At 40.8% G+C, this 69,166-nt stretch overlaps 1 long non-coding RNA gene across 1 annotated transcript; it reads left to right on the top strand.

The window, feature by feature from the left end:
• Window positions 1-13,873: 13,873 nt before the first annotated feature.
• LOC133564899 (uncharacterized) lies at window positions 13,874-56,704 on the top strand. Its single transcript, XR_009809366.1, has 4 exons — window positions 13,874-13,993; window positions 49,852-49,914; window positions 50,891-51,305; window positions 56,608-56,704. It is a non-coding gene; the product is annotated as an uncharacterized LOC133564899 (long non-coding RNA).
• Window positions 56,705-69,166: the final 12,462 nt, after the last annotated feature.

Genomic DNA, 69,166 nt, shown 5'->3' with positions numbered 1-69,166 from the left:
ATATATATATATATATATATATATATATATATATATATATACTGTATGCATATATATATATATTTGATATCCGTTTTTAATATCAGTATCAATAGCTTTAATATCAGTGTCCCCAGCCTGTGTATCGGCTGGGGACATCTCTGCGCTGCTGATCCGCCTCCGCTTGGGATGGTTTCCTGCTGGCTCCACTGTGAACGGGACTCTCGCTGCTGTGTTGGATCCGCTTTGGACTGGACTCTCGCGACTGTGTTGGATCCATTATGGATCGAACTTTCACAGTATCATGTTAGACCCGCTCGACATCCATTGCTTTCCTCCTCTCCAAGGTTCTCATAGTCATCATTGTCACCGACGTCCCACTGGGTCATTATTGTCACCGACGTCCCACTGGGTGTGAGTTTTCCTTGCCCTTATGTGGGCCTACCGAGGATGTCGTAGTGGTTTGTGCAGCCCTTTGAGACACTAGTGATTTAGGGCTATATAAGTAAACATTGATTGATTGATTGAATATATATATACATATATGTATATAAATATAATATATGTGTATATTTAGTATATTGTGTGTGTGTATGTATATATATATATATGTATATATATATATATATATATATATATATATATATATATGTATATATGTATCCATCCATTTTCTACCGCTTATTCCCTTTTGGGGTTGCGGGGGGTGCTGGCGCCTATCTCAGCTACAATCGGGCGGAAGGCGGGGTACACCCTGGACAAGTCGCCACCTCATCGCAGGGCCAACACAGATAGACGGACAACATTCACACTCACATTCAAACACTATATATATATATATATATATATATATATATATATATATATATATATATATATATACACACAATATACTAAATATACACATATATTATATATATATACTTATGTGTATATATATAAAATATATATATATCCATACAGTATATAAAATACATATACATGTATATATATATATTAAACATATATATGTATGTGTATATATATATATATATAGTGGGAGTATTGACGACACAGTTCCACAAGGGGGGCCACCTCGTACTCGCAGTATTTTAGGATTTAAAATGCACAACCTACGTTTAAAAGAGCCGAACAGAGTCCGCGCTCACATAGTTTTTGCGCACAATGATGTCGTCGGTCTCAGACGCCCGAGACCGGGGTCTAAGTGCCAGGGCAGAAAAATGTGCGGACAATCTTTTGTGTGCGCGGCTGATGTCATGTGTGTGAAACCACGCTAAATGTAAAATCCATCTGTGTGTTTAGAACGTGTGAAATTTGCACGTCGGTGTGTATTTGTGCATATAGGGTCTTAATTAATCCCCGCCGTTAATAATTTAATCATGGCTTTTTGTTTAATAAACAGTCTGGCATTGATGTATTGCGGCTGGGTCAAGTAATTTGATTGGCGGTGGAAATGAGCTGGCTATGCATATAGTGCGCTCCCTCTCTCTCTCTCTCTCGCGTTCTCGCTTTTCCCTCACTTACTGGCCCTGCCAAAGAAATGATGGCATTCAGGGCCGCCAAGTCTGCGCACACACAACAGAGGGAGGGCAATTACGTTAAGATGCAATAATGATTAGTGATGGATGTAGAGAGTGGAGGTTCTTTCATAGCACATTTCAACTAATGGAATAAATAGCATGGGTGAGGGGCGGGGAAAGAAAAAAAAAATCTAAATTATTTTATGAAGTGCATTTCCATCACTGTCTATTCAATTATTATTCAGGGACCCCAAAATGGAGTTGGGTGAGCATTTTTTTTTTTTTTTTTTGGTCTTTCTGTGTGCATTCAGGATTATGGGCGCTGAGTCACACATTTTGGCGGATAATTCCGTCAACACTAGGTGGCACTCTTGAGTAGCCAGTAAACAACAACAAGAAGGTTGCCTTCCTCCAGCCTGACCACATTTCCACCTCTCTGCTTCCTTCCCCCTGCCTTTATTTCCCGTGTCAGACAAATGCAACATGTTATGTATTATCAAAACAAAAATATATGTCATTTTGAAATATAAATACTTTTAAATTTAACTCGTGAAATAACCTGTCACTATGAATTTTCACTTCATCATCATTTTTGCTCTTTGCTCTACTCACCACTGCATGATTTATTAGCCTTGCACATTATAAGTACTGTAAAATCCACTTTGTCCTTATTCCCAACGCTTTGAGCCCTGCGGCTTATGAAATGTATGGATTTTTCCTCATCGACAGCCATAATGCAAACAGTTTTTATTAAGCGCATGCGGAGATATTGAACTGCTTTGGTATTGTTTGTGCCGCTCCCTCTCTGAACTGTCCATAACATTTCTACTCATGGGGATTCTTCATCAATGGTAATAATAATATATCTAATTTATAAGCGCCTTTCAGGAAACCCAAAGACGCTTTACAATATGCAGGGAACAATCATTAAAAGATAACTATAAAAACAACAAAAGATAAAATCATCATGTACAGATAAAATTATTAAAATATAATGATAAAATAGAAGGATAAAATCAACATGTACAAATAAAATAATCAAAAGATATTGATACGATAAAAGTATAAAATCGACATGCACAGACACAATAATTAAAATAGAATGCTAAAATAGAAAGATAAAATCAACATGTACATATACAATAATAAAAAATAATGATAGAATGAAAAGATAAAATCATCATGAACAGATAAATTAATAAATGACACAATAAAAGGATAAAATCAACATGTACTGATAAAATAGTTAAAACATATTGATAAAATAAAAGGATAAAATCAAGATGTACGGATAAGGCATGTACAAATAAAATAATTAAAAGATAATGATACGATAAAACAGATACAACAATTAAAATAGACTGATCAAATAGAAAGATAAAATCAACATGTGCAGATAAAATGTTTAAAAAAATAATGATAAAATGAAAAGATAAAATCAACATGTACAGATAAAATAATAAATGATAATGATACAATAAAAGAATAAAATCAACATGTACTGATAAAATAATCGAAATATATTGATAAAATAAAAGGATACAATCAACATGTATTGATAAAATATTTAAACATGTTGATAAAATAAAATGATAAAATCAACATGTACAGATAAAATGATTTAAATACATTGATACAATAAAAGGATAAAATTAACATGTACTGATAAAATATTTAAAATATGTTGATAAAATAAAATGATAAAATCAACATGTATTGATAAAATAATTAAAATATGTTGATAAAATAAAATGATGGGGGTTGATTACAAAACAGTTCAAAGAAAACGTCGGTTCAAAGAAAAGGTCATAAAAGTGTTCAAAGAAGAGGTGCCTGGAACTTGGGCAGGTCCTGCTTTCTCTCCGCTTTGTAGTTCTGGGGTCAAGACAAAAATCTTTCTGTGGATTACAATACATCAAAGAAACAGAACACCTTCACGTTGCTTCCCATCCTACACAGTGGAGTTTTACAAGCCTTCTTCTTGGTAGGATCAGAGACTAGCTTTTGTCTTCTGGCCGGGAACTCATGGCAACACAACACAACAATTATTCTGACAAGACCTTCTGGAGGAAAGTTCTGTGGTCCGAGGAAACAAAAAAAAGGGTTAAAAAAAAGCAACAAATTTAACTGAACTGCACCAATTTTGTCAAGAGGAGTGGTCAAAAATGCAACCAGGCTTGCCAGAAGTGGATGTCTAGCAAAAGCGTCTTATTGCAGTGAAACTTGCCAAATATTAACATTGATGTTTGTATACTTTTGACCCAGCAGATTTGGTCACATTTTCAGTAGACCCATAATAAATTCATAAAAGAACCAAACTTCATGGTTTTTTATGTGCACCAATCACTCTATCACAAAAAAATAAGAGTTGTAGAAATGATTGGAAACTCAAGACAGCCATGACATTATGTTCTTTACTGTCATGTTTTTGTTTGGCCATGTGCTGTTTGTTTTTTTGGACACTCAGTTCCTGTTTTTGCACTTCCTTGTTTGTTTTGTTTCCATGACTACCCATTAGTTATCACCTGTCCTTATGTCACGCACCTGTCTCACGTTTTGCACTCGCACACCTGACACTAATCACCACAGCATTATTTAAACCTGTAGTTGCCAGCTAGTCAGCCTGGCGACTTTACCTTTACCCACGTCATTCCATGCTACCTCTATCTCTACTTCATGCCATGCCTTGCCTGTCACTCATACCGTCCATAGTTTCCCTCCTGCCCATGCCGTGTAAATTTTTGGTTTTTATGTCACAGTTATCAAGTTTTGCCTTTTGTCCATAGTTCGGCCTTTGCGCTAGTCTTTGTTTTCATTCGTCAAATTTGTTCTCCGCCATTGTGCGCGCCTTTTGTTCGCTTTTTTTTGTAGTTATAGTAAAATAAAATATGTACTTACATTCACGTCTTGCCCGTGCCAACTTTCCTTTGCGTTCCAGAAAAACAAACCCCCAAATCCACGTATTGACTCTTCACAAGTGTATGTAAACTTTTGATCACGACTGTATATTGCATGAGGTGGCTGTTTATTTATTTTTTTTGTCCAAAGAAAAACTCTGACTGTTGTGGAATAGGTCACCGTGTTTTGATGAACTACTTCTGACGTCCTTTTAGGCACTTCGCTGCCAGCATGGACTTGATGTATTGTTTCTAGAACAGTTGACTTGAAAGATTACAGAACCCCCCTTTTGGAGTAATTATCTCATTCATCATCCATAACAATGGCCAGCAGAAGCGAATACTATTTTTTTTTTTTTTATTACATTCTTACAAACAGCACATTTAAATAAGAATTCCACATTTGTAGCCCCACGGCGTAGTTTTTAAAGTCCACGGAAAAACTTGTGGACTAAAACACGGACTGATTATTGTGTGTACAAAAGTATGACCGGTTCTTAGTTCACATGTGTCTCCTTCAGCCTTCAGAAAAATACTTTTTTAAAAGTAATTAATTATATTTACTCCGTTATTAATTACTAGGGGAAGTGTGGTATATAAGCCACACCCACCAAATTTTGGAAAGAAAAAATATTTTCCACATATTAGCCACGCCGGACTATAAGCCTTTATATTTATCCTTTGTGAAATTAGTTATATACAGAAAAATATCTTGTAAATTTTTATTTACATACCTTAATTGTTTCCAACTAATGTCTGTAACACGGCAGTAAAACGGCTGATCAAACAAAACAGAAGTCATCGTCATGGACCCGGTAGCTGCGGAAGTTAAATATCCAATCAGCTAAACAGACTCCATAACTCCACGGTGGCGTTTTGGTGAATCTACTGAGGAATTTGTGAAATTGAAACAATACAAAAATAATGCAGTTGTAAGTTAATAATACTAACGCAGATGTCACTAAGTAACAACAGCACGTACAAATATGCACGAAAACACTCCAACAGACGTCACTCATGGGACGGTTTAGTAAGTATAAACAGTTTTAGTTTTATTGTGAAATTTACAAACGTTGCTTAGAGTGATCAATGAAGAATCGACACGAGTAAAAAACGCTATGGATGGCTTGGAGACAGAACGTCACTCCACTATAGAGCAAATATAAGTGTGGCGGGGAGCGTGGCCTGTGGGCCTGCAGCGGAACGGGGTGTGCCAGGACCGGCCTCGAAGTCAGCGAAATGTGCATAGATGGCCCAGGTGGGCCTTGTCATCTAATCACCTGTCGCCCTGTATAAGCAGCAGCCGAGAGAAGAGAGGTTGTTGTAGCTGGCGTGAGAGCGTGAGTGAGACGGAAAGAGACTGAAAAACAATAGCTGGAAAGCAACCTTGGGAAACCACTACAAAATAAAAATGTATTGTAACCCTGAACCGGGCTCTCATGTTGGTGCTTGGTGGCCCGAAGAACCCTCTGGAGGGTAACCGCCACAATAAGCCGCACCCACTAAATTTTAGAAGGAAACAATGTTTTCTATATATTAGCCGCACCTGACTATAAGCCGCAGATATATACGTTGTGAAATTAGTTATTTACACAAAAATATTTTATAAATGTCTATTTACATACCTTAATAGTTGCCAAATGGTGTCTGTAACACGGCAGTAAAACGGCTCGTCAGACAAAACAGAAGTCATCGTCATGGACACACTAACTGGGGAAGCTAGATCTCCAATCAACTAAACAGACTCAATAACTCCACGGTGACGTTTTGAGGAATTTACTGAGGAATTTGTGGAACTGAAACAAAACAAAAATAATCCAGTTGTAAGTTACTAATACTAACACAGACGCCAGAGCCATTACGTAACAACAGCACATACAAACATGCACGAAAACACTCCTACAGACGTCACTCATGGGACGGTTTAGTAAGTATAAACAGTTTTAGTTTTATTGTGAAATTTACAAACGTTGCTTAGAGTGATGAATGAAGAATCCACACGAGTAAAAACGCTATGGATGGCTTGGAGACAGAACGTCACTCCACTATAGAGCCAACCGGTATATAAGTGTGGAGGGGGAGGCGTGGCCTGCTGGCCTGCAGCGGAACGGGGTGTGCCAGGACTGGCCTCGAAGTCAGCGAAAGGTGCGTAGATGGCCCAGGTGGGCCTTGTCATCTAATCACCTGTCGCCTTGTATAAGCAGCAGTCAGGAGGAGAGAGGTTGTTGGAGCTGGCATGAGAGCGAGACGGAAAGAGACTTAAAGACAATAGCCTGAAAGCGACCTGGGGAAACCACTACAAGATAAAACTGTATTGTAACCCTGAACCGGGCTGGACGGTAACCGCCACAATAAGCCGCACCCACTAAATTTTAGAAGGAATTTTTTTTTCCATATATTAGCCGCGCCTGACTATAAACCGCTGATATATACGTTGTGACATGAGTTATCTACACAAAAATATTTTGTAAATGTTTATTTACATACCTTAATTGTAACACGGCAGTAAAACGGGCGGTCAGACAAAACAGAAGTCATCGTCATGGACCCACTAGCTGTGTAAGCTAGATCTCCAATAAGCTAAACGGACTCAATAACTCCACGGTGACGTTTTTGAGGAATTTGTGAAATTTAAACAATACAAAAATAATGCAATTTTAAGTTAATAATACTAACACAGGCACTCGTAAAAGTGTTAGCATATTAGCTCACGTTAACGACACTAGCGCCGTTCCTAAACGATAGCACGACAAATATGCATGAAAACACTCCTACAGACGTCACTCATGGGACAGTTTAGTAAGTACGAATTGTTTTAGTTGCATTGTGAAACTTAAAATGGAGTGACAAATGAAGAATCCGCAAGAGTAAAAACGTGATGGATGGCTAGGAGACAGAACGTCACCCCACTTCCGGTTTGAAAGCACAAAATGGAAGAACACTGCAGCACCTGCAGTCAGCGAACTCGTCCAAAAGATGGCGCCCTAGCACAAACAAAAAAAACACAAAATATATGGCTTTTAGCAAGAAAATATCCATACATTTGCCACACTGTCTTATAAGCCGCAGGCTTCAAAGTGTAGGGAAAAAGTAGCAGGTTATAGTCCAGAATTTATGGAACTCCAAAAATATTCCAATATATTAAATATGCAGTTGAGAGACGTTTCATGAGAGCAGAGCGTGTTCCCAAGTGATGTCAGCGAGAGCGCACTCCCTGAAGGATTTCAGTTCCGCTGTGTTTGTTAGCTTAGCAGCTGAACTTTCGTTGACTCTTTTCAGCGGATTGTGTTACCACCGGTCAATAAAGAGATTGAATGTTCTTCAGTAGCGCTGGTGTTCACAAACGTCAATCATTGATTTGTTGCTCATTATTCCCTCCTAGTAGTAGTGTGTATCTGTGCATGTATACAATGTTTGCTGTGTGATGTTGCCTCCTTCTATTTGATATCGAGTTAATTTTTTGTGTGGCACACTCTTTTACTACAAACACGTGTAGAATGTAGCTTGGCATTGTCTTACTGAAATAAGCAGGGGCGTCCATGGCAACGTTGCTTAGATGGCAACGTGTGTTGCTCCAAAACCTGTATGTACCTTTCAGCATTGATGGTGACTTCACAGGTGTGTAAGTTACCCATGCCTTGGGCACTAATACACCCCCATATTATCACGGATGCTGGCTTTTGAACTGTGTGCTTGTAACCGTCCGTATGGTTCTTTTCCTTTTTGTTCCGGAGGACACCACTTCCACAGTTTCCAAAAATAATTTTAAATGTGGACTCGTCAGACCACAGAACACTTTTCCACTTTGCATCAGTTCATCTTAGATGACCGAAGCTGGAGCCCGTTTCTGGGTGTTGTTGATGAATGGCTTTGGCTTCGCATAGTAGAGTTTTAACTTGCACTTACAGATGTAGCGACGAACTATAGTTACTGACTGGTTTTCTGAAGTGTTCCTGAGCCCATGTGGTGATATCCCTTACACACTGATGTCGGTTTTTGATGCAGTACTGCCTGAGGAATCGAAGTTAATGGGCATTCAATGTTGGTTTTCGGCCTTTGGCCAGATTCTCTGAACGTTTTAATTATATTACGGACTATAAGTGGTGAAACCCCTAAATTCCTTGCAATAGCTTGTTGAGAAATCTTAAACTGTTCAACAATTTGCTCACGCATTTGTTCACCCCCGCTCCTTGTTGGGGAATGACTGAACATTTCATGGAAGCTGCTTTAAGACCCAATCATGGCACCCACCTGTTCCCAATTAGCCTGTTCACCCGTGGGATGTTCCAAATAAGTGTTTGATGAGCATTCCTCAACTTTCTCAGTCTTTTTTGCCACTCGTGACAGCTTTTTTGAAACACGTTGCAGGCATCAAATCCCAAATTTTCCAGTTTGAACGTTAAATATCTTGTCTTTGCAGTCTATTCAATTGAATATAGGTTGAAAAAGATTTGCAAATCATATTTTTATTTACGATTTATACAACGTGCCAACTTCACTGGTTTTTGGTTTTCTATGTTATACTGATCTAGTTCTACTTGAAATGTATGTAAAGGACAGATGATAAGTTTCTCTTTCAATTCAGACTGTCAGAGTTTGTTTTTGACGAACCCCAAGATGCAGAAACCGTGGCAGGCATTGAATAAGAAAACGTGATTTAATAAAAATACTAAAACAAGAACAAACCAAAGGGGTCCAACAAAAAGCGCGCACGAGGCGGATAACGAACAAAAAGGCCTAGCGTGAAAGCTAGCCGGTATCGAGCAAGAAACAGAAGTCGTACTTATAAGATGAAAACAAACTTGGAAGCAGGGAACAAAAGACAGTGAGCTACAAACCACTATCAAACATAGCTTACCGCAACGCTGCATTGACACGATGTGATACGACACGACACAACAGGTAGCAACGATAATAATCCAGCACTCGACTGAAGAACAAAACAATTCTCATAGTCATTGTCGTAGTGGTTTGTGTTGTGGTTTGCGCAGCCCTTTGAGACACTAGTGATTTAGGGCTATATAAGTAAACATTGATTGATTGATTGAATTCAAATATGAGCGGGCTGATTGACACCAGGTGTGGCCATGTGCCAATCCGCCGCAGCTAAGGGGAAAACAGCACACAGGGGGGGAAAAAACAGGAAACAGACAAAATAAGAGTCCTGACAGGAACTAAAGAAAGGAAATACTACACACACATAGAGGAAAAACTACAACACAAACAAACTGTCCGCCTGACACAGACTTTGTGATTTTTTTTTTGATTCAATAAAAATACTAAAACAAGAACAAACCAAAGGGGTACAACAAAAAGCGCGCACGAGGCGGATAACGAACAAAAAGGCCTTGCGTGAAAGCTAGCAGGTATCGAGCAAGAAACAGAAGTCGTACTTATAAGATGAAAACAAACTTGGAAGCAGGGAACAAAAGACAGTGAGCTACAAACCACTATGAAATATAGCTTACCGCAACGCTGCATTGTTACGATGTGATACGACACGACACAACAGGTAGCAACGACAATAATCCAGCACTCGACTGAAGAACAAAACAATTCTCATAGTCATTGTCGTAGTGGTTTGTGTTGTGGTTTGTGCAGCCCTTTGAGACACTAGTGATTTAGGGCTATAAAAGTAAACATTGATTGATTGATTGAATTCAAATATGAGTGGGCTGATTGACACCAGGTGTGGCCAGGTGCAAATCCGCCGCAGTTGAAGGGAAAACAGCGCACGGGGGGGGGGGGGGGGGAAACAGGAAACAGACAAAATAAGAGTGCTGACAGGAACTAAAGAAAGGAAATACTACACACACATAGAGGAAAAACTACAACACAAACAAACTGTCAGCCTGACACAGACTTTGTGATTTTTTTTTTGATTTAATAAAAATACTAAAACCAGAACAAACCAAAGGGGTTCAACAAAAAGCGCGCACGAGGCGGATAACGAACAAAAAGGCCTAGCGTGAAAGCTAGCCGGTATCGAGCAAGAAACAGAAGTCGTACTTATAAGATGAAAACAAACTTGGAAGCAGGGAACAGAAGACAGTGAGCTACAAACCACTATCAAACATAGCTTACCGCAACGCTGCATTGACACGATGTGATACGACACGACACAACAGGTAGCAACGACAATAATCCAGCACTCGACTGAAGAACAAAACAATTCTCATAGTCATTGTCGTAGTGGTTTGTGCAGCCCTTTGAGACACTAGTGATTTAGGGCTATATAAGTAAACATTGATTGATTGATTGAATTCAAATATGAGCGGGCTGATTGACACCAGGTGTGGCCAGGTGCAAATCCGCCGCAGTTGAAGGGAAAACAGCGCACAGGGGGGAAAAAAAACAGGAAACAGACAAAATAAGAGTCCTGACAGGAACTAAAGAAAGGAAATACTACACACACATAGAGGAAAAACTACAACACAAACAAACTGTCAGCCTGACACAGACTTTGTGATTTTTTTATTTTTATTTAATAAAAATACTAAAACAAGAACAAACCAAAGGGGTTCAACAAAAAGCGCGCACGAGGCGGATAACGAACAAAAAGGCCTAGCGTGAAAGCTAGCAGGTATCGAGCAAGAAACAGAAGTCGTACTTATAAGATGAAAACAAACTTGGAAGCAGGGAACAAAAGACAGTGAGCTACAAACCACTATCAAATGTAGCTTACCGCAACGCTGCATTGATACGACACAACAGGTAGCAACAACAATAATCCAGCACTCGACTGAAGGACAAAACAATTCAAATAGGAGCGGGCTGATTGACACCAGGTGTGGCCAGGTGCCAATCCGCCGCAGTTGAAGGGAAAACAGCGCACAGGGGGGGAAAAAAACAGGAAACAGACAAAATAAGAGTCCTGACAGGAACTAAAGAAAGGAAATACTACACACACATAGAGGAAAAACTACAACACAAACAAACTGTCCGCCTGACACAGACTTTGTGATTTTTTTTTTTGATTCAATAAAAATACTAAAACAAGAACAAACCAAAGGGGTACAACAAAAAGCGCGCACGAGGCGGATAACGAACAAAAAGGCCTTGCGTGAAAGCTAGCAGGTATCGAGCAAGAAACAGAAGTCGTACTTATAAGATGAAAACAAACTTGGAAGCAGGGAACAAAAGACTGTGAGCTACAAACCACTATCAAACATAGCTTACCGCAACGCTGCATTGATACAGGTAGCAACAACAATAATCCAGCACTCGACTGAAGGACAAAACAATTCAAATAGGAGCGGGCTGATTGACACCAGGTGGGGCCAGGTGCCAATCAGCCGCAGCTGAGGGGAAAACAGCGCACAGGGAGGGAAAAAAAACAGGAAACAGACAAAATAAGAGTCCTGACAGGAACTAAAGAAAGGAAATACTACACACACACAGAGGAAAAACTAAAACACAAACAAACTGTCCGCCTGACACAGACTTTGTGATTTTTTTTTTTTAGAACACTGCCTATGTTTTTATGATGATTTATAACACGCTCTAATGCTAATACAGCACTCCCTTGTATCATTTAAATATTCAAATGACATTACATATTATCAGCGTCGTCCTTCCAGAATAACGCAACCCTGTCTGGTAGCTAATGCAACGCTCGCTCCGTCAAACTCAACTTACACTCTTACATGAACATAATCTGTCATACATGACTATAATCAGCGGCATTGAGAGATGGAAAATTGGTGCGGCACCAACCACTTAGAAAGCACTTAGGCATGTAGGCTACTATGTGTACACACCGGGAAAACTACAGTACTGACTGCTTAATGTGATGTTTTTTTTATTCCATTTCTTCTTGAAATGACACTGTACTCAACCAGAGTGGCTCGTTCAATTTTGATTAAAAAAAAAAAAAAGCTTGTGTAAGTAACTCTAAAGATTATTTACAAGTGATTACGATCAATAAATATGTTGTTAAAATAAGTATTATGCCCTTTTGACTGACACAAGTAGGTAATGAAACGCATACATATGGTAAAATCATATTAAAGGCCTACTGAAACCCACTTCTAGCGACCACGCACTCTGACAGTTTATATATCAACGATGAAATATTAACATTGCAACACATGCCAATACGGCCTTTTTAGTTTACTAAATTGCAATTTTAAATTTCGCACAAAGTATCCTGTATGATGAGGCGTGCGCGTGACGTCACGGATTGTAGCGGATATTTTTTTCCAGCCCTATCCCAGCTATAATCGCATAATAACACAGTATTCTGGACATCTGTGTTGCTGAATCTTTTGCAATTTGTTCAATTAATAATGGAGACGTCAAAGAAGAAAGACGTAGGTGGGAATTGGTGTATTGCGGCCACCTTTAGCCACACAAACACAGCCGGTGTTTCCTTGTTTACAATCCCGAAAGCTGATGGTGAAGCTTTACTATGGAACAAAGCGGTTCCCTACCACATGTCAACCGGCAGGTTTCGGTGAAAAAATGGTGGTATCATAACTCTTACCGTAGTTATGAGCGGAGAGCTTGTGTCGTGTCTCGCCTGCTGCAGCTGCGGACTCTCTTGCCTCCTCCCGACGGCCGCCCCCGACCGTCGGATGCTTACACCGTGGAGGAGGGGAAAAAAAAAAATCGCAGCCCGGCTGCCTTGCCTCGTCGAGAAATGTGACTTCCATCGAAGACACTGGCGGTCACCACGCCCGTGGCCACACCCCTCCGACTTTCAGGTACGACCATATAATCTCGCTAAAACACTGTTAAAACTATAAGCAGTTAAGGGATTTTCCAGAATTATCCTAGTAAATGTGTCTAATAACATCTGAATTGCTCCCACTGCCCTTGTCTTTTTTAGTCCTTTACTCTTACTTTCCTCATCCACGAATCTTTCATCCTCGCTCAAATTAATGGGGGAATTGTGGCTTTCTCGGTCCGAATCGCTCTCGCTGCTGGTGGCCATGATTGTAAAAAATGTGAGGCTGTGTGGAGCTCCCCAACCCGTGACGTCACGCGCATATCCTCTGCTACTTCTGGTACAGGCAAGGCTTTTTTCTTAGCGACCAAAAGTTGCAAACTTTATCGTATAGGTTCTCTACTAAATCCTTTCAGCAAAAATATGGCAATATCGCGAAATGATCAAGTATGACACATAGAATGGACCTGCTATCCCCGTTTAAATAAGAAAATCTCATTTCGGTAGGCCTTTAAATGTCAGTTTAAAACTAAGATCCCTTTTTGATAGCACTAAAAGGCAATTGACACAGAGTGACACGTCCCCTTTAAGACATCCGGGCATTTCGGCTTCGAGGAAGCAATCAGACAAGCGAGACGCACACGTAACTCTGCGCCAGGTGTGTAGTAAATTCCAGACTATAGCGCGACTTTTTCCAAGGTTTTAAACCCTGCATTTTACTAAATGGTGAATTTTTGAATTTGTTTTAAAATGAATAATTTGGAAAAAACAAGCAAACACTGAATATATGTGTTTTTGCTTTTGCTTTGGCGCCATCTTATGGACAAGTACTGCAGTGCAGACTTTTTTTTTTTAACCTACCGGAAGTACAGTTTTTGTTTGGTCGTCTCCCGCTATGGATTCTTAAATCGTCAGAACAAGCAACGTTTGTAAGTTTTACAATATATCTAAAACTTTTTTTTTACTTTCTCAACTGTTTCATGTGTGACGTCTGTGGGAGTGTTTTCACGCCCATTTGTACATCCAATGGTAATGTGATGAAGCTAGCGTTGTTAGCATTAGCTACTATGCTAACACGCTTTGTTGGTATTTACACACATTGTTTTCTGCATGTAAACAATTATATGTATTTTACATGATAGTTTGAACTTTAGTATTAGCTTCCTAGTATTAATTCCTAATGAAATTGCTTCGTTTAATGTTATTTACCGACCTCGAAGCTATTTTATTTGGTCTATGGTGAAACGATAAGTGTGACCAGTAGATGGTGGTCACACATAAGAGATAAGTGTAGACTGCAATACGATGGCAGTGACACATAAGAGATATGTGTAGACTGCAATATGACTTAAGTAAACAACACCAAAATGTTGTATCCATCCATCCATTTTCTCCCGCTTGTTCCTTACGGAGTCACGGGGGGTGCTGGAGCTTATCCCAGCTGCACATGGGCGGAAGGCGGGGTACACCCTGCACAAGTCGCCACCTCATCGCAGGGCCGACACAGATAGACAACATTCACTCTCACATTCACACATTAGGGCCAATTTAGTGTAGCCAATCTGTGACGTCTGGGTGGCATCGTGGCGTGGGTTTGCGTTCTCGTGGTGCAGCAGAGATGGAACACAGTGTTAAGGTAGGAATGAAGATTTATTCCTAACTACAAAAACAAACTAATAACAGAAATACTGGCACATAGGCACTAAAGACAAAACAAACAAAACTAGCGAGGAAGCTAGAATGAACTGAAAGCGCTAGTATGTAAACTAGGGACAAGTCAACAAACAAAATAGCATGGAAGCTAATAGGGTGAAAAAAGATAGTTACCACAATGCGGGAAGAGAGATGTCACTTGTTGCGTGTAGCAAACTATAGTCCGAGAACGAAAGGCAAACAAAGACAGGCATATATAGGGGCAGAAATCATCAGGGGCAGGTGTGCGTGATCAAAAACCAGAGACAGGTGACACTGAATGCGTAACTAGGCAACCGAAACAAACCAGGAAGTGCCACCGGGAACTAAAGATGTCAAATACAAAACAGGCTGTGATAACAAAACAAACAAAACCAGAATATGACATGGTCCAAGACGTGGACCATGACACAATCAACCTATCCCCAGGTGCATGTCTTTGGCATACTTGCCAACTTTGAGACCTCCGAATTTGGGAGATGGGGGTAGCTGGGGTGTATATTGTAGCGTCCCGGAAGAGTTGGTACTGCAAGGTATTTGCCCTCTGGGTGTTTGTCCTCTTGTGTTTATGTTGTGTTACAGTGCGGATGTTCTACCGAAATGTGTTTGTCATTCTGGTTTGTTGTGGGTTCACAGTGTGGTGCATATTTGTAACATTGCTAAAGTTGTTTAAACGGCCACCCTCAGTGTGACCTGTATGGCTGTTGATCAAGTATGCCTTGATTAACAATCAATTCTCTACCTCGCTCTCTCTGACTCTGCCCCTCCCTCACGAATGTTGTTGCGTTCGCACACCTTCACAATGTCTTTTTTTAACCCCTCTTAACCCTGTACATACATTGAAAATACACGCAACCTTGACACAAAACGCACAAAAAGTTGCACGCGCGACAGTATGTAAGAAGGTGCGCTTGTTTTATCACTGTGAGAAGCAAAGACAAGAAAGAGTGAGAAACACATGTAGTGTAATGCCCGCAGCTAAAAGCAACTGCGTGAGAACGTACAATAGATAGATAGTACTTTATTGATTCCTTCAGCAGTATACTCCAATATCACGATATAGTAATTTTTTGTATCACACAGAGACAAACCTGCGACATATCGAGTATATTCCATGTATCGCCCAGCCCTATCACTAGGGTTGCGTATCGAGTATCGATTAGAACCGGGACTAACTTTCCGATTTTCCCGGAATCGTTCAAAAGTTTAAATTTCGATTCCTAGTTTCGATACCCAGTCCGCCGACCGGAAAAAAAGAATAAGTCCGCCGACCCGGAAGAAGAAGCCGCTGAACACCAACTAAGAAGCGCCCACCGCCGGAAGTGTTAGAATAACTGAGCCTATGTAGCCGAGCGAGTCAGTCAAGCACGGATAGCGGGCGTCGACGGTTGAAAGTGTGGCTTTATTTTACAAAAAAAAAATAATTTTCGGTGAAATGTAACACGTGCGACAGGACTGTTTCGTGCTTTTTTTTGACCCTGCCTTTTGTTTTTGTTTTTTAAAGAAAGAATGGGAATCGAGAATCGTCAGGAATCGGAATCGAAACAAAGAATCAGAATCGTTCGAATTCAAACGATACCCAACCCTACCTATCACAACATTCATCTTTTCCTCCAAATTCCTGTCTGTTCACTTTAAAGGGGAACATTATCACCAAACCTATGCAAGCGTCAATATATACCTTGATGTTGCAGAAAAAAAGACTATCTATTTTTTTAACCGATTTCCGAAGTCTAAAAGGGTGAATTTTGGCGAATTAAACGCCTTTCAGTTTATCGGTCTTGTAGCGATGATGTCAGAACGTGACGTCACCGAGGTAATACACCCGCCATTTTCATTTTCACATTACAAACACCGGGTCTCAGCTCTGTTATTTTCCGTTTTTTCGACTATTTTTTGGAACCTTGGAGACATCATGCCTCGTCGGTGTGTTGTCGGAGGGTGTAACAACACTAACAGGGAGGGATTCAAGTTGCACCACTGGCACGAAATTTTCCGCCAGACCCCCATTGAATGTGCCGGAGTGTCTGCACATTTTACCGGCGATGCTAAGACAGACATGGCACAGAGATGTATGGATAACCTGCAGATGCATTTGCAACGATTAAGTCAACGAAATCACAAAGGTGAGTTTTGTTGATGTTGTTGACTTATGTGCCAATCAGACATATTTGGTCGCAGCATGACTGCCAGCTAATCGATGCTAACATGCTATGCTAATCGATGCTAACATGCTATTTACGCTAGCTGTATGTACATTTGAAGCTAGATATCCACATTTAATGCGAAACAAACACTTACCAATCGACGGATTTAAGTTGCTCCAGTGTCACAAGATGCAAAAGTCCTGATCGTTTGCTCCGCACATTTTACCGGCGATGCTAATAAGGCTACCATGCTATGGGCCACTTCATTAGGTACACCCATGCTATGGCCGAATAGCGTCAATAGCTATTCGCTCAATAGCTTCAGTTTCTTCTTCAATTTCGTTTTTGCTATCTGCCTCCATACTCCGACCATCTGTTTCAATACATGCGTAATCTGTTGAATCGCTTAAGCCGCTGAAATCTGAGTCTGAATCCGAGCTAATGTCGCTATATCTTGCTGTGGTAACCGCCATGTTGTTTGTATTGGCAGCCCTGTATGACGTCACAGGGAAATGGATAGGGGTTTCGAAGATAGCGAAAATAAGGCACTTTAAAGCTTTTTTTTAGGGATATTCCGGGAGGTGTAAAATTTTGAAAAAAAACTTCGAAAAATAAAACAAGCCACTGGGAACAGATTTTTATTGTTTTTAACCCTTTTGAAATTGTGATAATGTTCCCCTTTTAAATACTGTGAGGCTAAGTACATTCAATCAGAAAAACAAAGCGTGTTCAGGGACAATAGCTGTAATTTATTTATTTGCAGTTGTCACAAATGAAGTGACACGTTCTTCCCTTGAGCAAATTGCCTGGCTTAATAGTGACGCGTTAGTGGTGCATGTAACATGTACTGTAATAAACTCACTGATTTACCCCCCAAAAGTATATTCACTGAATCCATTAGGGATTGGTCATGTATGCAATTACTTCGGAGTGTGTGTGTTTTTGTGCCTCTGCGTGTGTGAAAACTGCCGTGTTTGCGTCCTCCCTTTCATTTATGGATCTTTAAAGATGTCTGTCAGACGAGCTCATTAGACGGTGGTGTCGCAGCGGCGGGTACTGAGCGGATCCAATGGCGCTGTGCACACGACTGAGCAGATGTTTACCATGGAGGAACATGACAGGACAACACACACCACGGCGCTAATGGCCACATTTGCAAAGCGAGGAGTACAGAGCCGAATACACAACACGGCCACAACATTATGACCACTTTCACGATGTCTGGGTGGCCACATTTTTTTCCATGCGGGGGCAATTATGGTATTTTTCATTTTCAAACCAATTACAATATGTACATTTGTTTTTTTTAATCCCTTAGGGCAGTGGTTCTCAACCTTTTTTCAGTGATGTACCCCCTGTGAACCTTTTTTTAATTCAAGTACCCCCTAATCAGAGCAAAGTATTTTTGGTTGGAAAAAAAGAGATAAAAAAGTAAAATACAGCACGATGTCATCAGTTTCTGATTGATTAAATTGTATAACAGTGCAAAATATTGCTCATTTTTAGTGTTTTTTCTTGAATTATTTGGGAAAAAAAGATATAAAAATAACTAAAAACTTGTTGAAAAATAAACAAGTAATTCAATTATAAATAAAGATTTCTACACATAGAAGTAATTATCAACTTAAGGTGCCCTCTTTGGGGATTGTAATAGAGATCCATCTGGATTCAAGAACTTAATTCTAAACATTTATTCACAAAAAAATAAATAACAATAACAAAAAGTCTAACTGTCGACACTGAATATTGCATTGTTGCATTTCTTTGTACAGTTTATGAACTTACATCCATTTTTTGTTGAAGTGTTATTCAATAAATATGCTTATAAAAATCTTTTGAATTGTTGCTATGCTTAATTTAAAAAAAATCTCCTGTACCCCTTGGCATACCTTCAAGTACCTCCAGGGGTAGGCGTACCCCCATTTGAGAACCACTGCTTTAGTGCTCCCGTCAAACTTGGTCTAGGGAAGGAGTGTCCAAACTTTTTTGATTTGGGGGCTGCATTGGGCTATAAAAATTTGACCAGGGGCCAAAAGCCGACTGCATGTGAAGTAGCAATAAATATATCCGTCCATCCATTTTCTTGTGCCTTTCGGGGTCGCGGGGGATGCTGGAGCCTATACTTAAAGCCGACATGTAATGTATATATATATATATATATATATATATATATATATATATATATATATATATATATATATATATATATATATATATATATATATATATATATATATATATGTGTATGTATATATGTATGTGTGTATGTATATATGTATGTGTGTGTATGTATATATATATATATATATATATATATGGCAGAAGGGTTAGTGCGTCTGCCTCACAATACGAAGCTTCTGCAGTTCTGGGTTCAAATCCAGGCTCGGGTTCTTTCTGTGTGGAGTTTGCATGTTCTCCCCGTGAATGCGTGGGTTCCCTCTGGGTACTCCGGCTTCCTCCCACTTCCAAAGACATGCACCTGGGGATAGGTTGATTGGCAACACTAAATTGGCCCTAGTGTGTGAATGTGAGTGTGAATGTTGTCCGTTTATCTGTGTTGGCCCTGCGATGAGGTAGCGACTTGTCCAGGGTGTACCCCGCCTTCTGCCCGATTGTAGCTGAGATAGGCGCCAGCGCCCCCCGCGACCCCAAAAGGGAATAAGCGGTAGTAAATGGATGGATGGATATATATATATATATATATATATATATATATATGTATGTATATATATATATATATGTATGTATATATATATATATATATATATATATATATATATATATACATATATATATATATATATATATATATATATATATATATATATATATGTATATATATGTATATATAAAATTTTGTTTATATTAATATAATGGCTATATAATTGGTAATTGATATAATGGGATTTTAAGAGTATCGTATTTTCCGGACTATAGAAAAATATATTTTTTCATATATTAGGCGCACTGGATTATAGGGCGCATTAAAGGAGTCATATTATTATTATTTTTTTCTAAATGTAAAACACTTCTTTGTGGTCTACATAACATGTAATGGTGGTTATCTGGTCAAAATGTTGCATAGATTATGTTTTACAGATCATCTTCAAGCCGCTTTCTGACAGTCGCTTCCGGATGCACCGTTTTGTGGGCGGTCTTATTTACGTGGCTCACCTTCGGCAGCGTCTTCTCCCCGTCATCTTTGTTGTAGCGGTGTAGCGTGCAAGGACGGTTGTGGAAGAAGTGTCAAAAGATGGAGCTAACTGTTTTAATGACATTCAGACTTTACTTCAATCAATAACGGAGCAGCATCTCCTCACCCGGAAACAACAACACCGAAAATGTGTCTCGTGAAAAACCGTCCAACCGGAACTCTCTTATAACTAAAGTTCCTCGGGTGAATAATGTAAACTCACTTCACTGGTATGTTTTAGCGCTTTCATGGCGTGTTTACTGACACATATAAGTAAGAACTTTACACTACTTTATATTACAAATGGCAACAGCAGAGGATGAATGTCCGATAATAAGTAGATAGTGCAAAAGAAGAAGCTTATTGACGGACGCGCACAATTTTTCAGGACTTATGCAGATCACAAATACAGACCAGCAGGTACCAGAAGGTAGGAAACGTTGCTTTTGCATAATATTGCGAAATAAAACACCAGATAATGTCTTACCTAATACACACACCATAATAATACTTGTATGTTTAATGCGACAACAATCCTCTAAGCGGTGCGGCTTCATAGCTTACAAAAGTCGTACTAAAACATTTTCATAGAATTTTCGGCGCCGCGTGAAATGTTCTATATTTTCAATGGAACATTTAAAATATTGGTGTTTACTGGTGTTGAGACATATTGCCACTTATCTTTTATTTTTGACTGCCATCTACTGGTTACACTTATAATTACACCATGTACCAGATAAAATAGCTCTGAGGTCTGTAAGCAAAACCAAAAACCTTACATTAGGCGCACCGGGTTATTAAAATATGTTTACCGACAATATTGCTCATGCTCGGTTGTATTCAATTTGAACCTCCCCCTCAAAACATAACACGTGACGATCAAAACCTTGTGTATTTCCAGGTCAACTTAGACCCATATTTAGAACATAAGAAAAAAACATGTCACGTAAGAAAAGTATAAGTTTGGTTGGTAGATGATTAGAATTCATGCATGCTGGGTCATGGTAAGAGCCACTTTTGATTGGCTTAATTAGCTGATGAAGTAGTAAATTACACCTTCAGTGAGACTGTGTGATTTCTGGCCTTGAGGAGAGTGACTTAATCAAACATAATCACAATGGAATAATTAGGCCAGGAATACCACTTTGGAAAACTACATTCAAATTACGGTATCATGCACACCTACAAATGCGTTCTTTCTTTGTCGCCACTAGTCTTTAGAGTATCATATATATATATATATATATGTGTGTGTGTGTGAATATACAAATATATATATATACATACATATATACAAACTTGTATACATACACACATATACATACATATATATTTTGTACATACACACATATATGCATACACACATGTATACTGTATACATACTGTATATAAATATATACACCCATCCATCCATCCATCCATTTTCTACCGCTTATTCCCTTGTGGGGTCGCTGGCGCCTATCTCATCTACAATCGGGCGGAAGGCAGGGTACACCCTGGACAAGTCGCCACCTCATCGCAGTAAATATATTCATATGTCATAATACACACACATACACACAAATAAATATATACATATACACACTTATATACATATACAAACATATACATATATTAACACATAAATATGTATATACAAATATTAATATACATTTATACACACATATACAGTATATATACACACATATATATGTATATATATACACATATATATATATATCTGTATATGTACGTGTGTGTATATATATATATATATATATATATATATATATATATATATATATGTATGTGTGTATGTATATATAAATATATATACATACATACATACATACATACATAAATACATACAAACTTTTGTATACATACACACATATACATACATATATATTTTGTACATACACAGATATATGCATACACACATGTATACTGTATACATACTGTATATAAATATATACATATGTAATAATACACACATACACACAAATAAATATATATATATACAAACATATACATATATATATAAACACATACATATGTTTATATACAAATATTAATATACATTTATACACATGTACATTTTATATACACACACACACATATAAATATATGTATATATATACATATATATAGACACATATGTGTGTGTCTATATATATGTGTATATATGTATATTAACATTTGTATATAGATGCCTATGTGTATATGTATATATTTATGTTTATATATGTATGTGTGTGTATATTTGCATATATATGTATGTATGTATATATGTGTGTGTATGTATATATGTATGTATATATATGTGTGTGTGTATATGTATATATTTATGTATATTTACCGATGTGTGTATATATGCATATATATATGTGTGTATATACATGTTTGTGTGTGTGTGTGTTGATTGATTGATTGATTGATACTTTTATTAGTAGATTGCACAGTACAGTACATATTCCGTACAATTGACCACTAAATGGTAACACCCGAATAAATTTTTCAACTTGTTTAAGTCGGGGTCCACGTTAATCAATTCATGGTACAAATATATACTATCAGCATAATACAGTCATCACACAAGTTAATCATCATAGTATGTACATTGAATTATTTACATTATTTACAATCCGGGGGGTGGGATGAGGAGCTTTGGTTGATATCAGAACTTCAGTCATCAACAATTGCATCAACAGAGGAATGTGGACATTGAAACAGTGTAGGTCTTATTTAGTAGGATATGTACAGCCAGCAGAGAACATAGTGAGTTCACATAGCATAAGAACAAGTATATACATTAGAAGTACATTTGAGTTGTTTATAATCCGGGGAGATGGGATGTGAATGGAGGAGGGTATTAGTAAAGTGTTGAAGTTGCCTGGAGGTGTTGTTTTAGAGCGGTTTTGAAGGAATATAGAGATGCACTTACTTGTATACATGTTGGGAGTGCATTCCACATTGATGTGGCATAGAAAGAGAATGAGTTAAGACCTTTGTTAGATCGAAGTCTGGGTTTAACGTGGTTTGTGGAGCTCCCCCTGGTGTTGTGGTTATGGCAGTCATTTACGTTAAGGAAGTAATTTGTATGTATATATGTATGTATGTATCTGTGTGTATGTATGTATATATATGTGTGTGTGTGTATATGTATATATTTATGTATTTTACCGATGTGTGTATATATACATATATATGTATGTATGTATATATGCGTGTGTGTATATATATATATATATATATATATATATATATGTATATGTATATATATATATATATATATATATATATATATATATATATATATATATATATATATATATACACAGACACACAGGCCCTTATTTCCAAGATATGTTTTCATGAATAAAGAAGGATGTGGAAATCATCACACACACATCAGTGGAACTGTGAAGGAACAGGTTATTGAGTCAGTCTTTGAGCTTACACACACACACACACACACGCACACACACACACACGCACGCACACACGCACACACACATGCACGGACAAACAATCTCTCTGTTGTCATGGTTACCAGCTGACAAAAATAACTTCTTTGTTCCAACACCTGTATTACCCTTCGCCTTCTCCTCCTTTGCCTTTACAGTATTCTCTCTTTGGCAACAAATCATGATATTACATCTAACATTTTCTAGCTATCTATTATAAGTCTTTAATGACATGATTTGACCGTCGTTAATCATGTGTACTATTACATTACATACAGTCATTAAGCAGGACAAGGTTGCCTACCTGATATATTGACAACTTTTCCTTCTGCTGTGATATTAACGTAATTACATTGTGACTTTTGTTTCAAATTAATCACATGGTGTAAATGTGGGATATTTGTTTTATCCTGAATGGTTGTAATAATGAACTAATGGTCCGTATTGCAGCTCTGATAAAAAACTCAATTAGTTGCAGTTCAGTGTTAACTATACTGTAGGTTATTAACACTGATTAAGAGCCTCCAGACCACCAGGGCTGTTCAATTATTCAACACCACAAGTTCGGTTAAAAAAAAACTTGTGAGTTTAACATTTTTGCCGCAGATTCCTATGAACACTAAATGGCTGTCTACCGATCTTTGACTATCATTTTTCTAGTAGTTTCTTAAAAACAGAAGAGTGCTCTCGTTGTAGAGGGTGTAAAAAACTGGTACCTCAGTCCCCAGACTTTTACAGAAAAAATAACTGGTACCATTTTTCAATTTACAGTACAGCACTGTGAAAAAATGTAAACTTTACAGTAAAAAATTGGTAAGTCAATGTTCCTGTTTGAAGGACAGTGGTATTGTTTTTTCCATTTCAGTTATTTACTGTAAAAATAATAGCAGATTTTATGGTACAAAACTGGCAGCTAGGTTGCCAGAATTGTATCATAAAAATAACAATGGAACTATTTTTAAATTTACAATAATGCACTGTAAAAGAAATATTGGCTGCTCACTAGTCAAAATTTTACCTTAAAAGTAACACTGGTATGGATTTTAAATATACTGTAATGCACTGCAAAACGACTAAATTTTCAAAAAAGAAAATACCTGGCAGCTCAGTTGCCAGAATTTTACCGTAAAAATAACAGTGGTACTACTTTTTTAATTTATAGTAATTTGCTGTAAAAATGAGAGTACATTTTACGAAGAAAAACAACAACAACGGCATTCTCACGCTTTACTTTGAAAATAACAGTGGTACCAATTCTACATTTACTGAAATACAATCGTCGATTTTACATTTTAAAACTGGCAGCTCAATCGCCGGAATTTTACCATAAAAGTTAAAGTGTTACCATTTTTTCAATTTGCACTTATTCGCTGTAAAAATTAATTTACGGAGAAAAACTCACAGTTCATTCCCCAGAATTTTACCGTAAAAATAACAGTGGTATGATTGATCAATTTACAGTATTGCATTGTTAAAAAAACCACATGTAAATTTCACAGTTAAAAAAATGTTAGCTCAATGTTACTGTTAGAAGGACAGTTGTACTGTTTTTCTATTTACTGTAATGTTCTGTGTAAAAAGTAATGGTAGATTTTATGGTACAAAACTGGCAGCTCAGTCATCAGAATTTTACCCTAAAAAATAACAGCTCTACAGATTCTACATTTACAGAAATGCATTCTAAGAAAAAAACAACGGTAAATTTTACGGTAAAAAAAAACCTGGCAGCATAGTCACCAGAATTTTACTGTAAAAATAACTCTGGTACCATTTTTTTTTTCATTTACAGTATGGCGCTGCAAAAAAACATATGCAAATTTTACAGTAAAACATTGGTAGCTCAATGTGCTCAATGCTCAAGGACAGTGGTACTGTTTTTCCATTTCAGTAATGTACAGTAAAAATAATTGCGGATTTTATGGTACAAAACTGGCAGCTAAGTCGACAGAATTTTATCGTAAAAATAACAATGAAACCTTTTCAAAATTTACAATAATGCACTGTAAAAAAATGTTTTTCCCGTAACAATTCAATCAGTATTTGTTGTGTTTTCGACGAGCAACCATAACCATCATTCCTCTTACTTGGAAGAAACATGCAAATGTGCCTCACCTTTAAAAGTGGTTTGGCTCTCTTTGACCGCACACACACACACACACACACACACACACACGCACACACACACACACACACACACACACACGCACACACACACACACATGCACCGGGCACGAGTGCAAAGCACACAAAAAGATCCCACACAGCGTGCACACTGTGCCAGTCCACTTAACAAAACCACTCTCTTTCTGAAAATGGCTGATTTGAGCCCCTGCAGCCTCTAATCATCCAATCAGGGACAGGCCAATCTCCTCCCCACTGGGCCTATCAGAACCCTTCGCCCGGGTTCTACTGCTCCTGTGGCGATGACAAACAAAGTTGTGTTCCGAGCGCCCTGCCACTCATTGTGTGCCACATTCTGAGGTTTTTTTCCCCCTCCCCTCGCCCTTCGTTTTTGTCGCTATAGTACTTGTCGGAGCGCGTATTGGCCGAGTTTAGAAGCTTCGTTTCATCGCTGCTTTTACCAGATAATATTACTTCTTAAATATATTTTCATCGTTAATTGTATATATCAAATACACTGTTTTTATTCTTTCGAAACAAGTCCTGTTTAAAAGTTAGGAAAAACACGATTCTGACCCCTTTAATGTCTTTGCTAGATTATGGAGACTTGCTTTTATGAAAGCTGTGACAGTCTCTTGCTGTCGTCGTGCGGGTTCAATGGACCACCCAGGAAGGACATGCTTTTGAGCAGGTTTGACTTTTTTATTTTGCAATAAAGGTTGGTTGCAGCTCGGATCTACTTTCAACTCCTTCCTCCACTGCTCGTTCCCGGTCTGCTTTTCAGCCGCCGTCGTCGTCGTGCTCGTCTTGCACTCTGTGTTGCTCTCGCCTCTCATGCGCTGCGGACTCTCCTCCTTCCTCCTCCATCTCTCCTCCTTCTCCCCTTTTATACAGTGTCAGGAGAAATGTTAATCGTTTCCCGGTGTGTGAGCTACGCACCTGAATGTGATTGTGGCGGCGTCGTTCCCGGCACCCCCCACCTCTCCCCCGCATGGATGGTTTCTGTTTATAAATCACTCCTTGGTCTGATTCCCCCTTGTTTATGTTATTTTATGTGTAGAGACTCCAGTCAGATTGTGGTCACATGACATCCTTGGTGTGCTTTTAACTTTAGTTCTTGGGGATTGTTATTGATGAGAACTTGTTTGAATCACACATAGAAAACCTTGTGGCTAATCTTAAAATAAACAGTTTTTTTTTCTTTCAAAACAAGTCCTGTTTTCCCCATAAAAGTTAGGAAATGCTTGAAAAAACTGGATAGTGTATATTACTGTTCCTTATGTTTTATTACCTGTTGTGGCAACTTTGTCCACCATTGCACTTTGTATGCAAAGGCAAATTGTTAATTTTTGTCAGTTGTCAGATTTTTCCCGATGTTTATAAATCACTTCTTGGTCTGGTTCTCCCTTGTTTATGTTATTTTGCGGTTAGAGGACATCCTTAGTGTGTTGGTTCCTTGAGCCAACCCAAGTCTTGGTCAAAAAACTCCTTCTGATTTGCTGCTCCATGGTCATGGTCACAAAAGAATCTGACGCTACCTGAATTGATCACTTTGGGGGAATTTCTGGGCATTTTAAAAGACAGAGAAGCTTTTTTTTATTGGGCTCTGTACTAGTTTTTAACTTGTGTTATTGATTTGTTTTACCTATTGCATGTATTTATGTTTATATTTTAAGTAATGTGTGCTTTTAACTTTAGTTTTTGGGGATTGTTATTGATGAGAACTTGTCAGACGGACACTGTCAGATTTTTCTCGATGGATGGTTTCTGTTTATAAATCACTCCTTGGTCTGGTTCCCCCTTATTTGTTTTATTTTATGTGTAGAGACTCCAGTCACTACAGATTGTGGTCACAGGACATCCTTGGTGTGCTTTTAACTATAGTTCTTGGGGATTGTTTTTGATGAGAACTTGTTTGAATCACACATAGAAAACGTTGTGGCTAATCTTAAAATAAACAGTTTTTTTTTCTTTCAAAACAAGTCCTGTTTTTCCCTACAAGTTAGGAAATGCTTGAAAAAACTGGATAGTGTATATTACTGTTCCTTATGTTTTATTACTGGTTGTGGCAACTTTGTCCACCATTGCACTTTGTATGCAAAGGCAAATTGTTAATTTTTGTCAGTTGTCAAGATTTTTCCCGATGTTTATAAATCACTTCTTGGTCTGGTTCTCCCTTGTTTATGTTATTTTGCGGTCAGAGGACATCCTTAGTGTGTTGGTTTTTAGAGCCAATCCAAGTTTCGGTAAAAAAAAAACCTTTCAGATTTGCTGCTCCATGGTCAGGGTCACAAAAGAATCTGACGCTACCTGAACTGATCACTTTGGGGGAATTTCTGGCCGTTTTAAAAGACTGAGAAGCTTTTTTTTTTATTGGGCTCTGTACTAGTTTTTAACTTGTGTTATTGATTTGTTTTACCTATTGCATGTATTTATGTTTATATTTTAAGTAATGTGCGCTTTTAACTATAGTTCTGGGGGATTGTTATTGATGAGAACTTGTCAGACTGAAACAGTCAGATTTTTCTCGATGGATGGTTTCTGTTTATAAATCACTTCTTGGTCTGGTTCCCCCTTATTTGTTTTATTTTATGTGTAGATACTCCAGTCACTACAGATTGCGGTCAAAGGACATCCTCTGTGTGCTTTTAACTATAGTTCCTGGGGATTGTTATTGATGAGAACTTGTCATTTATTCACACATAGAAAACCTTGTGGCTAATCTTCAAATAAACAGTTTTTTTTTTCTTTCAAAACAAGTCCTGTTTTTCCCTAAAAGTTAGGAAATGCTTGAAAAAACTGGATAGTGTATATTACTGTTCCTTACGTTTTATTACTGGTTGTGGCACCTTTGTCCACCATTGCACTTTGTATGCAAAGGCAAATTGTTCATTTTTGTCAGTTGTCAGATTTTTCCCGATGTTTATAAATCACTTCTTGGTCTGGTTCTCCCTTGTTTATGTTATTTTGCGGTCAGAGGACATCCTTAGTGTGTTGGTTTCTAGAGCCAATCCAAGTTTCGGTAAAAAAAACCCTTCAGATTTGCTGCTCCATGGTCCTGGTCACAAAAGAATCTGACGCTACCTGAACTGATCACTCTGGGGGAATTTCTGGCCGTTTTAAAAGACAGAGAAGCTTTTTTTTATTGGGCTCTGTACTAGTTTTTAACTCGTGTTATTGATTTGTTTTACCTATTGCATGTATTTATGTTTATATTTTAAGTAATGTGTGCTTTTAACTATAGTTCTTGGGGATTGTTATTGATGAGAACTTAGACTGAAACAGTCAGATTTTTCTCGATGGATGGTTTCTGTTTATAAATCACTTCTTGGTCTGATTCCCCCTTGTTTATGTTATTTTATGTGTAGAGACTCCAGTCACTACAGATTGTGGTCAAAGGACATCCTTGGTGTGCTTTTAACTATAGTTCCTGGGGATTGTTTTTGATGAGAACTTGTCATTTAATCACACATAGAAAACCTTGTGGCTAATCTTAAAATAAACCGTTTTTTTTCTTTCAAAACAAGTCCTGTTTTTCCCTACAAGTTAGGAAACGCTTGATTCTGACCACTTTTATGTCTTTGGTAGATTAAGGACACTTGATTTTTATGAAAGCACTCAACACTTGTTTGAAAAAAACTGGATAGTGTATATCACAGATCCTTAAATTTTATTATTGGTGTTGGCAACCTTGTCTACCATTGCACTTTGTATGCAAAGGTGAACTGTCCGTCTTTTGTCAGTTCTCAGATTTTGCTTGATGGATGTTTTCTGTTTATAAATCACTTCTTGGTCTGATTCCCCCTTGTTTACGTTCGTTTATGTGTAGAGACTCCAGTCGCTACAAATTGCGGTCACAGGACATCCTTGGTATGTTGGTTCCTAGAGCCAACCAAAGTCACGGTAAAAAAAAGCCTTCTAATTTCAGTCCATGGTCATGGACTGAATCTGACACTACCTGAACTGATCACTTTGGGGGAAATTCTGTTGTGATCCCCTTCCTGGATCACATCCTTAGTCTGGTTTTTGAGTCCTTTTCGGTTTTTTGAGTGTTTTGGACTCTTCCGGTGCTGAGTTTATGTTTGCACTTCCTTGTTTGCCGTTGTCACCATGGTTACTTGATTTGTTCACCTGTTACTTGTTTCCTTACGCACACCTGTTGGTAATTGTTTACTTTTGTATTTAAGCCTGCCTTCTCCCGTTGTTCAGTCTTGGTTCGTTGTTCGCGCCATGCAACATTCACGTTGGTTTTTCGTCGATGTATATACTATTGCTAAGTCTCGTCTTAGCTTCACGTGCGCTCGGGTACGTCGACTTTTAGACTCTGGACTCACTGCTACGTTTAGCGTTAGCTTCCCATGCGAAGGGACGCACTTTCTTTTGCTGTTTCGCACCAGTGTTCTTTTACTTTTGTGTATTAAATTAAGTCTTACCTGCAATTCCTGCCTGTCTGGTCCAACTGCATCTTGGGGTGACACAACGCGCATACAAAATGCGTTCCTGACGTGACAATTTCTGGCCATTTTAAAAGACAGAAGCTTTTTCTATTGGGCTCTGTAATTGTATTTAACAAGTTTTATTGATTTTATTTGTTTTACCTATTGCATATTTGTAAATAATGTGTGCTTTTAACTATAGTGTGTGACCTCTCTTGTTTTTTTTGTTCTATGTATTTATGAAATTTGTTTTTGCTGCTGTGTTGGCCAGGTCACGCTGAATGGAAATTGTTTTCTGAGGTGATACTTGGTGAAAAATGTTTGAGAACTATTGCCCTAGATTGTTACACAAGTTTTTTTTTATTGAAGATTGAAATGATAGCAAAGGCGAACTGTCCGTCTTTGTCAGTTCTCAGGTTTTGCTTGATGTATTTTTTCTGTTTATAAATCAGTTCTTGGTCTGATATACCCTTGTTTATGTTCGTTTATGTGTAGAGACTCCAGTCGCTACAGATTGCGGTCACAGGACATCCTTGGTATGTTGGTTCCTAGAGCCAACCAAAGTCTAGGTAAAAAAAAGCCTTCTGATTTCAGTCCATGGTCATGGACTGAATCTGACGCCACCTGAACTGATCACTTTGGGGGACGTTCTGTTGTGATCCGCTTCCCGGATCACATCCTTAGTCTGGTTTTTGAGTCCTTTTCGGTTTTTGGAGTGTTTTGGACTCTTCCGGTGCTGAGTTTGTGTGTGCACTTCCTTGTTTGGCGTTGTCACCATGGTTACTTGATTTGTTCACCTGTTACTTGTTTCCTTACGCACACCTGTTGGTAATTGTTTACTTTTGTATTTAAGCCTGCCTTCTCCCGTTGTTCAGTTTTGGTTCGTTGTTTGCGCCATGCAACATTCACGTTGGTTTTTCGTCGATGTATATACTATTGCTAAATCTCGCCTTAGCTTCGCGTGCGCTCGGCACGTCGACTTTTGGACTCTGGACTCATTGCTACGTTTAGCGTTAGCTTCCCGTGCGAAGGCACGCACTTTCTTTTGCTGTTTCGCACCAGTGTTCTTTTACTTTTGTGTATTAAATTAAGTCTTACCTGCAATTCCTGCCTGTCTGGTCCAACTGCATCTTGGGGTGACACAACGCGCATACAAAATGCGTTCCCGACGTGACAATTTCTGGCCATTTTAAAAGACAGAAGCTTTTTCTATTGGGCTCTGTTTTATTGATTTTATTTGTTTTACCTATTGCATATTTGTAAGTAATGTGTGGTTTTAACTATAGTGTGTGACCTCTCTTGTTTTTTTTGTTCTATGTATTTATGAAATTTGTTTTTGCTGCCGTCTTGGCCAGGTCACGCTGAATGGGATTTGTTTTCTGAGGTGGAAAATGTTTGAGAACTTTTGCCCTAGATTGTTACACAAGTTTTTTTTATTAAAGATTGAAATGGGGCCACAAGCAAAATGTTGTTGAAGGCCACAAAAGCCTGCAGCCGGCCTTGTGTGTGTCCATAGCAGCCCAGGGGTAATGGGAGTGAGATAAATGGCAGAGCCGGTAACACAAATGGAAATGGAAAGTCGAAGGTTCTGCGCCCAGAAATGTGTCTTTTGTTCCAGTTGTTATTGGCATGTGTTCATCGGGTGCCAGCAGAGCGGACACAGGACGAGAAAGGGGAAAACAAGCGTGAGCTTTTACAACTGGTGGGAATGAGAAGGAGGCAGGTGGAATTAGCTTTTTCTATCAGCCTCCGCGGCGCTGAAAGGGGACATAATTAGAGAAAGCAATCTCCCTCCCGTATCCATCTCTGTCTTTCTCTAGCCGTACTTTCACTCGGCACTCATCTCCGTCACTTTCCACCTTCCATTTCTGACGTGTTTTTGGCCATTTGAGTTTCTCCTTTTGATGCGCCATAATGGATACATTCAGAATATCCATCCTCTCTCCCTCATCCTCTTCTTCTTCTCCTCCATTATCCTCCTTTTGTCGCCGGCTCTTTGCCTACCCCCCGCTCCCCCTCCGCCGGCTCCTTCCTCCCCTGCCCTCTTTCCCACTTCCCACTTCATTGCCGCGAGTGGGCCACCACGCTGTGCTCCCGGCCATCCGTAATGGATCACGGCCTCAGTGGAAGGTGAACCGCCGTCGTGGCGCAGATGTAATATCGGGGGGTGACGGGATTGTGTAAATTAATAGCTGATGAAGGCAGACCGGGCTCCTTGGTCGCCCCATGGATCCACATCAGGGGGCTTGGCCTGCTCTTGTTATTATCTTTACCTCCATTGGCGACCCTCATTTTTACGTTGGCTCTATTTCTCAGTTAATCATCAGCACCCCTCCATTTTCTCCCCTTTAGAAAAAAAAAAAGAAATACCCCTCTCACCTTCTGCCGTGTCCCTCTCAATCAGTTTCTCTCCTTCACTGATGGGATTTGATAACGAGGGTCGTGACTCAGTCTATTTTATACCCTCTTTTCTGTCTTCTGTCATCCTCCTCTTCCTCTTACCTGCCCCTCTTTATGGCGAGGGGTTGATAATGGGGATCACAGTGGGTCTCTTCCATTAACGCAGCGGGTTCATAAAGCAAATCACAAATCAGACAAAAGTGCAGCGCTCGGGCATGAAGGACGGGGTGTCACACTTCGGAAAAAAAAACCTGGGATTAACTAACGCCTGCTTCAAATTAGCGAGAGAAACATCCAAATGATGTTTAAGAAAAGCCACATGGGGATCATAAATAGCTTGAGTTGGAGTAATTTTTTTCGCACATGGTGCATTAACAGGTGTAATAACCATAAGAGCACAAATTAATTTAAGTGCATATTCTGGTTATGGTGGTTAGCAGTGTTTTTTTCTGAACTCTCAACACACCTGAACCCGCTTACGCACAAAAACCTGGCGTACGCCCCTTTTAAGATGTACAAACCCCGTTTCCATATGAGTTGGGAATTTGTGTTAGATGTAAATATAAGCAGAATACAATGATTTGCAAATCATTTTCAACCCATATTCAGTTAAATATGCTACAAAGACAACATATTTGATGTTCGAACTGATAAACATTTTTTTGTGTGTGTGCAAATAATCATTACCTTTTGAATTTGATGCCAGCAACACGTGGCATCAAACGGTGCGACTTCATAGCTTACCAAAGTCGTACTAAAACATTTTGATAGATTTTTGAGCGCCATGCGTAATGTTCTATATTTTCAATGGAACATTCAAAATGGGGCTTCACGGTGGCAGAGGGGTTAGTGCGTCTGCCTCACAATACGAAGCTCCTGCAGTCCTGGGTTCAAATCCAAGCTCGGGATCTTTCTGTGTGGAGTTTGCATGTTCTCCCCGTGAATGCGTGGGTTCCCTCCGGGTACTCCGGCTTCCTCCCACCTCCAAAGACATGCACCTGGGGATAGGTTGATTGGCAACACTAAATTGGCCCTAGTGTGTGAATGTGAGTGTGAATGTTGTCTGTCTATCTGTGTTGGCCCTGCGATGAGGTGGCGACTTGTCCAGGGTGTACCCCGCCTTACGCCCGATTGTAGCTGAGATAGGCACCAGCGCCCCCCGCGACCCCAAAAGGGAATAAGCGGTAGAAAAAAGAATGGATGGGCATTCAAAATGTTGATTTTCTTCAATTGAGCCATATTGCAGTCTGCTCGTATATATTATGTTTGACTGCCATCTACTGGTCACACTTATCATTACACCATGTACCAAATAAAATTGCTTCGAGGTCGGTAAGCAAAACCAGAATTATTTCGTACATTACATTATAAGGCGCGCTGTCGAGTTTTGAGAAGAAAAAAATGGATTTTAAGTGCGCCAAAAATAGGGTAAATACAAGCGTAGTTACAAAACAAAACACCAGATGGTGCAATGGAGTGGAAGTGAGAAATAGAAAAATTAATGGGTCTCTGTTATCTGCACACTATTAGGTGCACTTCTGCCCTCATGTTCCCTGTATACATAATAAATAGTCAATCTGTCATCGAAAAAAAAAAAACAGCTATTACTTTCGATTACCCATTAAGGGTTCAAGTTGATGATAAATGAACACTTAATTGATACCGAAATAATCGTAATTACAAATTATCCCTGTCTTGTTCTGCTCCCCTATAAAATGATGTGCCCATGGTTATTAGCTGGTGGACTGTTGCTTTGCATAGTAGAGCAATTATAAAGCCATTTTGATAATGCATACATTGACTTCACAGTTCATGTCCGCCTGTTGCAGCGTCGGTAGTTTTCAGAACATTTGAATCACGTAAAGTATTAATGTTGTCCCGATACCAATATTTTTGTACCGGTACTTTTTAGAGGCGGTGTAGTACCGAATATGATTCATTAGTATCGCGGTACTATACTAATACTGGTATACCGTACAACCCTATAAAGTACAGAATCAGAGATGGGTACCTTTCACGTTCGACCCAATTTGGGTATACCAAGGATTTGCACCCACATTTTTTGTTGTTACTTTTGTATGTGTTAATACATATGAATTGTTTTTAATAATAAAAGAACAATTTTGTATAATGGCATTTAAAAGCTAGCTGATTATAATAACTGATGTTCAGTTGTTACATCTTTATTAATGACTACATTTCTGAGTCTAATGCCGGAGGTAGTTTGGCTGAGTCTGCTCTCAGTGCTGCTGGACTGATGACCAAGTGCTAACATTCGGGATGTAACATAGCCGTTGCAAAATGAGGTATTCACACGGAAACATTTTGTGTATGTTTATTTACATACCTTAATTGTCCCCAAGGGGTGTCATTCAGATTGTTGTTGTGACAAACCCAAAGATGCAGAGAAGGAGGCAGGTATTGAGTGAGAAAACATGATTTAATCTTTAACACAAAAACAAAACCAAACAAAGGGTACAACAAAAAGCCCGCACAAGGCGGATAACAAATTTGGCTATGGACAAACAAACTTGGAAGCAGGGAACAAAAGACAGTAAGCTACAAAGCGCTACCAAATATAACTTACCGCAACTCTGCATTGACATGACACGACACAACAACACATGACAATAATCCAGCACAGACTGGAGGAGAAAACAGGTCTAAATATAATAGGGCTGATTGACACCAGGTGTGGCCAGGTGCCAGTCAGCCACAGCTGAGGGGACACAGCACTCAAGGAGAAAGACAGGAAACCAACAAAATAAGAGCGCTGACAGGAAACACTACACACACAGAGGAAAAAAAGACAAATGCAGAGGAAAAAACTAAAACATAGTCAAACTGTCAGGGACAAGCCTGACAGTGTCTGGAACATGGCAGTAAAACGGCTGTTCATACAAAACAGAAGTCATCGTCATGGACTCACGAGCTGCGGAAGCTCTCCAATTAGCTAAACAAACTCAAAAACTCCGCAGTGACATTTTGGTGAATTTACTGAGGAATTTGTGAAATTGAAACAATACAAAAAGAATGTCGTTGTAAGTTAATAATACTAACACAAACACTCGTAATTGTGTTAGCAAATTAGCTGCATCCGCGGTCCTCTCCAAGGTTTCTCATAGTCATTCACATTGACATGCCACTGGGTTGTGAGTATTTCCTTGCCCTTATGTGGGCTCTGAACCGAGGATGTCGTTGTGGCTTGTGCAGCCCTTTGAGACACTTGTGATTTAGGGCTATATAAATAAATGATTGATTGATTGGTTTATTTCATTAAAAAATGTTGGCTAATTTTTTTACTTAGCAACCTCATCCCACGGGCCGGATAAAACCTGTTTGCGGGCCTTACGTTTGACACCCCTGGTTTAGTAAGCGTGAGCCGTTTTAGTTATATTGTAAAAATAATTTTGCTGCAGGGTTCAAAGTGTACGAAAAAAGTAGAAATTTATAATCCGGAATTTATTGTCGTGTTCATTTTTTTGCACTCAAAATGAGGAAGTCAGGAGTTATGGCAACAAAGAGCTCGTTTTGTTGTGCACAGCTTTTTAAAGCAGGAATACTGCATGATACTGATAGAGCAAATGACCACAACAGTGTCTCATCTTTTGTAATCAATAGATAACATTTTATTTCTATAGCCCTAAATCACAAGTGTCTCAAAGGGCTGCACAAGCCACAAAGACATCCTCGGCTCAGATCCCACATCAGGGCAAGAAAACACTCAACCCAATGGGCTTGGAGGGGACCACAGATGTGGGGACCTCCCCCTCCCCCTGGGCGACCGGTGCAATGGATGTCGAGTGGATCTAGTTAATAGTGTGAGAGTCCAGTCCATTGTGGGGCCAGCAGGAGATCATCTTGAGTGGAGACAAGTCAGCAGCGCAGAGATGTCATCAACTGATGCACATATGAGTGGTCCACCCTGGGTTTTGACTTTGAACAGCTAGCGCGTTATCTGTGGTCACCTAATCTGTGCATCAGAGCAGAAAAGAGAGGGCAGATCAACTGGTCTAAAAGGGGGTCCATTTAAAGGGTAGAGTATACATTTGTGTTTTAAGATGGGTGGGACTTAAATGCTTCCATTGAGGTAGCATCTCTAACTGTTACCGGGAGGGCATTCCATAGTACTGGAGCCCGAATAGAAAACGCTCTACAGCCCGCAGACTTTTTTTGGGCTCTGAGAATCACTAATGAGCCGGAGTTCTTTAAACACAGATTTCTTGCCGGGACATATGGTACAATACAGTCGGCAAGATAGGATGGAGTTAGACCGTGTAGTATTTTATACGTGAGTAGTAAAACCTTAAAGTTGCATTTTAAGTGCACAGGAAGCCAGTGCAGGTGAGCCAGTATAAAGGTATATATGTACATAGTTATATACAGTATAGGCGTAATATGATCAAACTTTCTTGTTCTTGTCAAAAGTCTAGCAGCCACATTTTGTACCAACTGTAATGTTTTAATGCTAGACAGGGAGACCCGAAAATAATACGTTACAGTAATCGAGACGAGACGTGTTGAACGCATGAATAATGATATCAGCGTCACTGGTGGACGAAACGGAACAAATTTTATCAATCAATGAATCAATCAATGTTTATTTATATAGCCCTAAATCACAAATGTCTCAAAGGACTGTACAAACCATTACGACTACGACATCCTCGGAGGAACCCACAAAAGGGCAAGGAAAACTCACACCCAGTGGGCAGGGAGAATTCACATCCAGTGGGACGCCAGTGACAATGCTGACTATGAGAAACCTTGGAGAGCAAGCAATGGATGTCGAGCGGGTCTAACATGATACTGTGAAAGTTCAATCCATAGTGGCTCCAACACAGCCGCGAGAGTTCAGTTCAAAGCGGATCCAAGACAGCAACCAGAGTCCCGTCCACAGGAAACCATCTCAAGCGGAGGCGGATCAGCAGCGTAGAGATGTCCCCAACCGATACACAGGCGAGCGGTCCAACCTGGGTCCCGACGAGCGGTCCATCCTGGATCTCGACTCTGGACAGCCAGTACTTCATCCATGGTCATCGGACCGGACCCCCTCCACAAGGGAGGGGGGGACATAGGAGAAAAAAGAAAAGAAGCGGCAGATCAACTGGTCTAAAAAGGAGGTCTATTTAAAGGCTAGAGTATACAGATGAGTTTTAAGGTGAGACTTAAATGCTTCTACTGAGGTAGCATCTCGAATTGTTACCGGGAGGGCATTCCAGAGTACTGGAGCCCGAACGGAAAACGCTATATAGCCCGCAGACTTTTTTTGGGTTTTAGGAATCACTAATAAGCCGTAGTCTTTTGAACGCAGATTTCTTGCCGGGACATATGGTACAATACAATCGGCAAGATAGGATGGAGCTAGACCGTGTAGTATTTTATACGTAAGTAGTAAAACCTTAAAGTCACATCTCAAGTGCACAGGAAGCCAGTGCAGGTGAGCCAGTACAGGCGTAATGTGATCAAACTTTCTTGTTCTTGTCAAAAGTCCAGCAGCCGCATTTTGGACCAACTGTAATCTTTTAATGCTAGACATGGGGAGACCCGAAAATAATACGTTACAGTAATCGAGACGAGACGTTACAAACGCATGGATAATGATCTCGGCGTCTTTAGTGGAGAAAAGGGAGCAAATTTTTGCGATATTACGGAGATGAAAGAAGGCCGTTTTAGTAACGCTTTTAATGTGTGACTCAAAGGAGAGAGTTGGGTCGAAAATAATACCCAGATTTTTTACCGAGTCACCTTGTTTTATTATTTGGTTGTCAAATGTTAAAGTTGTATTATTAAATAGAGGTCGGTGTCTAGCAGGACCGATAATCAGCATTTGTGTTTTCTTAGCGTTGAGTTGCAAAAGTTAGCGGAGATCCATTGTTTAATTTCATTAAGGCACGCCTCCAACTGACTACAATCCGGCGTGTTGGTCAGCTTAAGGGGCATGTAGAGTTGGGTGTCATCTGCATAACAGTGAAAGCTAACATCGTATTTCTGTATGACGTCACCTAGCGGCAGCATGTAGATGCTGAAGAGTGCCGGGCCAAGAACCGAATCCGGTGGAACTCCGCACGTTACCTTAACGTACTCTGAGGTCATATTGTTATGGGAGACGCACTGCATCCTGTCAGTAAGATAAGAGTTAAACCAAGACAGGGCTAAGTCTGACATACCGATACGTGTTTTGATACGCTCTAATAAAATATTATGATCGACAGTATCGAAAGCAGCGCAAAGATCAAGGAGCAGCAACATGGATGACGCATCAGCATCCATCGTTAGCAATAGATCATTTGTCATTTTTGCGAGGGCTGTCTCTGTTGGGTGATTTGCCCTGAAACCAGATTGAAAGCGTTCACAGAGATTGTTAGACGCTAGGTGTTCTTTTAGCTGCTGTGCAACACATTTTTCCACGATTTTCGAAATAAACGGAAGGTGGGACACAGGCCGGTAGTTTACCATAAGGTCAGGATCGAGGTTAGGTCTTTTGAGCAGAGGATGAATAACCGCTTTTTTGAATGCTAGGGGAACAGCGCCAGAGGAAAGTGATACGTTTATAATATTTAGCTCAAAGAGCAGCAACGTGGATGACGATCAGCATCCATCGTTAGCAATAAATCGTTAGTCAGTTTTGCGAAGGCTGTCTCCGTAGGGTGATTTGCCCTGAAACCCTATTGAAAGGGTTCACAGAGATTGTTAGACGCTAGGTGTTCTTTTAGCTGCTGTGCAACAAATTTTTCCACGATTTTCGAAATAAACTGAAGGTGGGACACCGGCCGGTAGTTTACTATGAGGTCAGGATCGAGGTTAGGTCTTTTGAGCAGAGGATGAATAACCGCTTTTTTGAATGCTCGGGGAACAGTGCCAGAGGAAAGTGATAAGATTACAATATTTAGCTCAAGGAGCAGCAACATGGATGACGCATCAGCATTCGTCGTTAGCAATAGATCATTGGTCAGTTTTGCAAAGGCTGTCTCCGTAGAGTGATTTGCTCTGAAACCGGATCAAAAGGGTTCACAGAGATTTAACTGCCGTGCAACACATTTTTCCACGATATTCGAAATAAAGGGAAGGTGAGACACCGGTCGGTAGTTTACCATGAGGTCAGGATCAAGGTTAGGTCTTTTGAGCAGAGGATGAATAACCACTTTTTTGAATGCTAGGGGAACAGTGCCAGAGGAAAGTGATAAGTTTATAATATTTAGCTCAAGGAGCAGCAACATGGATGACGCATCAGCATCCATCGTTAGCAATAGATCATTAGTAATTTTTGCGAGGGCTGTCTTTGTCGAGTGATTTGCCCTAAAACCAGATCAAAAGGGTTCACCGAGATTTAACTGGCGTTCAACAAATTTTTCCACGAAATTTGAAATAAAGGGAAGGTGAGACACCGGTCGGTAGTTTACCATGAGGTCAGGATCGAGGTTAGGTCTTTTGAGCAGAGGATAAATAACCACTTTTTTTAATGGTAGGGGAACAGTGCCAGAGGAAAGGGATAAGTTTATAATATTTAGCTCAAGGAGCAGCAACATGGATGACGCATCAGCATCCATCGTTAGCAATAGCTCATTAGTCAGTTTTGCGAAGGCTGTCTCCGTAGGGTGATTTGCCCTGAAACCGGATTGAAAGGGTTCACAGAGATTGTTGGACGCTAAGTGTTATTTTAGCTGCTGTGCAACAAATTTTTCCACGATTTTCGAAATAAACGGAAGGTGGGACACAGGCCGGTAGTTTACCATGAGGTCAGGATCGAGGTTAGGTCTTTTGAGCAGAGGATGAATAACCGCTTTTTTGAATGCTAGGGGAACAGTGCCAGAGGAAAGTGATAAGTTTATAATATTTAGCTCAAGGAGCAGCAACATGGATGACGCATCAGCATCCATCGTTAGCAATAGATCATTAGTAATTTTTGCGAGGGCTGTCTTTGTCGAGTGATTTGCCCTAAAACCAGATCAAAAGGGTTCACCGAGATTTAACTGGCGTTCAACAAATTTTTCCACGAAATTTGAAATAAAGGGAAGGTGAGACACCGGTCGGTAGTTTACCATGAGGTCAGGATCGAGGTTAGGTCTTTTGAGCAGAGGATAAATAACCACTTTTTTTAATGGTAGGGGAACAGTGCCAGAGGAAAGGGATAAGTTTATAATATTTAGCTCAAGGAGCAGCAACATGGATGACGCATCAGCATCCATCGTTAGCAATAGCTCATTAGTCAGTTTTGCGAAGGCTGTCTCCGTAGGGTGATTTGCCCTGAAACCGGATTGAAAGGGTTCACAGAGATTGTTGGACGCTAAGTGTTATTTTAGCTGCTGTGCAACAAATTTTTCCACGATTTTCGAAATAAACGGAAGGTGGGACACAGGCCGGTAGTTTACCATGAGGTCAGGATCGAGGTTAGGTCTTTTGAGCAGAGGATGAATAACCGCTTTTTTGAATGCTAGGGGAACAGTGCCCGAGGAAAGTGATAAGTTTATAATATTTAGCTCAAGGAGCAGCAACGTGGATGACACATCAGCATTCATCGTTAGCAATAGATCATTAGTCATTTTTGCGAAAGCTGTCTCTGTCGAGTGATTTGCCCTAAAACCGGATCAAAAGGGTTCACATAGATTGTTAGACACTAAGTGTTCTTTTAGCGGCTGTGCAACAATTTTTTTCGAGGATTTTCGAAATGAACGAAAGGTGGGACAACAGCCTGTAGTTTATCATAAGGTCAGGATCGAGGTTAGGTCTTTTGAGCAGAAGATAAATAATCACTTTTTAGAATGCTCGGGGAACAGCGACAGAGGAAAGTGATACGTTTATAATATTTAGTTCAAGGAGCAGCAACGTGGATGACGCATCGGCATCTATCGTTGGCAATAGCTCATTATTAATTTTTGCGACGGCTGTCTCCGTAGAGTGATTTGCCCTGAAACCGGATCGAAAGGGTTCACAGAGATTTAACTGCCTTGCAACAAATTTTTCCACGATATTCGAAATAAAGGGAAGGTGAGACACCGGTCGGTAGTTTACCATGAGATCAGGATCGAGGTTAGGTCTTTTGAGCAGAGGATAAATAACCGCTTTTTTGAATGCTAGGGGAACAGTGCCAGAGGAAAGTGATAAGTTCATAATATTTAGCTCAAGGAGCAACAACGTGGAGGACGCATCAGCATCCATCTTTAGCAATAGATCATTAGTCATGGCGGTATTAACACGAGTTACCGATGTCAGAAGAATAATCGAGGACAGACGTAACGTTTTGTTTCTGAGACGCCGCCACGCTTGTGTTGCAGAAACTCTCACACTTGAAGAATGGAAAAAAAGAAATGAACATCAGATATTGGAATTCATTTCTTGGGGTTTGTCGTGTTTTACTGTGGTCTTTTCTTGTCATTGTCTGGATGTCTTGTCCCTGTCCTCCCACTACTTCCTGTCCCCAGTGATCATTGCCCGCGCTGAGTTTTCACAGGAATTTAAGCATGAATCTTTAATTAGCAACATCTGTTGTTGCTGTGTGTGTGTGTGTGTGTGTGTGTGTGTGTGTGTGTGTGTGTGTGTGTGTGTGTGTGTGCGTGATGCTAACTGCTCTTGCGGGCCCGCCGTCACCTCGATCCCAGCATCACACGACGAACAGCTTGCCAAACACAAAAGTTTCGCACCCCCGTCACATTGACATTCACTCAGTAGCAGACATTACAGAAGGACGCATAGAACATTTGCCACGTCTACCATGAATTGATTAACGTGGATCCCGGATTGAAAAACTTATTCGGGTGTTACCATTTAGTGGTTAATTTTTACGGAATATGTACTGTACTGTGCAATCTACTATTAAATGTTTCAATCAATCAATCAATGCATGCGTCACTCACACCCGGCTTGCACACGCTGACGTCAGCCGGCTGGAACGCTGTCCTCGTCTCTCTGTTGTCCTCCGTCGCTCAGCTGTTAGGAGTGAATTATGTATCCTTTCCTTATGGAGCGAGAAGAGCTAGCCCGGGGCTATCGTTCTCCAGTAAACGGCCATTAGTTGTGCCGTTGCTCCGCTTAAAGTAGGTTTTGATGGCTGATCAGGGCCTGCTTGCACCCCTATTTGCAGAGAAGGCATCATTAAAAGTGTGTTTAATGATGTTAGTTATCAAAGTAATTTAGTGTAAATATGCGGTTCCTCGTCTTACGTGTGCTCGCTCGGTAAAATGATTGTCCTTTAAAGGAGGACTGCACTTTTATTGGAATTGTGCCCATCATTCATATCCCCTTTTTTTGCAAAACTCAAAACCAATGGAGTTGGCACGTTGTGTAAATCGTAAATAAAAACAGAAAACAATGATTTGCAAATCCTTATATTCAATTGAATAGACTGCAAAGACAAGATGCTTAAAGGGGAACATTATCACAATTTCAAAAGGCTTCACCGTGGCAGAGGGGTTAGTGCGTTTGCCTCACAATACGAAGTTCCTGCAGTCCTGGGTTCAAATCCAGGCTCGGGATCTTTCTGTGTAGAGTTTGCATGTTCTCCCCGTGAATGCGTGGGTTCCCTCCGGGTACTCCGGCTTCCTCCCACTTCCAAAGACATGCACCTGGGGATAGGTTGATTGGCAACACTAAATTGGCCCTAGTGTGTGAATGTGAGTGTGAATAAGGTTGTTTGTCTATCTGTGTTGGCCCTGCGATGAGGTGGCGACTTGTCCAGGGTGTACCCCGCCTTCCGCCCGATTGTAGCTGAGATAGGCGCCAGCGCCCCCCGCAACCCCAAAAGGGAATAAGCGGTAGAAAATGGATGGATGGATGGATGGATAAAACCAATAAAAATCAGTTCTCAGTGGCTTATTTTATTTTTGATGTTTTTTTTTTTTATTTTACCCGTCCAGGAATATCCTTAAAAAAAGCTTTAAAGTGCTTGATTTTCACTCTCTCGAAGCCACTGTCTATTTTCCTAGTGTGACGTGATACAGTGCTACCAATGTAAACTAACAATGGCAAGTAGCACAGCAAGATATAGCGACATTAGCTCGGATTCAGACTCGGATTTCAGCGGCTTAAGCGATTCAACAGATTACGCATGTATTGAAACGGATGGTTGGCAGATAGCGAAAATGAAGTAGAAGAAGGAACTGAAGCTATTGAGCGAATAGCTATTGATTCTATTCGGCCATAGCATGGGTGTACCTAATGAAGTGGCCCATAGCATTGCCGAATAGCTGCGTTAGCAGCGCCGGTAAAATGTGCGGACCAAACGATCAGGACTTTCGCATCTTGTGACACTGGAGCAATTTAAATCCGTCGATTGGTAAGTGTTTTTTTCGCATTAAATGTGGGTGGAAGGAAACGTAATATAGTTTCAAATGTACATACAGCTAGCCTAAATTGCATGTTAGCATCGATTAGCTGGCAGTCACGCCGCGACCAAATATATCTGATTAGCACATAAGTCAACCACATCAACAAAACTTACCTTTGTGATTTCGTTGACTTTATTGTTGCAAATGCATCTGAAGGTTATCTATACATCTCTGTGCCATGTCTGTCATCGCCGGTAAAATGTGCAGACACTCGGGCACATTCAATAGGGGTCTGGCGGCAGACACTTTCGCATCATCGGGCCAGTGGTGCAACTTGAATCCCTCCCTGTTAGTGTTGTTACACCCTCCGACAACACACCGACGAGGCATGATGGCTCCAAGGTTCCAGAAAATAGTCGAAAAAACGGAAAATAACAGAGCTGAGACCTGGTGTTTGTATGTTTGAAAAAATGAAAATGGCGCCTTTCTTACCTAGGCAGCGTCACGTACTGACGTCATCGCTCTGAGAGCCATAAACAGAAAGGCGTTTAATTTGCCAAAATTCACCCATTTAGAGTTCGGAAATCGGTTAAAAAAATATATATGGTCTTTTTTCTGCAACATCAAGGTATATATTGACGCTTACATAGGTTTGGTGATAATGTTCCCCTTTAACAATCGAACTGGAAAACTTATTTTTCTGCAAATATTTGCTCATTTGGAATTTGAAGCTGTCACATTGAGTTTGTGACAAACCCCAAGATGCAGAGAAGGCGGCAGGCAATCGTGCAGGTAAACATGATTTAACACTAAAACAAGAACAAACAAAAGACGCGCAAAAGGCGCAGAACAAACTTCTCTATGAACAAAAAATAGCACAAAGGCTAACTGTGGACTAGAAACCAAAACACTTACTGTGACATGAAGGAACTATGGCATGAGCAGAGTGAACAGAAGTAGACACAGCTACAACGATAAGTATTAATGACATAGACAGGTAGTGGTGACGTCGACACGACAATAATCCAGCCCTGACTGGAGGACAAAGCCGGTTTAAATAAGAGCGGGCTGATTGACACCAGGTGTGGCCAGGTGCCAATCAGCCGCAAGTGAGGAGGAAACAGCGCTCAGGAAGAAAAGCAGGAAATTACCAAAATAAAAGCGCTGACAGGAAACAAAGACATACACAGAGGAAAAACTAAAACAAAACAAAATTGACAAGCCTGACAGAAGCCTGCAACATGTTTCAAAAAAGCTGGCACAAGAGAACGTTGAGGAATGCTCATCAAACACTTATTTGGAACATCCCACAGGTGAACAGGCTAATTGGGAACAGGTGGGTGCTATGATTGGGTATAAAAGCAGCTTCCATGAAATGCTCAGTCATTCACAAACAAGGATGGGGCGAGGGTCACCACTTTGTGAACAAACCGTTCAAATATTCAAATATTACACTTATAATATTAAGAAAACAATTAAATTATCAAAATGAAACCATAGCCGAATTAAAGGTAACGTAACCATACTTGCCAACCCTGAGACCTCCGAATTCGGGAGATGTGGGCGGGTAGCGGGGGGTGTATATATATATATATATATATATATATATATATATATATATATATATATAATCCGTTCATGAACGAGTTTATCCTTTCGGCCACCGTGTTCAATGGAGAAGTCTGATCTACAAAATTTGCAGGCAGCCTACCTCTCCCCCTTCGAGCTGTCCTGGATGAATTGAAATGATTTTTTCCCAATCATTTTGGAACTTGCAAGCATACTTCTTCTTCTTACTCGTCGTCGCCATGTCTCTTTTTCGTTCTTCTGCTTCGTCTCTGTTATGTTTTTGGACATTACTACTTGCCGTAGATTTGAAGCAATGCATTATGGGAATCCGGATGTTGTGTGTCAGTGTATTAACGTGCCGGCTGGAATAAAACACACGCTGAGAAATAGTTCCGTGCCTGCCTACTTTATGGGTTATAGATAAACCTATGGATAACCGAGACATATATAATAGTCCTCTTTTCAGGAGAGAGAGGACGCTAAAGGCACGCCCCCAATATTGCTGTCCGGGTGGAAATCGGGAGAAATTTGGGAGAATGGTTTCCCTGGGAGATTTTTGGTAGGGGCACTGAAATTCCGTAGTCTCCCGGGACAGGTAATAACATAACTACAAACTTAACCAATGTGAACATGAAGTGAAGTGAATTATATTTATATAGCGCTTTTCTCTAGTGACTCAAAGCGCTTTACATAGTGAAACCCAATATCTAAGTTACATATAAACCAGTGTGGGTGGCACTGGGAGCAGGTGGGTAAAGTGTCTTGCCCAAGGACACAACGGCAGTGACTAGGATGGCAGAAGCGGGAATCGAACCTGCAACCCTCAAGTTGCTGGCACGGCCACTCTACCAACCGAGCTATGCCGCCCCCATGGTACATGGTAGATATAAGCATAGAATCAAATAGAACAAACAACAAATGTAGTAACATACAATTTTAAAATGAAGTTCAGGGTCCCAAAAACTCAACAGACTAGCTTAGAAAGAGGGGGGGATTGCCGTGGAATTAAAAAAACAAAAACATTTCACATTAATGTCGCCTGTAAGTGTAGAAAAATGGCCGAAGCAAGCTTTAATTTGTGATGTGATTGGATTTTTCTGGAATTATATGCCAGAGCAGACCTATTTCACAGTACCAAAGACTATAAAAAATGGGACCCATTACCTCTCTGCTTGGCACTCAGCATCAAGGGTTGGAATCTGGGGTTGAATCTCCAAAAAAGGATTCCCGGGCGGGGCCACCGCTGCTGCTCACTGCTCTCCTCACCTCCCAGGGGGTGATCAAGGGTGTATGGTCAAATGCAGAGAATAATTTCGCCACACCTAGTCAATCATGGGTACTTTTAACTTTTTTAATAAAGCAGGCTTTAATTTGTGATGTGATTGGATTTTTCTGGAATTATATGCCAGAGCAGACCTATTTCACAGTACCAAAGACTATAAAAAATGGGACCCATTACCTCTCTGCTTGGCACTCAGCATCAAGGGTTGGAATCGGGGGTTAAATCTCCAAAAAGGATTCCCGGGCGCGGCCACCGCTGCTGCTCACTGCTCTCCACACCTCACAGGGGGTGATCAAGGGTGATGGGTCAAATGCAGAGAATAATTTTGCCACACCTACTGTGTGTGTGACAATCATTGGTAGTTTTAACTTTTTTAACAAAGCTGGCTTTAATTTGTGAAGGGATTGGATTTTTCGGGAATTAAATGCCAGAGCAGACCTATTTCACAGCAGAGGAATAGACACTAATTCTAGTTCAGCAGCATGTTTTTCAAGGCACAATGAAGAATAAAATAATCTCGGTGGACTCTTTCCAGTAAACTTGATATAGATTTTACAGTCTCTAACAGTCAAATGTTCACTGTTGAGGCTTTTACTGTGATGCACATTCTAAAATTCCATAGACATCAGATTCTGCACACATGAAATTGATCCTTATCCCCTGCTTCCTTATGCAGCTCCAGAGAAACACTATTGATTGTTCATGCGTCTTTAAAATGCAGCACAGTCAGTGAAGTAGTTGCCAAAAGGCCACAATCTGAGCCAAGAATAACAATGAACTAGGATTTGCAATTGTGTGTGAAGGCCCCGATGCTAAAGCTGAACTGAAATGCTGTCAACTGTTAGCAAACGAAGTATAACAAACCATGATTTTTATGTTTGAACAAAAAAAATGAGCAAAAGCTAGCATAAAACGTAAGCACACAAAAATCAAGCTAGTATAAAACATTAACAGGCTAAGGTTCTCAAAAACTAAGCAACTTTAACTGTTAGCTTACTTTCAGGGTGAGTGGGGTGTGTGGATGGTGAAATTGTATTCGAAATGTACAAACTTTATGTCTTAACTTATACACACCAAAATAATACTGGTATGTTGAAGCACCTGAGCTGGCGACTTGTCCAGGGTGTACCCCGCCTACCGGCCGAATGCAGCTGAGATAGGCTCCAGCAACCCATCAAGCGGTGCGGCTTCATAGCTTACCAAAGTCGTACTAAACCAGTTCGATAGATGTTTGAGCGCCGTGTGTAATGTTCTATATTTTCAATGGAACATATCAAATGTTTGTGTTGTTTACTTGAGTCATATTGCCATCATATTGCAGTCTGCATGTATCTCTTATGTTTGACTGCCATCTACTGGTCACACTTATCATTACACTATTTACCAAATAAAATTGCTTCGAGGTCGGTAGGCAAAATCAGAATTATTTTCGAGTTATAAGGCACACAGCCGAGTTTTGAGGACAAAAAAAACTATTTTAAGTGCGCCTTATGGTCGGAAAAATACAGTAATCACCACATATTTCTACAATCTGAGACAGTTTTGGGTGTTTTTTGTAGAGGGTAACTTAAAGGCCTACTGAAACCCACTACTAGGGACGGTGAAGCTCGGTTGGTAGAGTGGCCGTGCCAGCAACTTGAGGGATGCAGGTTCGATTCCCGCTTCCGCCATCCTAGTCACTGCCGTTGTGTCCTTGGGCAAGACACTTTACCCACCTGCTCCCAGTGCCACCCACACTGGTTTGAATGTAACTTAGATATTGGGTTTCACTATGTAAAGCGCTTTGAGTCACTAGAGAAAAGCGCTATATAAATATAATTCACTTCATAAAAATATAATTCACTACTACCAACCAGGCAGTCTGATAGTTTATATATCAATGATGAAATCTTAACATTGCAACACATGCCAATACGGCCGGGTTAGTTTACAAAATTGTAATTTTAAATTTGGCGCCGAAATATCCTGCTGAAACGTCGCGGTATGATGACGCGTGTTTGTGACGTCACGCATTGTAGAGGACATTTTATTCCAGCATCGTTCCCAGCTATAAGTCGTCTGTTTTCATCGCATAATTCCACAGTATTCTGGACTTCTGTGTTGCTGAATCTTTTGCAATTTGTTCAATGAGCAATGGAGACGTCAAAGAAGAAAGCTGTAGTTGGGAAGCGGTGTATTGCGGCCGCCTTTAGCAACACAAACACAGCCGGTGTTTCATTGTTTACATTCCCGAAAGATGACGGTGAAGCTTTACTATGGAACAGAGCGGTCAAGCGGACACGGTTGGATTGGACCACACACATAAAGTACAGTGTTTTATGTAGTGATCATTTTGAAAGATCATGTTTCGAAGAGGGTCCCTTGCGAAGGGAAGAGATGGGCATCGCCACCACCTGTCAACTGGTGCTGAAGAAAGGTGAAGTGAAGTGAATTATATTTATATAGCGCTTTTTCTCTAGTGACTCAAAGCGCTTTACATAGGGAAACCCAATATCTAATTTTTACATTCAAACCAGTGTGGGTGGCACTGGGAGCAGGTGGGTAAAGTGTCTTGCCCAAGGACACAACGGCAGGGTCTAGGATGGTGGAATCGGGGATTGAACCTGCAACCCCCAAGTTGCTGGCACGGCCGCTCTACCAACCGAGCTGTACCGCCGCGGTGCCGACCTTCAGGTTGTACAGGTACGACCATATAATCTCACGAAAACATTAGTGACAAAATAAGCAGATAAGGGATTTTTCAGAATTATCCTAGTAAATTTGTCTAATAACGTCTGAATCGCTCCCAGTGTGTAGTCTTTTTTTTTTTTTCTAGTCCTTCACTCTCACTTTCCTCATCCACGAATCTATCATCCTCGCTCAAATCAATGGGGAAATCGTGGCTTTCTCGATCCGAATCGCTCTCGCTGCCGGTGGCCATGATTGTAAACAATGTTCAGATGTGAGGCACTCCACAACCCGTGACGTCACGCCCACATCGTCTGCTACTTCCGGTACAGGCAAGGCTTTTTTATTAGCGACCAAATGTTGCGAACTTTATCGTCGATGTTCTCTACTAAATCCTTTCAGCAAAAATATGGCAATATCGCGAAATGATCAAGTATGACACATAGAATGGACCTGCTATCCCCGTTTAAATAAGAAAATCGTATTTCGGTAGGCATTTAAATAAAAGGCTTTTTTTCTCTCTTAATATGTTGTTTGTATTCATCAATGCATGTGTACATTTCATTTCAGGAAAAATGACCCTAGGCTAATGAATGGAAAGGCGATGGAGAAAATGTGTAAAGCTTTGAAAAGGTCAGTGTGTGTGTGTGTGTGTGTGTGTGTGTGTGTGTGTGTGTGTCGGTGCCTTTGCCTAAACTCAGCCAGTGCTCTCACTTGAATGCCAAACAAAATGGACTTTCTATTTTCTCCATAGGCTACTGTATAATACCACGCAAATCCATCTTTTACACACAATTTTCTCCTCCTCCCGCGTCTTTCCATTTTTTTTCTCCCCCCCCTTCTTTCTTTTCGCCCCGTAGTGCCCTATGACCCGTTCAAACCTGGGCTTACTGGGATTTCAATCCGAGCGCTGTGATGTATTCTTCCAATATCATACCCTCCATTACAGGCTAAAATGTTCACCAAACCCCCATCGCGTACACACATACACACACACACACACACACACACACACACACACACACACACACGTGCACAAAGCAAACAAAAAGAAAACATGACAGGCATTTCGTGACAAAAGCCAGTCTGGCGAGGGATGCGATTCTGAGTGGATTCTGGGGCACTATCGTCTCTGGCCAATCATCTATAATTCATTTTTCCAAGGCATACAGTAATATCTCACCCTGGCTTCTATTTCATCAAAGCGAACAAAGAAATTGAATTTTATATGAGGGAGGGCTATGAAAATATTGTTCCTAATAAATAAATCTGTGGCTTTTTATCCAAGCATACTGAGGTTTTATGAAGTCGAATATCTTGATACAGAAAGTATCAAAACAGAAAATGATTCCACTTATCCCACAATCATGCAGCATATAATCAATATATTTTTCTTATTGCTTACTTTAACCCTTTCTTTTGGTATTTTGGTCCTATTTGCTTTTCAGCCCAAAAACAATAACACATACCTATTATTCAGACTTGGAGTGATTGATGATTGCACTTCATAACATCTTAACATTGCAAAAAACTCCAATATTTTGAGCCACCTTCAGGAAGGGAACGTTATCAAAATCTTTGCAACTTATGTATTTTTCTGGTTGTGGAGAGGCGGAGCCGGCGAACGAGCAGCGGGGCAGGGTACGCTGGAGCCCGGCCCAAGATGGCGGCGAGGAGGTGGAGAATGCGGCCGAGCGGAGAGGCGAGGCGTGCCGGGAGCGACGCCGCAGTCAAATGCAGGTGCGTGGATCGCGCACCGGGTCACAATTAACATTTCTCCTCACTCTGTATAAAAGAGGAGAAGGAGGAAAGAACGAGGCGGAAGGAGTAGGAGAGCCGGCAGCAGCGACCGAGGAGCGAGAGAGAGAGCAAGACGGCGACGACGAAAGCGACCAGAGAGCGAGCAGCAGAGGAGGAGCTGAAAAGCAACCCGACAAGAGACAGCTATTTTGAAAAATAAACAAGAGTCCAACCTGCAAAAGAGATGTCCTTCCTTGATGGTCAGTGGAACCCACACGACGACGGTAAGAGTCGTTCACACTGGTATTTTGGATTTTTTTCCTATTTAATGAATAAATGTCCAGAGAAAACAAAGCTCTTTTTAAGTATTTCAGTACTCAAATAACACCTGAATTAAAAAAGTAGTGAGTTAACGCTGCTACAGAAAGAAAGAAGGAGAGAGAGAAAGAGAGACAATAAACAGAGAGGCAAAGAACTCTTCTGAAACTTTGTAGCTTTTGGGCCAAGATGTTCAACTCTCACTGGATCGGTTCGAAACCGAGTGGGAAGCGACTGGGACGAGAATCAGCACCTCCAAGTCCGAGTCCATGGTTCTCGCCCGTAAAAGGGTGGAGTGCCATCTCCGGGTTGGGGGAGGAGACCCTGCCCCAAGTGGAGGAGTTCAAGTACCTCGGAGTCTTGTTTCGAGTAAGGGAAGAGTGGATCGTGAGATCGACAGGTGGATTGGTGCGGCATTTCCAGTAATGCGGACGCTGTATCGATCCGTTGTGGTGAAGAAGGAGCTGAAACTCTAAATTTACCGGTCGATCTAAATTCCCATCCTCACCTATGGTCATGAGCTTTGGGTTATGACCGAAAGGATAAGATCACGGGTACAAGCGGCCAAAATTAGTTCCCTCTGCCGGGTGGCGGGGCTCTCCCTTAGATATCTGCCATTTGGAAGGAGCTCAAATTAATGCCGCTGCTCCTCCACATTGAGAGGAGCCGGATCTGAGGTGGTTCGGGCATCTGGTTAGGATGCCACCCGAACGCCTGCCGAGGGAGGTGTTTAGGGTATGTCCAATCGGTAGGAGGCCACAGGGAAGACCCAGGACACGTTGGAAAGACTGTCTCCCGGCTGGTCTGGTAACGCCTTGGGATTCCCTGGGAAGAGCTGGATGAAGTTAGCTGAGGAGAGGTAAGTCTGGGCTTCCCTGCTCAGGCTTCTGCCCCCGCGACCTGACCTTGGATAAGCGGAAAAAGATGGATGGATGGATGGATGGATGGATGGATAGGGGGAGGAACAGAAGGGGTTTAGACAAAGTGTCTCATCCTGGGAGGAAACACACTTTATCTGATTGTGATGTTGGCCTAGACCAGGAATGCCTTGATTAAACATGAAAACGGCAGTTAATACAACATTAACCATAGATTAACTTTTGATTAAAAGCCAAATGTTATATAAATTAGTTATCTTCGAACATCACAGCAACCTTTGTCCTATTGACAGAGTAGGTCGGGGTCTGGAGACATCTCACGCGAGCCCCAAGAATCCATAAGGGTCATATAAGTATCCTTTTTCTGGACATGTGGATGAAATGTTCGTATAACAAATCACATATTTATTATTTAAGATGTGACTTTAAGGTATTACTACTTACGTATAAAATACTAAAGGGTCTAGCTCCATCCTATCTTGCTGATTGTATTGTTCCATATGTCCCGGTAAGAAATCTGCGTTCAAAGAACTCCGGCTTTTTAGTGATTCCCAGAGCCCAAACAAAGTCTGCAGGCTATAGAGCGTTTTCTATCCGGGCTCCATTGATTGATACTTTTATTAGTAGATTGCACAGTTCAGTACATATTCCGTACAATTGACCACTAAATGGTAACACCCGAATAAGTTTTTCAACTTGTTTAAGTCGGTCGGGGTCCACGTTAATCAATTCTTGGTACTCTGGAATGGCCTCCTGGTAACAGTTAGAGATGCTACCTCAGTTGAAGCCTTTTAAGTCCTATCTTAAAACTCATTTGTATACTCTAGCCTTTTAGATCAATTGATCTGCCGTTTGTTTTCTGCTCTGCCCCTCTCTCCTTCGTGGAGAAGGGCGGGCACAGATTCGGTGACCACAGATGAAGCGCTAGCTGTCCAAAGTCTGGACCCAGGGTGGACCACTCATCTGTGCATCAGTTGGGAACGTCTCTGCTCTGCTGACCCGTCTCCACTCAAGATGATCTCCTGCTGGCCCCACTATGGACTGGACTCTAACACTATTATGTTAGATCCACTATGAACTGGACTCTCACAATATTATGCTATATCCACTTGACGTCCATTGCACTGGTCGCCCACATCTGCGGCCCCCTTCAACGTTTCTCATTGTCATCCCATTGGGTTGAGTTTTTTCTTGCCCTGACGTGGGATCTGAGCCCAGGATGTCGTTGTGGCTTGTGCAGCCATCCAATCTTGCTGATTGTATTGTACCATATGTCCCGGTAAGAAATCTGCGTTCAAAGAACTCCGGCTTATTAGTGATTCCCAGAGCCCAAACCAAGTCTGCAGGCTATAGAGCGTTTTCTATTCGGGCTCCAGTACTCTGGAATGCCCTCCCGGTAACAGTTAGAGATGCTACCTCAGTAGAAGCATTGAAGTCTCATCTTTTAAAGCTCATTTGTATACTCTAGCCTTTTAGACCAGTTGATCTGCCGTCTGTTTTCTGCTCTGCCCCTCTCTCCTTTGTGGAGGGGTCAGGGGAACAGATTCGGTGGCCACAGGTGAGGCGCTATCTGTCCAAAGTCGACCACATCTCTGCTCTGCTGACCTGTCTCCACTCAAGATGATCTCCTGCTGGCCCCACTATGGACTGGACTCTCACACTATTATGTTAGATCCACTATGGACTGGACTCTCACAATATTATGTTAGATCCGCTATGGACTGGACTCTCACAATATTATGCCAGATCCACTCGAGGTCCATTGCACCGGTCGCCCAAGGGGGTCTGCACATCTGCGGCCCCCTTCAAGGTTTCTCATTGTCATCCCATTGGGTTGAGGTTTCTTGCCCTGATATGGGATCTGAGCCGAGGGTGTCGTTGTGGCTTGTGCAGCCCTTTGAGACACTCGTGATTTAGGACTATATAAGTAAACATTGATTGATTGATTGATATTCAGCCTGTGGTTCGTAAATCAAAAAGGCATGATTTTGTCTATTGCTTTATAGGTAACTTACAGTGGGGCAAAAAAGTATTTAGTCAGCCCCCGATTGTGCAAGTTCTCCCACTTAATTTTGATGACAGAGGTCTGTAATTTTCATCATAGGTACACTTCAACTGTGAGAGACAGAATGTGAAAAAAAAATCCAGGAATTCACATTGTAGGAATTTTAAAGAATTTATTTGTAAATTATGGTGGAAAATAAGTATTTGGTCAACCATTCGAAGCTCTCACTGATGGAAGGAGGTTTTGGCTCAAAATCTCATGATAAATGGCCCCATTCATTCTTTCCTTAACACGGATCAATCATCCTGTCCCCTTAGCATGATGTTTCCACCCCCATGCTTCACAGTAGGTGTGGTGTTCTTGGGATGCAACTCAGTATTCTTCTTCCTCCAAACAAGACGAGTTGAGTTTATACCAAAATGGATACATGGATGATACAGCAGAGGATTGGGAGAATGTCATGTGGTCAGATGAAACCAAAATAGAACTTTTTGGTATAAACTCAACTCGTCGTGTTTGGAGGAAGAAGAATACTGAGTTGCATCCCAAGAACACCATACCTACTGTGAAGCATGGGGGTGGAAACATCATGCTTTGGGGCTGTTTTTCTGCTGAGGGGACAGGACATTGATCCGTGTTAAGGAAAGAATGAATGGGGCCATGTATCGTGGCCCCAAAACCTCCTTCCATCAGTGCAGGGGTAGGGAACCTATGGCTCTAGAGCCAGATGTGGCTCTTTTGATGACTACATATGGCTCTCAGATAATTATATTTATATAGCGCTTTTCTCTAGTGACTCAAAGCGCTTTACAAAGTGACACCCAATATCTAATTTACATTTAAACCAGTGTGGGTGGCACTGGGGGCAGGTGTGTAAAGTGTCTTGCCCAAGGACACAACGGCAGTGACTGGGATGGCGGAAGCAGGAATCGAACCTGGAACCCTCAGGTTGCTAGCACGGCCACTCTACCAACCGAGCTATGCCGAGTAACCGTGTAATACTCTTCCATATCAGTAGGTGGCAGTCGGTAGCTAATTGCTTTGTAGATGTGGGAAACAGCGGGAGGCAGGGTGCAGGTAAAAAGGTGTCTAATGCTTAAACCAGGGGTAGGGAACCTATGGCTCTAGAGATAAATCTTAACTGACATTGCTTAACACGATAATTAATGAATAATTCCGCTGGTAATCACAGTTTCAAAAATAACGTTCAAATTATAAAACATTCTCGCACCTGTTCAAAATGCCGCATTAATGGTAAGAATTATTGTATGTATTATTGCTTAACTTTTATAATAACAATGTTGTTAAAAAGAACACGAGACTTATTATACTCTACAAATCTTGGTCATACTTAAAAATGCACAAATTTAGTTATATTTAGTGTTGAAAAATGTTATATGGCTCTTACGGAAATACGTTGTGAAATATTTGGCTTTCATGGCTCTCTCAGCCAAAAAGGTTCCCGACCCCTGCATCAGTGAGAGCTTTGAATGGTTGACCAAATACTTTTTTTTCCACCATAATTTACAAATAAATTCTTTAAAATTCTTACAATGTGAATTCCTGGATTTCTTTTTCACATTCCGTCTCACCTTAAAAGTCATCTGTATACTTTAGCCTTTAAATAGACCTCCTTTTTAGACCAGTTGATCTGCCGCTTCTTTTCTTTCTCCTATGTCCCCCCCTCCCTTGTGGAGGGGGTCCGGTCCGATGACCATGGATGAAGTACTGGCTGTCCAGAGTCGAGACCCAGGATGGACCGCTCGTCGGGACCCGGGATGGACCGCTCGCCTGTATCGGTTGGGGACATCTCTACGCTGCTGATCCGCCTCCGCTTGAGATGGTTTCCTGTGGACGGGACTCTCGCTGCTGTCTTGGATCCGCTTGAACTGAACTCTCGCGGCTGTGTTGGAGCCACTATGGATTGAACTTTCACAGTATCATGTTAGACCCGCTCGACATCCATTGCTTTCGGTCCCCTAGAGGGGGTGTGTTGCCCACTTCTGAGGTCCTCTCCAAGGTTTCTCATAGTCAGCATTGTCACTGGCGTCCCACTGGATGTGAATTCTCCCTGCCCACTGGGTGTGAGTTTTCCTTGCCCTTTTGTGGGTTCTTCCGAGGATGTTGTAGTCGTGATGATTTGTGCAGTCCTTTGAGACATTTGTGATTTGGGGCTATATAAATAAACATTGATTGATTGATTGATGGTCTCTCACAATTTAAGTGTACCTATGATCAAAATCACAGACCTCTGTCATCATTTTAAGTGGGAGAACTTGCATAATCGGTGGCTGACTAAATACTTTTTTGCCCCACTGTATATAACGGATTTTTTAAGTGAGTGAAACTTTAGTAAACTGCTCTTTTTTCTGATCCCTCACCTAGGACCTGTTTGTCTTGGTTGACCCTACCAGGGGGCACGAAAGCCCCCGGACAACATACATCCTTGGATCATTGGGGCACGCAAACTCCTCTACCACGGTAAGGTGGCAGCTCAGATAGGAGTAAATAAATGTTGTAGTTCCTTGAAAATGTGTCTTTTCACAACAAAAAAGGTGAACTCTAGTATACCAAAATAACCTTGATTTGGATGTCAAAAATCGTATTTTTCACATGTTTACTAATTCAAACAGAGCCTTGTGATTGGAATTTTACCGTATCAGACCAAAGCAAATGTGGTAAACTTCAAAAGTAATAAACAATTTGCATACAAGATGCACACAATTCACGGTCTTTTGTAACAGCTGACTTAACTTACCCAGCTCATGAGTTTGCGGACTTACAGTAGGTCGGTACTCAGAAATCCATACAGCGTGCTATATCACTGTTATATTATTACCGGCTTAGGGCTACCAACACATTGCATTCGCCAAAGATTTCTTTGAACTGCTTTGGGATTAATCCAAAGAAAGAGTCTGTGTCAATCTCAGCTATTCTTCACAATGATAATGTTAAGATGAATAAAGCGGGCCAAGAAGATGATATGTTTAACATAACAAAAGGGGGCTTTTCCGCGGCATCTCATGCTCTAAAAAAAAAAAACCCTTGATTTCATTCAGACAGCAGTCGGTCGTAGTCAGCCTGCTCTAAGCTTGTCTTTTCTTTGCCTGGTTGCTTAAGCTGCTCTGGGTTCTTCTCAAATCTCAATTTCTTAACCATCACAGCATATAAGATTTATTTTTCCTAGGTTCCTTTCCCTTGCTGGTTATAGTTGATCCCGACTCTCATGTTTTTCCAGTGATGTGGTTGCTAGTTTTCCACTATACAAATATTAACATTGTGAGGATGATTTCTAAAATGGGGGTCATCATGGTGTCTGATTTGGACCCAAAAAGTGTTTTCCACTATACAAATATTAACAGTGTGAGGATGATTTCTAAAATGGGGGTCATCATGGTGTCTGATTTGGACCCAAAAAGTGTTTTCCACTATACAAATATTAACATTGTGAGGATGATTTCTAAAATGGGGGTCATCATGGTGTCTGATTTGGACCCAAAAAGTCCAAATCAGACACCGTTCATTCATCCTGGACCATAAATACAAAAAACCTTTTACAAGTCTTATAATGAAGGCGACACATGGTGCAAGTGGCTATATTAGATTCATTAGCCTACTATCAAAATGAGTATGTATCGTAGGCTGACGCAAATCTTCGTTGACAAAAATGTTGAAATTTTATACCTATTCCACATATTTTTACAACATTGGAAAACATTAGTAAAACGGAAGTTTCTTAAAGGGTGGCTGTCTTCTTCTGATGGATTTATTACAATCTTTGCAAGCTGGGTAATGTTTGCTGTGGTCTGGAACAAAATGGCACTCAAACAACTATCAGAAATGCAGCCACTATTACATACAGAATGTGTTATGCAGATATAAATTAAAAATATATAAATGAAATTGTATTTTTATAAATGTATGAATTTAAATTTAAATGAACTCAAATATACCTATAAACGAGGCATGATGTACATACAGCTAGCCTGTATAGCATATTAGCATTGATTAGCTTGCAGTCATGCACTGATTAGCACTCTACATGTCAATAACATCAACAAAGCTCAACTTTGTGCATTCATGCACAGCAAGATGTCCATCTTAGATGATCTCGGGCCCAGAGAAGCCGGCGGCGTTTCTGGATGTTGTTGATAAAAGGATTTCGTTTTGCATAGTAGAGCTTTAACTTGCACTTACAAATGTAAGTGTGAAGTGTTCTGAAGTGTTCCTGAGTCCATGTGGTGATATCCTTTAGAGATTGATGTCGGTTTTTGATACAGAGTCGTCTGAGGGATCAAAGGTCACGGTCATTCAATGTTGGTTTCCGGCCATGCCGCTTACGTGGAGTGATTTCTCCAGATTCTGTGAACTTTTTGATGATATTATGGACCGTAGATGTTGAAATCCCTCAATTTCTTGCAATTGCACTTTGAGAAACGTTGTTCTTAAACTGTTTGACTATTTGCTCACACAGTTGTGGACAAAGGGGTGTACCTCGCCCCATCCTTTCTTGTGAAAGACTGAGCATTTTTGGGGAAGCTGTTTTTATACCCAATCATGGCACCCAGCTGTTCCCAATTAGCCTGCACACCTGTGGGATGTTCCAAATAAGTGTTTGATGAGCATTCCCAAACTTTATCAGTATATATTGCCACCTTTCCCAACTTTTATGTCACGTGTTGCTGTCATCAAATGCTAAAGTTAATGATTATTTGCAAAAATAAAAAAAGGTTTATCAGTTTGAACATCAAATATGTTGTTTTTGTAGCATATTCAACTGAATATGGGTTGAAAATGATTTGCCAATCATTGTATTCCGTTTATATTTACATCTAACACAATTTCCCAACTCATATGGAAACAGGGTTTGTATGTTCTCAATATTCAGGGCTTTATCGTTCATAGAAAACAATACAATTCCATTACGTTTTTAAGGCGGTCTGTCATAAAATTTTTAGCATTCAATCAGATTTTATTGTGAGGTTTTATATTAGTTTTCCTAAAAATAGATGTACCGGCCCCCAGACACATTTTTTTTCTCTAAATTTGGCCCCCCGAGTCAAAATAATTGGTGTATAGGAATAATGTGCGGGTACATTTTTCATTAATTGCAGATTTCCATGGATTTACATAAGGTAATAGGCCACGCTTGGCCGACAGAATGTAATTTCCCATTTTTAGAAAGCGAAACGTAACAAGTCTGACCTCTGACAAATGGAGAAAGTGGAGAAGAGCGACTGACCTTCGAGAAAAGAAGAATAATCTCCTTCGAGATTTCAGAAAGGTTCATTTATCGAGGTTTTCATGGGAGGAAAAAGGGAGTGACGCGAGGAAGATGAAATGATTTCATGCATTGATAATGTCCCATATTTTGTATTACAGTGAGAAGGGGTGGACCTAAGGGGGGGAAGATCAGCAGATTGACTAACGGCTGGTACATCTTCTTAATTTCCCAGACCCTCATTTACAGGCATTTTCAAAGAAAAGAAAGCGATTAAATTGCCTCATGCATTGAAAATGTCATTCTCATGTAAAAGGGAGAGGACGGGGATTGAGGGCCTGAACTCGGCCGCTCTCCTGGTCTGCAATTGCACTTATTTCATTTCAGCGTCACCCTGCTTCTCAATCCATCGCTCTGCTCATCAGCTCACATTGAAATTTTACTCCACCGAAAAAGGAAATATAACCGACTGAATTGATTGGCGTTGACATTTGGAAGTTTTGCTGGCGTCAACACGTTTCACAAAAGAAAGCGACCCGAAATGATTATTGACTGTGCATCCAAACGGCGGTGGTCTGTGTTTTAGAAGCCGGTTGTTGTCCGAAATGTACGAACCCCGTTTCCGTATGAGTTGGGAAATTGTGTTAGATCGCTCCATCCTTCCTTGCGTGCGGAGATGAACGGCCGTGGGCGTGTCCCAAGGTGTGCTCTACCCAAAAATGTACATTAAAATAAATTAACTATGAACTAGGGTTGTACGGTATACCAGTATTAATATAGTACCGTGATACTATTGATCAGTTATCCTGGCAGGTAATGTCTGTCCGCAGCCAGCAAGTTCTGTAACTACTTCAGTATCATTAATCCTGGGCAAATCAAGTACGATTATTTCAAGTATCAACCCTATAGGGTGCGTGATAGCTCTACATCAGGGGTGTCAAACTCAAATACAGAGTGGGCCAAAATTTAAAACTGAACGAAGCCGCGGGCCGAGGTTGAACAAATGAATCCTTTAATAGGGACCCAAATCAAGTTTTGCATTGAATATTGACCAAGCAAGGCTTATATAACTTAATAGTGACATGCAAAATCGAGTTTTGAATAATAATAATTAAAAAATATCAATGGCAAATCAAATAAAATAAAAATTCAAATTGAATGCCCTCTTTTCGGCGGTGGGTTTGAGTTGGGGCGGGGTTTGGTGGTAGCGGGGGTGTATATTGTAGCGTCCCTGAAGAGTTAGTGATGCAAGGGGTTCTGGGTATTTGTTTGGTTGTGTTTATGTTGTGTTACGGTGCGGATGTTCTCCCGAAATGTGTTTGTCATTTTCGTTTGCTGTGGGTTCACAGTGTGGCGTATATTTGTAACAGTGTTAAAGTTGTTTATACGGCCACCCTCAGTGTGACCTGTATGGCTGTTGACCAAGTATGCTATGCATACACTTGTGTGCGTGTATGAGCTGCATTTATTATGTGAGTGGACCGGTACGCTGTTTGTATGGAGGAAAAGCGGACGTGGCGACATGTAGGGAACGCCAAAGGCAGTGCTTTTACGGCCTGCCCCCAATATTATTGTCCAGGTGGAAATCGGGAGAAATTCGGGAGGGACACGGAACTTCGGGAGTCTCCCGGGAAAATCGGGAGGGTTGACAAGTATGAGTATTAGTATTATATAGCCCTAAATCACAAATGTCTCAAAGGACTGTACAAACCATTACGACTACGACATCCTCGGAAGAACCCACATAAGGGCAAGGAAAACTCACACCCAGTGGGCAGGGAGAATTCACACGCAGTGGGACGCCAGTGACAATGCTGACTATGAGAAACCTTGGAGAGGACCTCAAATGTGGGCAACCCCCGCCCCCCCTCTAGGGGACCGAAAGCAATGGATGTCGAGCGGGTCTAACATGATACTGTGAAAGTTCAATCCATAGTGGCTCCAACACAGCCGCGAGAGTTCAGTTCAAAGCGGATCCAAGACAGCAGCGAGAGTCCCGTCCACTGGAAACCATCTCAAGCGGAGGCGGATCAGCAGCGTAGAGATGTCCCCAACCGATACACAGGCGAGCGGTCCATCCTAGGTCCCGACGAGCGGTCCATCCTGAGTTTCGACTCTGGACAGCCAGTACTTCATTCATGGTCATCGGACCGGACCCCCTCTACAAGGGAGGGGGGGACATAGGAGAAAAAGAAAAGAAGCGGCAGATCAACAGTCTAAAAAGGAGGTCTATTTAAAGGCTAGAGTATACAGATGAGTTTTAAGGTGAGACTTAAATACTTTTACTGAGGTAGGATCTCGGACTGTTACTGGGAGGGCATTCCAGAGTACTGGAGCCCGAACGGAAAACGCTCTATAGCCCGCAGACTTTTTTTGGGCTTTAGGAATCACTAATAAGCCGGAGTCTTTTGAACGCAGATTTCTTGCCGGGACATATGGTACAATACAATCGGCAAGATAGGATGGAGCTAGACCGTGTAGTATTTTATACGTAAGTAGTAAAACCTTAAAGTCACATCTTAAGTGCACAGGAAGCCAGTGCAGGTGAGCCAGTACAGGCGTAATGTGATCAAACTTTCTTGTTCTTGTCAAAAGTCTAGCAGCCGCATTTTGTACCAACTGTAATCTTTTAATGCTAGACATGGGGAGACCCGAAAATAATACATAACAGTAATCGAGGCGAGACGTAACAAACGCATGGATAATGATCTCGGCGTCTTTAGTGGACAAAATGTAGCGAATTTTAGCGATATTACGGAGATGAAAGAAGGCCGCTTTAGTAACGCTTTTAATGTGTGACTCAAAGGAGAGAGTTGGGTCGAAGATAATACCCAGATTTTTTACCGAGTCACCTTGTTTTATTATTTGGTTGTCAAATGTTAGAGTTGTATTATTAAATAGAGGTCGGTGTCTAGCAGGACCGATAATCAGCATTTCCGTTTTTTTGGCGTTAAGTTGCAAAAAATTAGCATTGTTTAATTTCATTAAGACACGCTTCCAACTGACTACAGTCCGGCGTGTTGGTCAGCTTTAGGGGCATGTAGAGTTGGGTGTCATCAGCACAACAGTGAAAGCTAATACCGTATTTGCGTATGACGTCACCCAGCGGTAGCATGTAGATGCTGAAGAGTGCAGGGCCAAGGACCGAACCCTGGGGAACTCCACACGTTACCTTAACATAGTCCGAGGTCATACTGTTATGGGAGACGCACTGCACCCTGTCAGTAAGATAAGAGTTAAACCAAGACTTTAAACACAGTAATCACATGTGAATGCAGGGCATACTTACTCAACAGCCATACATGTCACACTAAGGGTGGCCGTATGAACAACGCCACCACTGTCATAAATATGTGCCATATAGTGAAAACACTCCAAACAACAATGTCAAACACATTTTGGGAGAATATTTGCACCACAACATCAAAACTACAGAACAAATTCCCAGAATTCCCTGCAGCACCAACTCCTCTGTGACCCTACAATATAAACAAACGGCAATTGTGGATCTACACCTGACATCCACTGTAATGATAGCAAGTACAATAGCGTATCTAGTCGACACTACTACAATTTTTTTTTAATCATTACAAAATATTTCTTTTAAATTCATATTGTGTTTATAAACTCAGGAAATATGTCCCTGGACACATGAGGACTTTGAATACGACCAATGTATGATCCTGTAACTACTTGGCATCATATCGATACCTAAATTTGTGGTGTCAACCAAAACTAATGTACAGTATCCAAGAAGAGAATAATAAGTGATTATTACATTTTACAGGAGTGTAGATAGAAGATGTTCCATCCATCCATTTCCTACTGTTTGTCCCTTTTGGGGTGATAGAACATGTTAAAGAAGATTCTTTTTTTTTTTTTTTGTCATGAAAAAGGGAGTTTTTTTGGTTTGGTGCACTAATTGTAAGTGTATCTTGTGTTTTTTATGTTGATTTAATAAAAAATTAAAATCAATAATAAAAAATTACTTTGCGGCCCAGTACCCGGTGGTTGGGGACCACTGGTCTTGGATGGTTCACTTCCCCTTTGGTCCGGATGACACAATGTCGAATATTTCCAAAAAGAATTTGAAATGTGGACTCGTCAGACCACAGAACACTTTTCCACTTTGCATCAGTCCATCTCAGATGATCCCGGGCCCAGAGAAGCCGGCGGCGTTTCTGGATGTTGTTGATAAATGGCTTTCGCTTTGCATAGTAGAGCATTAAAACTTGCACTTACAGATGTAGCGACGAAGTGTATTTAGGGACAGTGGTTTTCTGAAGTGACAACACTACTATGAACAGTAAAACACTGAATATTAACAACATATGAACATCACTCCTCTTTTAATTCTCAGACCAGCTCCTTGATAAACATCTTTTACAATCAAGCACAATGTAACGAACAGCAAAATATGAATGCAAATTGTAATAACACCTATGATATGATGTATTATCATGTAAAAATCTGCTTCCGTGTCTGTTTCTGACACACACGTTTCTGGCTGGCTGCCCTGAAAACAAACCCCACCCACTTTGCTTTGTTCCTGGTCTCAGCTGCTGTGACGTAGATTACCCTAATAACTCCTATAACATGCAAAAGCGAAAATTTCGACCATTGAAATACTTTCGATAGTTAAAGACTTAGAGTGAAGCTCCAGTTTTGGTGCAATGGGTTTTCCGCCAACTAACACAGAAAGGTATGCATTTCTCATGACGGCATCAGGTGTCACAGTTCCATGCATGAAATGAAGGCACGCGCACTCGCGAGCACACCCGCGGTCCTAAATCTATCAGCTTTCAGGAGCTGTCAGATAAATTCCGAGCTCGTTATACACACGTAATTAGTTTTTCAAAGTACCACTCTGTGAATAGTATCAATTATTTCCCTTCGCTTCAGTTTCCCTCTCGGAGTCATGTGGACTTTTCCACATGTTCTATTATGACAGCGTGTTAATTGAGCCATTAGCGAGAGGTGCGAAACAGAGACGGAAACCAAAAAAAAAAAAAACATCTTTGCTTGGATTCACGCTGTTGGAAGTTTCTGCATCCTATCTTGCCGATTGTATTGTACCATATGTCCCGGCAAGAAATCTGCGTTCAAAGGACTCCGGCTTATTAGTGATTCCCAAAGGCCAAAAAAAGTCTGCGGGCTATAGAGCGTTTTCCGTTCGGGCTCCAGTACTCTGGAATGCCCTCCCGGTAACAGTTCGAGATGACACCTCAGTAGAAGCATTTAAGTCTCACCTTAAAACTCATTTGTATACTCTAGCCTTTAAATAGACTCCCTTTTTAGACCAGTTGATCTGCCGTTTCTTTTCTTTTTCTCCTATGTCCCACTCTCCCTTGTGGAGGGGGTCCGGTCCGATCCAGTGGCCATGTACTGCTTGCCTGTGTATCGGCTGGGGACATCTCTGCGCTGCTGATCCGCCTCCGCTTGGGATGGTTTCCTGCTGGCTCCGCTGTGAACGGGACACTCGCTGCTGTGTTGGATCCGCTTTGGACTGGACTCTCGCGACTGTGTTGGATCCATTATGGATTGAACTTTCACAGTATCATGTTAGACCCGCTCGACATCCATTGCTTTCCTCCTCTCCAAGGTTCTCATAATCATCATTGTCACCGACGTCCCACTGGGTGTGAGTTTTCCTTGCCCTTATGTGGGCCTACCGAGGATGTCGTGGTGGTCTGTGCAGTCCTTTGAGACACTAGTGATTTAGGGCTATATAAGTAAACATTGATTGATTGATCTGCTCCTTTAAAGGTGTTTGCCACGTTGTCTTTATTACATTCAGATAACTTGCAAATGACAGGATTATATTTAAATGAACCGTTCTTTCTTTGAAAAATGTTTAATTAAAAGTGTTTAAAGTTCCCTAAATTAAGTTTTTACAGTCTGCGCAAAAGGTAATGTTAGCGGTGTTAAAAATACTGCTGTACATATGCCAGGTTCAAACACTGATGACATCTATTAAACAAGACAAGAAGCAAAGAATCAAACAGAGACAAAATTAAATTTGGCTCAATATTGAGGAGAGTCGCCTGGACACTGCACCCTTGTACAATCTCCAGCACGCTCTGGCGAAAGATTGTACCGTATTTACTTGAATTGTCGCCAGGGCGCTAATTAATTTGAACCCTCTTCTCACTCCGGCGTTTGCCAAAGGCATGCGGTAAAGGCAAGTATGCGCTAATTATTTTAAAACCTCTTGTCACTCCGGCGCTTACTAAGGGCATGCGGTAGATTTAGGCCTGCGCTTATAAATCTGAGTGTGATGTAAGGAGACCATCTTGAAAAAAATTTTTAATAAAAAAAATGATGGTCTCACCTTCACTTATAAATGAAGTCCATGCACAGCTCCTTCTGATCTAAAGCATCAATAACTTGTTTATGGAAGTCTTCCTTATCTTTCTTCAGTTTTAAAAGTCTCTCTGTTTCGATGGAGATCTTCCTTTATTACCTCCTGCTTCGATTGAAAGTCCAGTTTAGAAAACTGTTTTATTTTAGATATGTAATCCTCCATGTTAAAAGTGCAAGCGAGAGGAAAAAATAAACGATCGCTGCTCACTCTTGCTGTCACTTCTGCAGCCGAGTAGTCGCAAGAAGGATCACTAGCGCCCTCTACCACCAGGAGGCGGGAGTCATTTAATGCCTCACATTTGACACACGCAGCTATGGTATATTAATAAAACATAGCTGCTTACTGTTCTTTTTAGCATATTCAATAGCTTGGACCTTAAATCCTACTGATTAGCTCTTAATCTTCTTCCCTTTATGCGATTTCAAATGACTGAAATCCGCCTCCTCGATTTTGAAAGTGATGACAGGTGAAGTGTGAAGTTCTAGGCATATGCTAATTATTTTGCAAAACGAGTTTGACCCGGCGGAAATTCTAGACATGCGCTAATAAAAATAATATTTTGCGAAATTAGTTTGACCCGGCGTTAATCCTGAGCCGGCTGTAATGCTAAGCATGGGCTAATTATTTTGCGAAACGAGCTTGACCCGGCAGTAATTCTAGTCAGGCGCATACTATATACCCGGCGGAAATTCAAGGAAATACGGTATGCCTCCTTCTTTTATTTGGATTTTCTCTGACCACATGTCCACAGCTGCTTCCAAAGGGAAGTGGGTCGTAAACAGCGTTGCCTTTGGTCACAGAACAGTTCAAAATAAAAGGTCGTCAACACTTCACAGAAAAGGTCGTAAACGAGTTCAAAAAGAGGTTTGTAAAACAGTGGAAAAAGGAAGTCGCCTGGAGGGGACTCTGGTCCTGCTTCCTCTTTTCTTTTATAGTCCTTGGGTCAGACAATATCTTTCTGTTTGATTATAAAACATGAAAGAAACAGGAACGCCTTCATCTTGCTTCCCCGCCTACACAGTGGAGTTTTACGAGCCTTACTCAATGACAGCTTTTGGTCTTCTCGCTGGGAACTGATTTCAACACAAGGTTTTTGTGATAAATTTGATAGAATTATTCTAACAATATACACAAAAGGTTCTCTATTTTTTTTTTCACATGCACTGTCTAAGAAAGAGAAACCCCTGTCTTAAAACACTATTAAAAACCTGATAGTAAATCCAAAAAGAAGCAGGCCACGCCCCCCTCCACAGTTATATATGTAGCTTGATAATTTTCCTCGACAGATGCGCTCGCATCATGTGGTTTCTTTTGTACATATGTAGCATCGTCTCCAAAGATACAGAGAATTGCTATTGCGACATCTAGTGGACACATTTAGAACAGCGGTTTCTTTCATTCAAAAACTTCAGCTTAATTTTTACGCTGAGCAAACTCATCCCGCGGGCCGGATAAAACATGTTTGCGTGCCTGACCCCGCCCTCGGCCCGTACGTTTGACACCACTGAGCTACATCAACAATATGAGTTGCCTGAGAGGCTGGACAGAACAGATTGTAAAAAATATATATATTTATTTTATTCTATCAAAAAAAAAAATTGTATTTATTTTTTGAATGGATGAAGAATGGTTACAGATAAAAATCGTTATTAATTAGGAAACTGTTATGTACGTGAGGACTGGAAGGAGACGACCCCATGAAAGACTTAAGCTTACCAGGTTTATTGTAACCTTTGATGATTGTGTGGGATGTGTATGCTACTCAAAGTGTTGGTTGGAGGATTAAGTGTAAAGTTTACAATGTGAATGATACAGGAGGATAATGCGGGATGAATGAAACCTTTCGTCTGGTCAAGGAGGGGTAGGCACAAGGGAGATCCGGGGACTGGCAGGAGGTCGAGGGCAGGCGGCAAGCAACAAGGTTCGAGTCCAGGCGAGTGATCGAGGATCGAGGGAGGCAACTGCAAGGAGGACAAGGGACAACGAGCCAAAAAGGTACAAGACAAAAGGAGGCGAAGACAACGAGAGGGAAGCCAGTAACGTAATGCTTACTACAAGAGTTAACGACGTTCCGGCGCGGATTCCAAGGAGTGACGGGTTCTTAAGCTGTCTTCCTGATTGCTGCCAGGTGCAATGATTGCTGACAGTCGACAGCTGCGGCGAAGCATGGGCATGTCCTAGCATGCTGCCAAACAGAGTGTGGGATCATGCTGTGGGAGAATCTCGGGTTCGAATCCGCGTCGTGACAAAAACATTTTTGACACCCTTAATAAATATGGTCCCAGTCATCTCTGTTTACCTGACACATGAAACGTGACAATTTTGGGGGGGGGGTGCACTATTCGCATAACCACGGTTATTTGAATAGTGCATGTCGTTAGTGCATGTGCCTCACAATAAGAAGGTCCAGGGTTCAATTCCAGGGCTCTGGGATTTAACACCCTTAATAAATATGGTCCCGGTCATCTCTGTTTACCTGACACATGAAACGTGACAATTTTGGGGGGGGGGGGGGTGCACTATTCGCATAACCACGGTTATTTGAATAGTGCATGTCGTTAGTGCATGTGCCTCACAATAAGAAGGTCCAGGGTTCAATTCCAGGGCTCTGGGTTTTAACACCCTTAATAAATAAGCGGTAGAAAATGGATGGATGGATAAATATGGTCCCGGTCATCTCTGTTTACCTGACACATGAAACGTGACAATTTTGGGGGGGGGGGGGGGTGCACTATTCGCATAACCACGGTTATGTGAATAGTGCATGTCGTTAGTGCATGTGCCTCACAATAAGAAGGTCCAGGGTTCAATTCCAGGGTTCTGGGTTTTAACACCCTTAATAAATATGGTCCCGGTCATCTCTGTTTACCTGACACATGAAACGTGACAATTTTGGGGGGGGGGGGGGGGGGGTGCACTATTCGCATAACCACGGTTATGTGAATAGTGCATGTCGTTAGTGCATGTGCCTCACAATAAGAAGGTCCAGGGTTCAATTCCAGGGCTCTGGGTTTTTCTGTGTGGAGTTTGCATTTTAGAATACAATAGAATAGACTTTATTTTCATTATATTTGCATACAAGGAGATTAAGGACTCCACTTTAAGGTGTGGTAGTGGAATCAAATATGGAATAAAAATCAATCAATGAATAAATCAATCAATCAATCAATTAGTGTTTATTTACTGTATATAGCCCTAAATCACAAGTGTCTCAAAGGGCTGCACAAGACAAATATGGAATAAAAATCAATCAATCAATCAATCAATTAGTGTTTATTTACTGTTTATAGCCCTAAATCACAAGTGTCTCAAAGGGCTGCACAAGACACAACGACATCCTCGGTTCAGAGCCCACATAA

Source organism: Nerophis ophidion, linkage group LG13 (assembly GCF_033978795.1).
Source record: "Nerophis ophidion isolate RoL-2023_Sa linkage group LG13, RoL_Noph_v1.0, whole genome shotgun sequence".
Classification (NCBI taxonomy): Eukaryota; Metazoa; Chordata; class Actinopteri; order Syngnathiformes; family Syngnathidae; genus Nerophis; species Nerophis ophidion.
Note: the sequence above shows the minus strand (reverse complement) of the source record. Positions and strands in the feature narration are given on the sequence as shown.